The sequence below is a fragment of the Vigna angularis genome, chromosome 3 (genome assembly GCF_016808095.1).
Source record: "Vigna angularis cultivar LongXiaoDou No.4 chromosome 3, ASM1680809v1, whole genome shotgun sequence".
NCBI lineage: Eukaryota > Viridiplantae > Streptophyta > Magnoliopsida > Fabales > Fabaceae > Vigna > Vigna angularis.
The window spans coordinates 34,389,519-34,454,963 of NC_068972.1; the positions used below are offsets into that span (position 1 = coordinate 34,389,519).

Below are 65,445 nucleotides of genomic sequence, written 5' to 3' on the forward strand. Positions count from 1 at the left end.
TTTTGTAGGAATAGAAGAATTCAAATAGCCAAAATTGTATTTTATAGAAAAACTAAGTAATTCAAACACTTTCCAAAAATTCTATCACACCATGACTGCACCGCCATTTGAGGGCTTGAGCCATGAGAAGAAAACCTACCAAAGAAGGTTTTTGCAAGCCTTGACCTGATGCTCAAGCCATGGAGAACCCTTCATCATGAAGTAATCTCAGGTAGCTCCAACACAAAAACTCATTACTTAAAGCCATGGAGAAAACCCGCCTAGGAAGGAAACCTTACGATTGGAGCCATGTTGTCAAAGTTTATAAATATAGACACTTCGAGACACTTTGGGAGAACAATTTTAGATACTTTTTTAGAGCACTTTTAGAGAGAGGATCTAGAAAGTCTTCTCACCCACATCCTCTGTAATTAATAGAACATCTTTAGAGGATTAGGAGATGGATTATCTTCCTTGCTTTTAATTTTTTCTATCATTCGTGAAGAGCTAAATCTCCATGTATTGGAGTGAGATGTAAATAGCTTTGAACTCTTTTGTATTCGGTAATATCTTTCATATATGCATGTTTGCTTTTGATTTAAAGTTTATTAACTGATTTATGCTTAACATTGCATGAACTGATCACTTTTCTTACCTCACTAGCTAAAGATTCAACAGGAACTAGTCTTAAGTTGTGCTCCAATCGGTTATCCTATGGGCTTCTAGATGCTAGGAATAAATCTAAGGTGTACAGTTGGAGATAAAGTATTGATCTTGTCAACACCCAATTTCGTCCAGGTAAGTAAAGGTAAAAAAATAAAGAATAAAAGAATAAAAATTAATGGTGGGTAAAAGAAAAGGAAAAAAGAAAGTAATAAAATAATTTTCCTTAATGTAGGACACATCACTAGAAGATATTTTTGAAATATTAGTTTGATATGGTAATAATTTGAATAAATATTATGCCAATAATTACAAGCAATAGTTAAAAATAATATATTTGCTACGTCAATTGCTTTTTAAAGAGAAAAATATATTTTCTGACAACAATTATAATCAATGTGTTGAATATTATTTGATTTGTTTTCTTGTAACCAAGACCTTTTCTTTCCCTATTTTGTTCATTGTCAATTAATTTACAATTAAGGCAAGATTGCCATAATATTACAATGTGTGTATATAAATACGCACCCTGTCATGGAAAGGGAGAGGAAAAAAAAGAGAGACATGCAGAAATAACGAAATAGAAAGAGAGAAATAGAGTATAGAGGAAAATAGTTTCTCACACATAAGGGTTTTGTCAACGGTAACCACCAAGGAAGAACTAGAGGAGTACAAAAAGCTAAAAAGGTATGTCACCTCTACAACATACTTTTTCTCTTTTTATTGTACTTTGAAGTTTTTTTTAAAAGGTATTATTTTTTATACTACACACAAATAATTTTTTTTTAAAATCATAAAATAAAGGGCATGCATCGGCCTACAACCGATTTCTTTCTTTTTCCTATCATTCTCAAAATAAAAAAATACAAACTATTTAAAACCAAAAAATGTCAATTTTGTTAAACTAAACCTTTTTTATAAGAACTACGTGATCCCTAATTCTCTATCATAAATGGATATACGTAGGAGCAAACTCAACCCTTGTCCTGTCGCAACCGTAATTTATTATGAAAAAACTATGGAAAAACCATAAAATAAGACATGGTCTACGAAAACTATATTTTAGGTTCGGGAATCAATTACGCGTAAGGAAGGTGTTAACACCCTACCATGCCTGCCCTAAGGCAGCACCTTTAATTAAATGTATGAAGTTGACATGGATTTCCAAAATATTTAATTTTCCCCCAAAAAAAAATTATAAAGAAATTGTTAAGAAACAAAAAATATTTTTTGTTTTATGAACCCGACAAGGGTTGACCTTGCTCCTATGTATATCCATTTATGATGGAGAATCAGGATCACGTATTTATGGTAAAAAAAGGTTTAGTTTAACAAAAAATGACATTTTTTGGTTTTAAATATTTCGTTTTTTCATTTCAAGAATGGTGGGAAAAAGGAAAGAAATATGATTTTTAACGTTATTTGTGTGTAGTAAAAAAAAAACCTTTAGAAAAAAAAACCCTTTCAAAGTACAATAAAAAGAGAAAAAGAAAGGTGCAGAGGTAACATACCTATTTAGCTTTTAGTACTCCCCTAGTTCTTTTTTGGTAGTTTCTGTTGGAAGAGTTCCTCTAGTGTGAAAACTTATTTTCCTCTCTACTCTCTCTCACTCTTTCTATCTCTATTATTTCAGAGTATCTCTCTATTTTTTTTTCCTCCTCCTCTTTCCATGACAGGGTGCATATTTATATACACACATTGTAATATTATGGTAATCTTGCCTTAATTGTAAATTAATTGACAATGAACAAAATAGGAAAAGAAAAAGGTCTTGGTTACAAGAAAACAAATCAAACAATATTCAAGACATTGATTATAATTATTGTCAGAAATTATATTTTTCGCAGCAAATATATTATTTTTAACTATTGCTTGTAATTATTTGCATAACATTGATTCAAATCATTACAATTCAATCTAAAATTTCAAAAATATCTTCTAGTGATGTGTCATGCATTAAGGAACATTATTTTATTATTTTCTTTTTTCCTTTTCTTTTACCCACCATTAATTATTATTCTTTTATTATTTATTTTTTTACCTTTACTTACCCGGACGAAATTGGGTGTTGACAACTACCCCTCTTTATTTAAATTTTGTTACATAACATGAACCTTAGAGTTTTTGTCTTATCATAGTAAAAGCTAATTAAAGATAAAGGCACTAATTTCGTTCGGGTCTAAAGAGAAGGAAAAATATTACCTTGAAGTGTACCTGGTAGAGAGTGTAGCAACCTTGTGGATTTTTCTGAAGAGTCGTGACACTTGTGGAGGGTGTGTCATACCCTATGAACTTTGTTGGAGAGGTGTAAGAAACCTCATGAATTGAAACCCTTTTTTTTAGAGGCGCAAGAACCTTGTAAAATTTACTAGAGAGGGGCACAGATCTCGTAAAATTTGATAGAGAGGCGCACGAACCTCATGAAATTAGTTGGAGAGGCGCCCGAATCTCATGATATTTGATGGAGAGGCGCACGAACATCGTAGTATTTGATGGAGAGGCGCACGAAACTCGTAAAATTTGATAGAGAGGCGCACAAACCTCGTAATATTTGATGGAGAGGCGCACGAACCTCGTAATATTTGATGGAGAGACGCACCAACCTCGTAAACTTTGATGGAGGGACGCACGAACCTCGTAAAGTTTGATGGAGAGGCGCACAAACCTCGTAAAATTTGATGGACAGACGCACAAACCTCGTAAAATTTTATGGAGAGGTGCAGGAACCTCGTAAAATTTGATGGAAAGGCGCAGAAACCTCGTAATATTTGATGGAGAGGCGCACGAACCTTGTATAATTTGATGGGGAAGCGCACAAACCTCATAATATTTTATGGAGAGGCGCACGAACCTCGTAAAACTTGATGGAGAGATGCACAAACCTCATAAAATTTGATGGAGAGGTGCACGAACCTCATATAATATGTTGGAGAGGTGCACGAACCTCGTAAAATTTGATGGAAAGGCGCACGAACCTCTTAAAATTTGATGGAGAGGTGCACGAACCTTGTAAAATTTAATGGAGAGACGCACGAACCTCGTAGTATTTGATGGAGAGGCGCACGAACCTCGTAAAATTTGATGGAGAGGCACACGAACCTCGTATAATTTGATGGAGAGGCGCACGAACCTCGTAAAATTTAATGGAGAGGCGCACCAACATCGTAAAATTTAATGGAGAGACGCACGAATCTCGTAAAGTTTGATGGAGAGGCGCACCAACATCGTAAAATTTAATGGAGAGACGCACGAATCTCGTAAAGTTTGATGGAGAGGCGCATGAACCTCGTAAAATTTTATGGAGAGGCGCACGAAACTCGTATAAGTTGATGGAGAGGCGCACGAACCTCGTAAAATTAGATGGAGAAACGCGCAAACCTCATAATATTTGATGGAGTGGCATACGAACCTCGTAAAGTTTGATGGAGAGGCGTACGAACCTCGTAAAATTTGATGGAGAGGCACACGAACCTCGTTAAATTTGATGGAGAGGCGCATGAACCTAGTTAAATTTGATGGAGAGGCGCACGAACCTCGTAAATTTTGATGGAGAGGCGCACGAACCTCGTAATATTTGATGGGGAGGCGCACAAACCTCATAAAATTTGATGGAGAGGCGCACGAACCTCGTAAAATTTGATGGAGAGACGCACGAATCTCGTAAAATTTGATGGAGAGGCGCACGAACCTCGTAAAGTTTGATGGAGAGGCGCACGAACCTCGTATAATTTGATGGAGAGGCACAAAAACCTCGTATAATTTGATAAAGACGCGCATGAACCTCGTAAAATTTGATGGAGAGGCGCACGAACCTCGTTTAATTTGATGGAGAGGCGCACAAACCTCGTAAAATTTGATGGAGAGGCGCACAAACCTCGTAATATTTTATGTAGAGGCATACGAACCTCGTAAAATTTGATGGAGAGACACACGAACCTCGTAATCTTTAATGGTGAGGCGCACGAACCTCGTAAAATTTGATGGAGAGATGCAAGAACCTCGTTAAATTTGATGGAGAGGCGCATCAACCTCGTGAATTTTTTTTGGAGAGGCGCAACAACCTCGTGAATTTTTTTTTCTTTTTTCTTGTAAGAAAAATTGGCTTTGGGTGCAATGATGAAAACTTGGCTTGGGTGCCAGGATGAAAACTGGGTTTTGGTACCAGGATGAAAACTAGGCTTGAGTGTTAGGATGAAAACTGGGCTTGGGGTGCCAGGATGAAAACTGGCTTGGGTGTTAGGATGAAAACTAGGCTTTGACAAGCTTGAAACAAATGTTCCCTTTTTTTTCTTCTCTTATAGCTCTGGACTTTATCCTTTGAATTTTCTTGACACACCGATATATGGGCAGGAATTCGTGTGAGACCTTTGTTCACCTTTTTTTTTTGTAAAATTTTGAATTTTGTCACTGATGTGCTGATCATGAATTCCTTTTTGGACGTTGGTGATGCATGGTCTGTTATGCTTTTCTTTGGGCCCCTATGATGATGTATGAATGATGTTGAATGCATGAATGATACTGAATGCATGAATGTATGGACCTATAATGAAAAACCTCGTTTCAATCATTGCTTGGTAGAAGACTGATATAGAAAGACCTGGCTAACTTAAAAGAGGAAACCTAGATGCATGTTGATCTTTTTGTATTTTTTAATGAAAAAGGTCTGATAACCATTCATAAAGTATCTTATTGACGAAGATATACATGATAGTTATTTTTGCAGATAATTTGTCCATGATGCAATACTATGCAACTAGGTGTTTTGATTTTTTTTTTAAACTTTGATTGATTTTTTTTATTTCTTAATTTTTGCGGAGTTAATTTTATTTCTTTGAAATCATCAAATTCATGTATGTCTTACATTTTAAAAAAAAAACAATGGTTTAATACCTATTTTGGTCCCTCGATTTGTGAGGTTTGTTCAAAGTTGTCCTACCTTTTTTTAGACATTCACAATTATCCCATATTTTGTAAAAAACGACTCGAGTTGATCCTTTTTGCGTACGACGTTAAAAAACTAACAGAACTTAGCCAGACTGTTCAATTTTTCATTACGTGGCAACTGTGTGGCTTAATTGACGTGGCAACGTTACAAGATTACCCAATATCGGAGTCTGGCACACCAGAAGCTCTGCTCTATGCTCTCAACTTATGGAACTAACGAGCAAAGCATGTGGATGCCTCCTCGTGATCGATGACCGGTATCGTCTGATCGAAACTTTCACCGATGGTGATCTTTGTCACACTCTACGAGCCAGCGGGGAAGCCATTTTCAAACTCACTAACAGCATAATTAATGTTTACACATTTTTCCCCTATTTCGGGCTTTTTAATTTGAGCATAAATAAATTAAGTGAAAGTTGTAAATTGTTGATTCGCTTCTGTCCGAGGGTCTTTGCCATGAGTAAGGACTTTCTCGTATCTTTGCCACAACCACCAACACACAGATTATATATGATTGTCAGTCTACGCTTTCGCCTTTCATCTTTCTTCTTTTTTTCTTTTTTCTCCTGTTTCTCCATTTCAACATGTTACTTTTCTTAACAAGTATTTTATATCAGTTAAAGATTTTACATACACATATATGTATTTTTATTCATAACATTTCTTCACTTTTTTAAGTACTGATGATTTAATATACCTGTAAGTTTTCCTTTTATTTTGAGATATGTTCTTGATAGTTATCAATAATCAAACCCTAATAGATTTTCTAGTAATTGAATTGTGGATGAATAAGATGGTGTGTGGGTGGTGTGGATCGTATATAATAGTCCTTCATTTTTCCTTTAATGGGTATCTCTCTATTCCTCCATATCTGAATCAATTCAGATTTTTTCCCCTTTTGATTGTTCAAATCCACTTTTCCTTTTCGTGAAGCTTTCCAAATTTGGGCAGTCATTTGCTTTTTCCAGTTTTTTCTTTCTTTCTTGGAACGTAGAAATTGACAAAAGAGAGTGAGCACACAGAGTAGGAAGAATGGGAGTATCACCGGCGGTGACGCCAAACACAGTGTCAACGACGTCTTCGGTTGCACCACAAAGCTACTATGGTGTTGGCATTGCTCCTTGGTTTTTGGGTGAAGAAGTAAACCCTAGTTATTTTGAAATACTAGGTGCCACGTCAATTAGGCAACATAGCTGCCACGTAATGAAAGATTGTACAGGTTGGCTAAGTTCCATTAGTTTTTTAACGCGCTAAGCAAAAAGGATCAACTCAAACCATTTTTTACAAAATATGGGATAATTGTGAACGTCTAAAAAAAGGTAGGACAACTTTGAATAAACCTCACAAACCAAGGGACCAAAATAGGTATTAAACCAAAAAACAATGGATGTCAAAAATTCTGAAGTCAGATATTCAAAACAGTGCTTGGCAATTTCTTTTGAAACATTGGTATGTGCATGCTTGAATTCTTAGGAAAGTTAAAAGTGGTAAATATTTAAAAGGATTTAAAGGACATTGGAATACCCACGTTGGCGTGTCATTCCTCATATACCCTTAAAAGCAAGTGTAATATGCGAATATCAATATGAGATACGACATACTAAAAAGATGTTGGTGTTTGGGGAAAAAGTATGGGATATGGATCCATGAATGTCAAAGCTGCCCCAATTTTTAGGCATGGGTTTTGTTCAAGATAGGGAATGAGTATGGAAAGGATTTACTGAAAAAGGATTGCCTCAAATGGTTTGATTTTCTTTTGCATGCTTCTGGCTAGTTAGGGAGTTCTCAAATAACACAAGCGAGAATAGCTTTGGCAATACAAATATGCTCTAGTCTATGGGTAGCGCTAGTGTTTGTTAAAGTCAATCTTTTTTTTTCTTTTGGGGAAGGCTGGAGAATGAGTGTTTTCAAGCAATGCGCACACACATGTCTCAACAGAAAATGCTAATGGTTATTTAAAATATTTGATCACACAAACATATGATAATAAATTACTCAAAGTATAATTATTTCCTTTTCTTGTATTTTCCTCTTTTTGCATTCACTTGTTTTTCTTTTTGAAACTATGTATGACAACTGGAGCAATGGGCTTAAAAAGTGTTCTTGTTACAATGAATGAAAATCCTAAAAAAAAAAAGAGTTTGTCATTTTCATTTTTTTTTGTTTTGAAATTTTGATTCTTTTTTTTTTCAAAAACATTTCTTTCTTTTTTATACTAAAAAAATATTATTGATCGACTATTTCTTCAATAACATTATGTCAACCTAACTTGTTCAAGAATTTTTTTATTTATTTTTAAGACTCAAAATAGGTTATAAAGAATGATAATTTTTTTCTGATGAAAACATGTCCACATCTTAAATCATGATCGTTTTATTTTTTAAACTCTTAACTTAGAAGAAAAACAAAATCTCAAATGCTATAAGTTACCCCAATTTTTTTTTTTTTGCTAAAAAGATTGCTTGCGATCACTTTAAGATAATGCCCCTTATAAATTGATTTTTTTTAATGGATCAAATGGATGATTGAAAATGATGAAGAAGGAAATTATTTTTACGATTTCATGTCATAAATGCTTCAAAATAATGATGAAGTTTTTATAAATTTATTCTATTAATTCATTAGACTAAATAATTTTTATTTTGCCTTATTTATTTATTTTTTTCTTTTGATCATAAGAATAATTCTACAGACAAATATGAATTTATTAAAGCATGACATTTTTTTTTGTATTTTTTTTAAAAAAACATTACACATTTATTTTTATGAAAAAAAATGAAGGGAAAATGATAAAAATGTTGTTAATGCATATGATGCATGTGCCAAATAATGATTAAAGGGCAACATGTTTTTATGCTTTTAAGGTAAGTCCAATGTCTTAAAGTCTAAACATTGTATATGCAATCTCACAGGGATGGATTCCTAAACCTAAATCAAGGCCACCAGAGCTATGGTCCTTTTCACAACATTTTCCACAACAGTTGAAACACAACTAGGTGTGAAATTGCATGTGAAGAGAACACACATTGGCTGGGGTTCTCACGATAGCCAAACTGGAAATAGTCCAAACGTGACACCGCTACGCAACCCCTCTAATTTTATGTTACACTCAGACCCGGGTATAGGGTCCCCCTCATGATATGCACAGTAATAATTATTCCAATAATAATACAAAAATATATAAATAAATTACCAAAATGAAAAAAAAAAACAATCATATAGAAAAATAAAGAGAAAAGAAAAATATAATGAGAATCCACATCAATTTGCAAATTTTATTAACAAGGCCTGATTCTCTAGCGTCCTCAGTGGAGTCGCCATCTGTCGCAACCGGGATCATGACGGGACGGCGAACCGAAAACAAACGGGTTTAGGAAAAGATTTTGGGAGTCGCCACCATAATTTATTATGGAGAAACTATGGAAGAACCATAAAATAAGACATGGTCTACGAAAACTATATTTTAGGTTCTGGAATCGATTATGCATAAGGAAGGTGTTAGCACCCTACCGTGCTTGCCCAAAGGCAGTACCTTTAATTAAATGTATGAAGTTGACGTGGTTTTTCAAAATATTTAATTTTCCCCAAAAATAAAAATATAAAGAAATTGTTAAGAAACAAAAAATATGTTTTGTTTTATGAACTGGACAATGATTGACCTTGCTCCTACGTATACCCATTTATAATGGACAATCATGGATTACGTAGCTCTTTATCTAGAAAAAGGTTTGGGAGTTTGTTTAAAACTAATTATGGATTGTTTAAGATTTTTGAAAAGTGAACCCGACAAGAGTTGACCTTGCTCTTACGTATATCCATTTATGATGAAGAATCAGGGATCACGTACTTCTGGTAAAAAAAAGTTTAGTTTAACAAAAATTGACATTTTTTGGTTTTAAATATTTCATTTTTATATTTCAAGAAAGGTGGGAAAAAGGAAAGAAATATGATTTAAAAAAAAAACGTTATTTGTGTGTAGTAAAAAAATAAAATCTTTAGAAAAAAAACCTTTCAAAGTACAATAAAAAGAGAAAAAGAAGGGTGCAGAGGTAACATACCTTTTTAGCTTTTAGTACTCCCCTAGTTCTTCTTTGGTAGTTTTTGTTGATAGAGTTTCTCTAGCGTGAAAACTTATTTTCCTCTGTACTCTCTCTCACTCTTTTTATCTCTATTATTTAAGGGTACCTCTCTATTGTTTTTCCTCCTCCTCTTTCCATGACAGGGTGCATATTTATATAAACATTATAATATTATGGTAATCTTGCCTTAATTGTAAATTAATTAACAATGAACAAATTGGTTACAAGAAAACAAATCAAATAATATTCAAGACATTGATTATAATTATTGTTAGAAAATATATTTTTCGTAGTAAATATATTATTTTTAACTATTTCTTGTAATTATTAGCATAATATTGATTCAAATTATTACCATATCAAACTAATAATTAAAAAATATCTTTTAGTGATGTGTCCTGCATTAAGGAAAATTATTTTATTATTTTCTTTTTTCCTTTTTCTTTATCCACCATTAATTATTATTCTTTTATTCTTTATTTTTTTACCTTTACTTACTCGGATGAAATTGGGTGTTGACAGATCTTAATGCAGTTGACCCATTCAAGTAGTCATTAAGGAATCATACTTAAGGGTGGAGATCCTAGGTTCTAGATGTTAGGAATGGACGTAGAGTTACATTTAAGCAAACTCCTAGGACTTAATCACTTACAACTTCATATTTGAGGGTATATCTGATGAAAGAGGGAAAAGTTTTTAATTCTAACTTTAACACAGTTCAACTATTTAAAAGTTACATATTTAGTAAGTTAAACTGATTTGCAACTTATTTTACAATGTTTTCATCAACATAAATTTGTTTTCAATACATCTGAAACACGAATACTTTTTACAAAAGATCAGGATAGTGAAAAGACTTTATTTTCTACCAAATCTTTGTGGATATGACACTTGTTTTACTATAAGAACCCAATATACTTGTTGGTATATTTCATGTTGCAAACAGCTAGTAAACACTTGACCTTTAATACAAGGTCTAGAAATACTCCATGATGGTCCAAGAGTAAGAGTTTTACTTCACTTTGCATAGATGACTCTAGCTCTTTCTAAATGTGCTTAGGTCATGGCTTAAGGGTATCCCATCAATCGCGTAGATTTAGACCCATGTTAGAATGAGTTTAGTTGTGTCCAATTTAACCCAAGCCGAGCCCAATCCACCTTGATCCAAGTCTAGTGTATTAAGACTAGACGATACAATATAACCCATTAGACAAAAAGCTCTAAGTGATTTATTGAGATCATAACCTTTTTAGATGAAAATGTTTTGATGATAACAAAACATCATCAAACGAGGAAATACATTGATTAAACGAGATCAAGGCATTGCTAGACTATGCTAAGAACTTGCTAGATGACACACTGATTAGACATTGTTTAAGATCTATTAATTATAAAAAGTGATTATATACTAGATTATTTAATTTGTGTTCATGAGTTTCAAGCAAAATTAACAGATATTAGATTAAATATAAAGATTGGATGAAATAGACGAGCCAAATCAAAAGAGCTTACTATACAAGTCAAAACTAAAAGAATTGATTAAACGAATACATTCATCAGACGAGTTTAAGCTTATGACACAAGTCATGTTGACCAGACAAGTCACATTGATCAGATGAGTGAAGCAATAAAAAAATTTTAAAAAGCATTTTGGAATCAATTCATAATTTAGAATATTGGAAGAACTCGTGAAATTTTAAGAAATATATAAGAGTTAACTAGATTCTTGTTGCGATTCAAATCTCCTTTTCCCCCTATCTTAATCCACTTTACTTGGGACTTTTCAAGGTTAGGAATTTTTCAATCTAATTATTTGGTGAGTCAATAAAAAAGACTATTTTAAAAATGGATTGAGGTTAAACGGTTAGACCCATAGTTCAAATTCACAATTCTATTAACACAAATCATATATACATACTTTGAAATGGTTCGGTATTTTATTAATCTAACTTATCTTCACTTATAGTATATACTTTTAAACTAAATGTATATATATACTTATGATGAATTTATCTAAATTATTAAAAGTCAAACTTTCACACTTGACTTTGTCCATTTTGCTAGTGATGCACATCAGACATCAAGTCATCAGTATTTTAGTTAACTCTATTCAGAGTTTTATTTGATAAACCAAGTGCCAAAATATTGTCTACTTCATTGCTCCTCGCCAACTCTGTTCTTTGTATTCTGACACTCTTCTCTGCAGACATGATGGAGTTGCCTTTTGCTATTGTTTTCCTTCTGACTGCAGCATTTGCGGTGTTATGTTCATGTGGCCATGCACCACTTGGTTGCAATGAAGAAGAAAGGCAAGCTCTTCTAAGGATCAAAGCTAGCTTTAAAGATCAATCAAGGCTTTCATCTTGGGAAGGATCTAGTTGTTGCCAATGGAAAGGCGTAGGTTGCAATAATGTTACAGGCCATGTTGTCAAGCTAGATCTCAGAAATCCTTGTTATCCCTTAAGTCATGAAGAAGATTTGCAACTTAACTGTAAGTTTTACGACTATGTCCTTGAAGCTCAACATGTTCACCCTTCTATATTGCAGCTTAAATATCTAAGTTATTTAGATTTGAGTGGAAACAGATTTCACAATACTTCAATACCAGCGTCCATTCAAACGCTGCAGCATCTGCAAGTCCTTTATCTCTCTGATAGTCATTTTAGTGGTAGGATCCCATACAATCTTGGGAATCTCACTAAATTGCTCGTTCTTGATTTGAGCTTCAATCCTCTTTTGTATGCGGATGACTTCTATTGGATTTCTCAACTTTCATCCCTCCAATACCTTTACATGAGTGATGTGAATCTTGATAAAGCACAAAATTTATTGCAGTCACTCAACATGCTTCCTACTTTAATAGAAATAGAATTGATCCACTGTGGACTTGATAAGTTGCACACCCATAAACATGTTAGCACCACAAACCTTTCCAGACTGGAACACCTCTATCTAGCAGAAAATGGACTTCAGAGTCCGTTTGTTGACGCTTTTCAAAATATGACTTCCATCGCAGTCATTGATCTTTCTTACAACAATCTGAATTCCACCCCATTCTGGTTGGGAACCTGTGCTAACCTCGTCTGTCTATTTCTTTATAATAATGCTTTATATGGCTCACTTCCATCTGCTTTACAGAATCTGACTGCCCTGGTTTATCTCGACCTATCACAAAACAAGTTTGATTCTGTTCCGGGATGGTTAGGTGAGTTAAAGAGTCTTCAAGACCTCAGTCTTTCAGGTAATGATGTAAATCATATTGAGGGATCTCTCGCATCTATTCTGGGAAACTTTTGCCATCTTCAACAATTAGATATGTCAAGAAACAAAATTCAAAGTGATGCACTTGGAAACCATATACAGTTTGAATGCATTAGGCACGATTTAATGTACTTGGATTTAAGTCACAACGAATGTAATGGTCCTTTGCCAGCATGGTTGGGACAGCTTGAAAATCTAAGTTCATTGATTATGACTGACAGTAACTTGGTGGGATCACTTCCTTGTGCTATAATAACAAAACTTGTCAATCTGGAGAATTTGGTTCTTTCCAACAATAACTTCACCGGTTCTCTTCCTGACTGTATCGGGGAACTTGTCAGTTTAAAGATTTTAATTCTTTCTTCCAATCATTTTGATGGGATCATTCCAAGGAGTTTAGTGGAACTTGTAAGCCTAACAGATTTAGATCTTTCACGAAACTCTTTAAATGGTACCATTCCTCACAATATTGGTCAACTTCAAAATTTGTCGACTCTCTATCTTGCTGAAAATAAGTTACACGGAAACATTCCTTACAGTCTGAGTCAGCTTTTAAACCTTCACAACTTAGACATGTCCCTAAATCGTTTGGAGAATTTGGTGTCTGACATAAGATGGCCAAGGCAACTTTACTACATAAATCTCACCAATAACCATATCAGTGGGTCACTTCCCCAAGACATTTCTGATAGCTTGCCCAATGTCGGTTACTTGCTTCTTGGAAACAACCTTATAAGTGGCCTCATTCCAAATTCATTGTGCAGAATAGACTCCTTCTACAGTCTTGATCTTTCAGGAAACATGTTAGCTGGTGGAATTCCTAATTGTTGGAGTGTTACTCAAAGATTCGGTGTCATAAATTTGGCATCCAACAAATTATCAGGTGTCATCCCTAGCTCTCTGGGCAATCTACCCACGTTGGCATGGTTACATTTGAACAATAACAGCCTTCATGGGGAGTTTCCATCATCACTGAAAAATTTAAGTCAACTTTTAATTTTTGATGTTGGAGATAACCATTTGTCTGGGATTATCCCTTCATGGATGGGGAATATCTTTTCCTCAATGCAGATTCTAAGGCTACGGCAAAACAGGTTGAATGGAACAATTCCTTTGCAATTATGCCAACTTTCTTCACTGCAAATTTTGGACCTTTCAAACAACAACTTGATGGGTCTAATCCCTCATTGCATCGGAAATCTCACAGGTATGGTCTCACAAATGAATATTTCTGTCAACCAACCTAGGAGATCTGATGAATGGTATGAACAAGATGTTAGAGAGGTCATGAAAGGAATAGAACTTGAGTATACCAGAAATCTAAAACTTGTGGTCATCTTGGACTTGTCAAATAATAATTTGATTGGATCTATTCCAGAAGGAATAACATCATTTCGTGCATTGCATGGCCTAAATCTATCACACAATCTTTTGTCAGGACATATCCCCAAAAGAATTGGAGACATGAAATCACTAGAATCTCTTGACCTCTCTCATAACCAACTTTCTGGTGCAATTTCAGAAAGCATAACTAGTTTAAGTTGGTTAAGCCACTTAAATTTGTCCTACAACAACCTCTCAGGACCGATTCCCCAAGGACCTCAATTATCAACCCTTGATGATCCTTCTATTTATGGTGGCAACCCATTTCTGTGTGGACCTCCACTGCCGAATAAGTGTTTTCATGATGATTTCCAAGGAGGCAATGAAGATGAAGAAAAAGATCACAAAGAGGGTAAAGTAGAGAAAGTGTGGTTTTACTGTGTCATTGCACTTGGCTATTTTATTGGATTTTGGGCTGTGACGGGAAGCTTGTTGTTGAAGAGAAGTTGGAGACTTGCTTACTTTCAATATATTGATGAGTCAACACACAGGATAAATGTATCATTGACAATACATTTAGCAACTTTTAAGGAGAGATTGACTGGAATCGTGGTGCTGAGTGACACATTATGGTAGTCTTTATGCATTCTGTCTCTCTTTTATGGTCTAGGACGATTTCATGTTTGTTTTGCCTCATAAGTAATTACTTGGACTTTGTAAAATAGTAATAAATGCTACTTGTAGAATTTCTACTTTACCTAATAATTGCTAAAGTGTTGCATGTTTTATCCTTTTCCAACTTCCAAATAATCTGAGTGATACATCCTCCCCTACACTTATTTAAAGAGATTGATTTTTCTGGTGACGTGGAAATATAATAATACTTTATAATTATTATTATATAACTTTTAGTTTGAACTTGAAGAAAATAAAAAACGAGTGATCATATTTCTGACTATTTCGAAAGTTATCAGAAATGAGACATCAACATTTATCACAATCAACTTTAATCTTTACAGCTGTAATATTATAGAATATGTGTGGAATTTTGGTGTTTACCTTATGTCTTTTTATGTATCTGTAATCTATATATTGTAATGTTGATCATGTAAATATGAAAGAAACATTTTCTCTCAGCTTTTCTCTGTCATTTCTGATAAAAGTTTTTTCCAGTACAACTGTTGTACATAAATTTTATGCAGATAACACACTGTTATAATTATAAGACACAAATCACATTCTACCGTACAAGATCTAAAATCAATTTTAGAAAGCCTAATTCCGACTTCCTTTTTATTTGCAGAATTTTTTGTAGGATCGGAAAACTAATCCAAATCCAGTTTCTTTAAAATCAAAATCTGGTATCATATTTTGATTTTATTTTTAAAAATAGAGAATGAAATTTTTTTAAATTACTATATAATGATTTTTTGTTAAAATATTTTTTATTATAAGAGAATTTATTTAAATTTAAAAAACAAAAAACTGAAAATGAAACTTAACTTGTCCAGACTGTTTAGGGGTACTTCTTACGACAAATAGAATTGTAATTAGACCCTATCATATTAGTATCATCTGCTAAACAAATTAGTGTAGTGCACCACAGGGTTCATAATTATGCAACCCTAAATTCCTCATTCAGTATTAGAAAAAGAAAAAGAGGTAGGTTTTGTTAAACCAAAGAAACTAAAATCCTCTAAATTATGTAATTATGTAGTATAAAACGTAATCTAGGTCGATTCTAAAATCCTCTAAATTACGTAATTATGTATTATAAAACATAATCTAGGTCGATTCTAAAAAAAATAAATTGAATTGTATTTTATTTTTAGTATTTTCTTAATAAAAATTAAGATTTATAGGGATTAAATACTATATATATATGTATTTTTTTGGAAAAGAAAGGTATGTAGCAAAAGCAAAATCAATTATAATCAAGATATATAAATCCACGAATTCAAACAATCAAACAATTGAAAATTAATAATTTAAATATTAGATTCAAGTTTAACAATTAATCGATTCAATTAATTGACTAAATTATCTATACAAATTAAATCTCATTATCATTCAATCAAATTTTTATTCAATAATAAAATTAAGGTTCAATTGTTTCCTAATTTGAATTATAATTTTAAAAATGCAAATTTACACTGGTGTGAAATAAACTTTTAACTTCTCGTATCCAACTTTAACCTAGAAAAAAATTAATATAAAAGGTGATTAGTGACTTTTTTGTAAATAAAATGACCAATTAAACGTCAGAACATGCACGTAGTTGATTTCATATACACTTTAGACGTCTACAGCACCCATATATGGTTTTTAAATCACTAAAAAGTTGAACTGAAAAGACATTTCCTATTTAGATATAATGTTGGACATTAGGAAGATCGACATCATATCTTATTAAACAATGGAGGGAGTTAACATCTAGTTGTATTTAAATCATTAAAAAATATAACATGAAAATTATTTTTCAATACCCATTAGATGTTGAACAAGAAATCAACCACCCTACTTGTTTGACGTCTAATGAGATATGACATCGACCTTAGAGCGACCGATGTCATATGCTATTTTATGAATTAGAAAAAAGTGTGAGAGAGCATTTCCTGTGCACTATTTCTTCACGCTCTCTCTCCTTAAGCCTTCTAACAGTTCCAACAACAAGTACGACCACCACCAAAGGTAATTTTTGTTTCATTTAATGCAAATGCATGTTGTTTGGATGCTTTAGGTATGATTTTTTTTATTTTGATCGATTATTTTCGTGCATGAAAACTATTTAGGGCGAGTTTTCTTTTCTCTCTCATTGGGACTGACCCCTCTACTATGGTGGCAACACCACTCCAATATACAGGGTTAGCTTTTAGTTTTTTGTTTCTAATATACATTGCACTTATTATTTTGATTGGTTGTTGGATGTGATTTTGGTGTTTCCCTTTGCTAAATTTTTGGATACCACAGTTTGCATATAATTAGCCAAACTTTTTACGAATTTGATTTGATTAAAATGTATCTTAGCTCTCATTGCACTTTGTCTCGTGTCTTCATCATTATTGTTTTTATTTTAGACAAATTTTTATTTTGATTTTTGGCATTTTATTTTTTATTAAATTTTTAAAATATTTGTAGTTTGAAATTTAGATTTATTATTAGATGTTGTATGTTTAAATGATTTTAATTCTATTAAGATTTATTATAATGATAGTGAAACACAGGGTGAATCTTAGTTTTCTTTTGTGATTTAGTATAAATGATTAAAATTTTAATTATTTATATTAAATATCGAATTATTCGATCGAAAAGTTTGGAAATATTATTTTTCATAATTTGTTATAACGTGTACATTGAAGTTTATGTATAAATTTGATAAAATTTTGCTTGAGATAATTTTGTGTATTCTTCATATGTATACTTGATTATGTTTATGAGTGATCACTTTCACTTTGTGTATTTTGGAGACCAATGCGAATTGTTGCTGAAATTTTATCAAATTTATGATGTTAGATTTCTTCGTTTACGTGTTAACAAATTATGAAAAATATTTTTTTTTGAATGGGTATGACTTAATCTTGTGAGAATTAAAATATGAAAAATATTTTTTTTTGAATGGGTAAGACTTAACCTTGTGAGAATTAAAATTTGAGATTGATGGAGTTTGTTAGGTAAATAATATGGATCGTCGCTGAATGAATGAATGTTACATATGAAAAGGGAATTTATGAGTTATTGCAATATGTTTAAGAACATACCGTATTTGTGAACGGGGCATATTTTTGTCCTTGTGTTTATTATCTTAATTAAATATGTTAGGATTTGGACAACATGTGTGATAATCTATTCATCTTTGGTATAATAAGGAGTTATATAGTTTGAACTTGACATGGAAAAATATTACACAAGCCTAGAACATCACGAGAAACATATTATGTACACAAATGGATGAGTGGTCATTTAGAGCACATTGTACAAGATGTTGAATAAAAAGATTAAATTCACGTATTTCTAAAATTGGGGAACTAAATTAGGTCAGAGTTTCGAAAAGGGACTAATTCAAATTTTTAGTCAAAGTTAAGGGACCAAAAACATATTTAACCTTACTTTTTGTACAAAGTTTGTTTTCTTTTCATTTTTTATGTTTTTCTATAAAAAAAATTGATTGAGAGGTGTGACAAAAACTTCCATTTGTGATCCTTACAATTGTATGTATTATTATATTGTTATAGATAGATTATAGATTATAGATTATATATTAAAGATTATAAATATTGATTTAATATAAATTTAATATTATTTAGTTAAAATTGGAATTTCTTGAGTCTAAATTTTCAAACTTTTTTTTAAAATTCTAATAATGTAACATACTGGAAAGTCAAATCGATAATGAATTTAAAAGCGACAATTGAGTTTATATGTTCATTTATGGTGTAGTAGACAAAAACAAAGATTTTAAATTTATGATTTGTGATATGTGATGAAGGAGATGATCTTAAATTTAAAACAAGTGATATGAAAGGTTTGAAATCACACATGGTAATCTCCTAATTAAGTTAATCTTAATTTCACAGAAGATACTACATTGTCTCAATTTAAAAAATATAAGAATTTAATTGACTCATAAAAATAATATAAGGACCAAATTACAAATGGGATCTTTCATTAAGTGATATGTGAATTTAAGAGAACCACATTTACTCTATTTAAGAAATATTAAAATTAAATTTAGTAAAAAAGATATATGAGGACAAGAAAAGAAGTTAAAAGATAATCTTAACCAATATTGATGCAATCTTGATACCAGATGATACACTCTGGTGCCAAATAATACAATCCAATTCAAAAAAGAGTGCAATCGTTCTAAATTTGATTTTCAAGAAGCACAAATAAAAAATAAATCAAAGAAGAACAGTGAATAGGACGGAAATAGAGACACCACAATCTAGCATATTGATAAGTCAATAAAGATTCGCCACAAAGAGTGACATCTTTAATAAGAATCAGAGTTGGAGATATCATAATCTAACATATTGATAAGTTAAGAAAGATTTGCCACAAAGCAATCCATTTTTAATAAGAACCAAAGTTCTAATCCAAGAACCAAGAGAATCCTCTCTCGATGAAAAATCAAGTTCATATATTGACCATCCAAGTTGTCTACAAAAGTATTTGGTGACACTATATATAGGCACAAATGTTTAAGACACTCAAGAAATTCTAAAATAAATTCTAAAGGTATCAAACTCAAAAATAACTTGAAAATCCAAAAACAAAAATTAAAAGAAAATTACAATTACTTTTAATTGTCTAAAACTATTCTATAATTGTGTTTCAAGCCATAATCTTCATGTCTTTATGTCTTTTGAATTGCAAAGACTCCTCCTCTAGTTCTTCTTAATTGAATCAGGAGATAGTCCTCTATCATGCCTTCCTTCTTGAAGAGAATTTATCCTGAAATTCGTACCACTTGAATATTCCCTCTCTTTAAGTTTGGTAGTGGTAGTAGAAGTAGCTTCACCCTTCTTAAATTTCTCCTTATTTCATGAGGTTAATGATTTATTATAGGAGCTCTTTCTGTTGAATTGTTGTTCCTTTGGACCTAATTAATTTCCCATCATCTTCTCCTTCTTAAAGAGAATTCAACCATGAATTTAAGAAGATTTTGTATATAAAATAATCCAAAATATAAATTCTAGTAAAATGGTATTTGAAATCCGAAAGGAAACAAATAAATTATTATTAAAGGGTTAAAGGGAACAAACATCAAATATATTCAAAGTAAGGATGTTATGCTCAAAGAAAATAAAAAGAATATTGTCTAGACAAACAACCAAACTACAAGTATGACTTTAACTGCCTATAGGTTTGTTGGGATGGACAAATGAGCTAAGTCAGGTGCATATATTTCCACAATTGTGTCTTGCTTTTCTAGCATCTTTCTTTTTTCCATTGTTGATGTCATGGCTCCTTAATAAACATGTTTTCTTTTAGGCAATACCATCATTTCCTCTTTCCATTGTTGATGTCATTTCTCCTTGATGAACAAGTCTTCCCTAAGCATTAAAACAAAAAGAGGCAAGTTAGTGTTTTCTTTCAATGACAAATCAAGATGCTCCCATTTTTCCTTTCCTTTTTCTCTATTTTGTTCTCCTCTCTTTTTATTACTTCCTTTACTATCTTTTCTTTCTCTTATTTTTCTTTCTTTTCTTTCTCTTATCTCTATTTCTTTTCTTTCTCTTCACTTTCTCTATTTTCTTTCTCTTCTCTCTCTCTTTTCTTTCTCTTCTCTCTTTCTTTTCTTTTGCTTCCTTCTCTTGTGCTCTCTTTAGATTTTGCTCTTGCCTTTCTCTTTTCAAGACATCTAAGTTTTGCAATGTCTTTTCTTCCTCCATTTTCAAGTATAGCATGTAATTTTTTAGGTTTTCATTGGCCATGGGAGTCACATTCTAATTAGGACATTGATGAGTTTCATGATCATAGCCTTCAAATTTGGAACATTTTAAAGTACTTGTTTTTGGCCCTTGGCATTGATTTGCTGCCATGTTTGTCCTTTCTTCTAAGCTCTCATATTTTGCCAATTAGATGTACTATGTGTGACACAATTTCATTGACAACCTCCATCAAGGCCACACAAACACTAGGTGTATCTCTTTGTGTCACTCTCTTGGTACTTTAATCCTCTAACCAAATGATCCTTGTGAAGAGTGGGTTAGGTTAAACCATATGTAAAATCATTCATAGAAAAATTCCTATGTTGAAACATGTTGCATTTCTTAATATTGTTAGATCATGCAAGAAAGGTTGGTAAAGCAAAATAACAGTAAACTATATTTAAAACCTCATCACTTTTCTAAGTGTTTCACTCAAAAATCTACTTTTGTATCACATTGTAGGCTCCTTCTTTTAAAGTACTCTCTTGCATTTTACCACTCAAATTCCTTTTAGCACTTGGTAAAGAACTTCAATAGTTTAAGTAAAAAGTGAACTAATAATGTGAAAATTTTTGCGAGAATTAAATCTTGACTCAAGAGGTCAAAGAAAATACAAAACTCTAGACAAAACTTCAAGGAATTTTGAAATACACAAAACAATAAAATTAGAAAAGAATAGGACTACCAAAATAGTTAAATTCTAAAAAGACTGATTTCAATTCAATAGATCAATAAACTACAAACAAAAAATACAACAAAAATTAGTGTTGAACTTTTCAATTTTTTTCTTGGATCCTTACTTTTTCTTTTTGTTTTCTTTCAATATATTTTTTTTCCTTTTTGACTTGAATCCATTATTTTTTTTTTTCATTTTGCAGTTCAACCACAAAGAAAACTAAAGAAATTTTTCTTCAAACACCAAAACTCATACAAAACCAAAATAAACAGTTAATTGAGACTACAATTAATACATAACACAAAAACAAATAATTTCCACGAATTAAATATAAAGATGCACAATTTGAATGAAGAACATGAAAAATTAAAAACTCAACGAAATTTGGATAATATCTTATGAGTTTTATTCCTTACAAAATTTTAAGAACAATGAATCGAACAAAATTTTAAAACACAAAACATTGACATCAAATTTTATTTTATTTTATTTTTTAGTTTTTTCTCATATATATGGTAGAAAATATGATAAAAAAAAGGAAATCAAACCAAAAACCTTGATTTACAATGATACAATCCTTATACCAAATGGTACACTCTAGTGCTAGATGATACAATCTTATCTACGAAAGAATACAATCATTCTAAATTTGAATCTCAAAATGTAGAAAAAATAAATGAGAAGAACGTAAAATAAAACAAACATTGAGACATCATAATCTAGAAAATTGTTAAGCCAACAAAAATTCATCAAAGAGTGTCATCTTTGATAAGAATGAGAGTTAAAGATGTCACAATCTAATAGAACGGTAAGTCAAGAAAGATTTGCCACAAACAAATCTATCTTTGATAAGAATAAGAATTTTAATCTAAGTACTAAGAAAATCCTATCTTAATAAAAAACTAATTTTTATATAATCATCCGGTCTATTAACTGTTTATAAATTGATCATAAATTTATTATTTTTTTTAGAGGATATGAGATGAAATTGATGCTTGGTAATTAGTTGGTTAGTTTGGTATGGAAGTAAGCCTTCTGTTGATAAAAAAAAAAAGCTTCTCATAAATAAAAAGAATTTAAATACTACACATGAGCAAACAAACGAGAGAGATTGCAAAATTTATATACAAATTTGTTTTGAGTACAATTTGCTTATAGAAGAGAAAGAAGAAAGTGAAGATGTTTATTTGTATGGAGAAGACGAGAAAGATTGTTTATGATAGAAAATAGTGGCAGGGTAGGCCTAAGGAGCATAGTGGTTTAGGGTCTGCGTGTTGGTGCGGCCTAGCTAGGACGAGGGCGAGGGACGGAAGTTGCCGGGACAGGAATGTCAGGATCTGATGGGTCTCCTTTTGGAGGAGAAAACGATGGCTTCATTTCTTCCAGAGCTGATTCTTCACTCCTCAACTTAGCAAGTGTTATTGTAGGCTTCAACATCAGTAGTATAAGGAACAAAACTAGAGTTCCACCACAGTAACTCATCTTCCTCTTCATAATTAATCTATCAATGTTATTTATGCTTCAATGCAATCAACCATAACACCTCTTTTATACTACCAGCTCCTTCTTCACTACACCTTACCCTTACTTTGCAAAACTATTTTATCCATAAAATTCACCATATATTCGTTTCAAAGGTTCTCACTTTTAAGTGTTCTCATTGCCTTCTTCTCAATTTCAAAATGACGGACATTCTTTTACACAAAAGTCAAGCAACCATGATAGGTCGTCCTTTCTTCCACAAATAATACTGATTTAATATAAATCTATCCAATGCAATAGACCGAACATTACACCACTAGTAAAAATTGGACTTTCTGAAGACTAAATTTTCAAAACATTTTCTTTTCTTAAATTCCGGTAATTGAGAGCTGAACAATTAGAAACCATGTTTGGATTACCGAAATTTGTACGAAGGAGGAGTAATAAAAGGGCTAAAACAATTCTAAAATGTTCATCTGAGAAATTATAAAACTCAATCTATAAAATGCTGGTAGATATTCAAATTGTCTAGAAATTATACATATAGTGCATTGAGATGTACAATAAATTTGTAAATACAAGTTACTTTTATTTAGTATACTATCTATCTAGCTTATTTAATCAGAAATACTTTTCCAAGTTACAAACATTAATCTAATTAGTTTAGTTAATTTAATAAAACATCTATCTAATTTTTTTACTACATCATTTCAACAAGAGATAAAATGAAATACCCTTATTAGCCATCTATACTGCATTCTTGGTGCTTCAACTCACTTTGAACCATAGTCCTTTCAATAATACTCTTTTAAAGAGAAGTGATTAGAAACTACAACAACCAAGACACTTCATCCTTTTCTCCTAAGCCATCCAACCAAGTCTGATGTAAGTGCATCCAGGTATAATGATGAGGTGCATCAACCTGCAAAAATCCAAAACCTGTTAATAGATATATGAAGATCAGAATTCTAAGTTAAAATGAAGTGCTGAATAAAAACTAGGAGTTAAAGACTGAGTACAAGGGCTTACCTTTGAATTCATCAAAACCTTTGTTAAACAACCCTGTGACTTATTCCCTGATTAGATGACAGTACATAGTCTAATAAGCCAATGAAGTGTAAGCAATATAGAAAGAGGATTTGTAAGAGTACTTCATATTACACCGCCTTAGAAGAGTAGCATAAAGTAGTACAATGCAAATGAGTTTACACAGCATGCTGCATTGAATTAGGCAATTTATTAACAGAATCACACAAGACAAATCAGAAATCACTATCTCTCAAGCAATCAAAGATTTGTATCATAAAATCCAATGTAAGTTTCTGCAGAATGAGTACTGCATGTTCTCTGCAGAGCTGGTCATAACTGATATACCTTGAAAATAAATATTAGAAATAGATGTATTTCTCAAGTATATATATGGTCACAAATATTACTCAATATCATTTAGCTGCAACAGTTTCAAATTATGATGTTGTTTATAAAATTATTTTATGTATTTGGTGATAAAATAGATGTAGTATGCCTTTTGTAGTTAATCTCTCTACTTTATATTAGATATTAAAGAGATTGAAATTATTTCCGAAATTTCAAATAGGCTCCTTAGACGGAATAGTGTTTTGTCTCATGATTTGTTTCTCCATGTTTGAGCCAACACCACCCTGCCATAAGTGTTAGAATGTAATTAACTGTTATATATTTGTAGGACCCTATTTATCATCATTATATTGTGTCTAGGGTTATCCTATTTATCATAATTATATGGTGTCTAGGGTTACTCTATTTATCATGTACTTTGTATCACAACTTTCTTATACATAGAATTAGAGTGAGAGGGATCTTTCACCCTCGAGAATTATTTTACAGTTTCAATCTCAAGTTGTAATCAGAGCGGGTCGATCTCGCTCTAGTTTCTGTCTAGTCTCCAAACCCTAGTTGTTGTCTGGCACCGTTTGCCGCTTTCCACCATCGTCTGACACTGTGAGAAGCTATCCACTGAAGTTTGTCACCATCAACCTCTGTTCCCTGCCATTGTCCACCGCCGCCGGCCACCATTACAGTTTTGTTTGTTGACCACCAGATCTGGTTTGCCTCTACGCGCGACAGCCAACCCCACCGATGTCGGAGCTCTGTCCTCCTCCACACGTGCGGGGTCTTTGTGCGCCGCGAACAGGCGCATGCTGCTCACGCGCCACATGTACTTGCTGGAACGCCACCTCCATAGCAATCACCAGCCTCTCCTCTCTCCATTCTGCCCCTTCGAACTGTGTTCTATTAACATCCAAACGAAACCCTTTCGATAGTCACCTAGGGTTTTCTCCTTCGGATTCTTTATCCCTTGATCCGAAATGGCTTCTGGCAATGCCATATGTTTTTCCGAAAGTCCCTCCATCACATCTGAAAAGTTAAATGAAAAAAATTAGTTATCTTGGTCGGCTACCATTGAGATGTGGTATCTTGGTCAAGGTCATTATGATCACCTTGAGCAAGATGGCAACCATGTATCAAATGATAAAGTTGACTAGTGAAAACAAACAAATTTCCAGTTGTGTGCTCTGTTATGGCAATAAGTGGAACCCAAACTTCTTATATCTTTGAGAGCTTTCAAAACTTGTCACTCCATTTGGAAGAAAGATCAAAGTATCTATGCCAACGATATTCAGCGTCTCTATGACACGAAAAACATTATTGCATCTCTTAAAATGGCAGACCATGACACGACAAGCAATGTCTGGTCTTGTGTGTGATAGATAAATCAATTTTCCTACCAATCTCTGATATTGGGTCTTCTCTACAGGAGCACTTTCTTCACTTCCAATTCTGTGAATATGTTCTATAGGAACTATTGAGGTTCTACATCCTAGTTTTCCTGTTTCTTTGAGGAGATCAAGTACATATTTCCTTTGGGAGATGAAAATTCCGTTTTTGGAGTAGGCAACCTCTATTCCAAGAAAATATTTGAGTTTTTTTAGGTCTTTCATTTCAAATTGAGCTGCCAATTTATCTTTTAATGTCAATTTTTCTATTTCATCATCTCCTGCAATAATCATATTATCCACATAGACAAGCAATAGAGTGAGTTTACCTGTAGAAGAGTGTTTTATGAATAGAGTGTGATCTCTTTGGCTTTGTTTGTATCCCAAGGAAACCATTGCTTTTGTAAATCTTCCAAACCATGCTCTAAGGGATTGTTTAATCTCATACAATGCTTCCTTTAGGAGGCATACCTTGTTTCTTTCATTTTTAACTTCGAAGCCTGGGGGAATCTCCATGTACACTTCTTCTTCTATATTTCCATGAAGAAAGACATTCTTCACTTCCAGCTAGTTTAACTCCCATCCAAAATAAGCAACCAAAGCGAGAATAACTCGAACTGTATTCATCTTTGCCACTAGGGCAAATGTCTCCTCATAGCTAATCCCAGATGTTTGGGTATACCCTTTTGCCACCAATCTAGCTTTATATCTTTCTATTGTCCCATATGTCTTATGTTTCATTGTGAATATCCATCTACATCCTATTACCTTCTTATCTCTTGGCTTATCAACAATCTCCCAAGTTGAATTTCTTTCTAATGCATTCATCTCTTATTTCATGGCTTTATTCCAATGTTCAAGTTTCATGGCCTCCTAGATTGAGGTAGGAATTTATGTGGCATCAATGGCAGCAATAAAACTTATGTGCTTATCACAGAGATTGTTAGTGCAAACATATTGAGAAATAGGATATTTAGCACATGATCTTCTTTCTTTTCTCAATGCAATGGGTAAATCCTCAGTAATACTTACTTCCTCCTCATTGATATCTTCAGGAATCCTCACCTCCGGATTAGACAATTTTTCTTGCTCGAGAGTCAAAGTGTGTTGTTTTCTTCTTTCATATTTTTTGCCAATAAAATGTCTTCTTCCTCTTCTTCCTCACTATGGACTATGGTAGCTTCATTACTCATGTCTTGGGCATCCTGCAAAGACAAACATTGTAATGGCAAGAAGGAGAGTTCATCCACTTCAAGTGCTTTCTCCCCCTGAAGTGGTGGACTAACATAAAATGATTGTGTTTCATGAAAGGTGACATCCATGGTGATAAAGACATGACGACACTGAGGATGATAACATTTGTACCCTTTTTTATTTGAAGGATACCCAATAAAGACACATTTAAGAGCTCTGGAATCTAATTTACCATAGTTAGGATGATGAGGGTGAACAAAAACAACACATCCAAAGACTCGACTAGGTACACTCGTTATTAGGAGAGAAGAAGGAACAAAAGACAATAGAGACTCTATATAGGACTAATGTCATTTAAGATACGAGTGGGTAATATGTTGATGAGATATGTGGCAGTTAACACAACTTCTCCCCAGTAATTTTTTGGAACAAACATTTGAAAAATAACTCTAGTTACCTCAAGAAGATGACAAAGGACATCTCCAATGGTGGAGGAAAAAAGGAGTAGTCTTTGTTGAAAACAGAAGTAGGATGTTGGGATTAATAATTCTCTCGTTTATACTTTTGAAACAATACATAGGTGTTTAAAAAGAAACAAACCATTGTCTAATTAAGGTAAAAAATATCCTAAAATAAAGTCTCTAAATCAGGAGATATCTACCTAATAATACCTAATCTTAATAAAAGGAAATTTGCCCAATAATTACTAATCTTAATCCCTTAATTTTAGGGATTACACATAATTGCTATATTTATTGTGTAATAAATTCACATATTCTAACATTCCCTCAAGCTGAGGAATAGATATTGGTCATTCCTAGCTTGCTTATAAGATCTTGGAAGATAGGACTATTGAGACCTTTTGTTAACATATCAACTAGTTGTTGCCTAGATGGGACATATGCCATGCATATTAAAAGAAAATCATAAACAACTTGTTATATCAGAAAGGTTGCGAAAAGAATTGAAATTGAAATTTTTTTAAAAATGGAGACCAAGTAGACACACTACCCCCCAAAGTAAGATCATCCGAGTAATTAAGCCTAAACTTAATTGGCATAAAAAGTGAAATTTTCTATATTGGTTTAGTAATCAATATAGAAAGTTTTCAAATTTTTATACCCTTGTTTCTATTGGTTTCAGAACCTATATAAAAGTCTTTTTTAACCGGTATAAAAGCCTTTTCTAACCGGTTAAAAAAGCACTAATGTATTTATGTCAATTATTTAAAACAAAAATAATTTTTTTGATTAAAAAATTTAATTTAGTATAAATTTGTAATTCGAAAAATCGGACCAAATTAATCCACAATCCAAACAAATAGAATCCGACTAATCCAATAGATTAAATGATCAAATATAAATTTTAGACTTAATTACACTTTTGGTATTCTAATTTGTTTACAAAATTAGTAATTTATAAATTGATTATCACTTTATTAATTATTTTACAGGATATGAAATTGAAGCTTGGTAATTAGTTGGTTAGTTTGGTATGGAAGCAAGCCTTCTCTTGATAAAAAGCTTCTCAAATAAAAAAAAAAAGAGTAAATACTACATATCATCAAACTAGCAAAAGAGATTGCAAAAATTAAATATAAATTTGTTTTGAGTACAATTTGCTTATAGAAGAGAAAGAAGAAAGTGAAGATGTTTATTTGTATGGTGAAGATGAGAAAATAGTGGTAGGGTAGGCCTAGGGAGCATAGTGGTTTAGAGGTATGCGAGTTGGTGGTGGCCTAGGACGAGGGCGAGGGACGGAAGTTCCCGGGACAGGAATGTCAGGATGTGTTGACGATGGCTTCATTTCTTCCAGAGCTGATTCTCCATTGCTCAACTTAGCAAGTGTTATTGTAGGGTTCAAAATGAGTAGTATAAGGAACAAAACTAGCGTTCCACCATAACTCATCTTCCTCTTCATAATTAATCCAATCATCCATAACACCTTTTTTATACTACCCGCTCCTTCTCCAAACCTACACCTTACGCTTACTTTTCAAAAACATTTCAAAGGTTCTTACTTTTAAGTGTTCTCATTGCCTTTTTCTCAATTTCTAAATGTGGGACATTCTCTTACACAAAAGTCAAGCAACGATGATCAATCCACGTTAGAGGTGATCCTTTTTTCCACAAATAATACTGATTTAATATAAATATACCCAATAGAATAGACTGAACTTAAATTGGACTTTCTGAAGACTAAATTTTTAAAACCTTTTCTTTTCTTAAATTCCCGGTAATGTAACATACCTGAACAGTCAAATTAGAAAAGAATACAAAAGTGACAATTAAATTCATGTGTTTATTTCTTTAATATAAAATAGATAAAAAAACTTAAGATTTTAAATATATTTTTGGGTTATTTGATCAACAAGAATTATTTACGCATTTTCATTCAAAATAAAAAATCAAGAATAATTGTTTTTTGATAAAAGATTATTTGTTTAAAAATATTAATCTTTTTAATTTTGAAAATTTATATTTTTTAATATTTTTTATATGATTGAGAAAAATAAAAATATTAAATATTAAGTCAAAATGAAAGATCACACGAATACTCATTTTTTTTGGAAACATATTTTAAACCCTTAAGGAAAAAAATATTAAATACCATTGTTGTGAGGGGTGTAGATAGTAATTGTGGGCGTGAAGGAAGTAATAGCCCTAAGGAGAAAGTCAAACCCAAGGACTATTGGAGAATATTTTCTATAAACATATTCTCAAAAGCAAAACTGAGCTCAACAATTACAAACGTGTTTGGATTACCGAAATTTCTATGAAGGAGGAGTAATAAAAGGGCTAAAACAATTCTAAAATGTTCATCTAAGAAATTATAAAACTCAATCTAGAAAATGCTGGTAGATATTCAAATTGTCTAGAAATTATATATATAGTGCATTGAGATGTACAATAAATTTGTAAATATAAGCTATTTTTATTTAGTATAGTATCTATCTAGCTTATTTAATCAGAAATACTTTTCCAAGTTACAAACATTAATCTAATTAGTTTAGTTAATTTAATATAACATCTATCTAATGTTTTTAATATATTATTATTCAATAAGAGATAAAATGAAATACCCTTATTAGCCATCTATACTGCATTCTTGCTGCTTCAACTTACTTTGAACCATAGTCCTTTCAATAATACTCTTTTAAAGAGAAGTGATTAGAAACTACAACAACCAAGACACTTCATCCTTTTCTCCTAAGCCATCCAACCAAGTCTGATGTAAGTGCATCCAGGTATAATGATGAGGTGCATCAACCTGCAAAAATCCAAAACCTGTTAATAGATATATGAAGATCAGAATTATAAAGGTAAAATGAAGTTCTGAATAAAAACTACGAGTTAAAGACCAAGTACAAGGGCTTACCTTTGAATTCATCAAAACCTTTGTTAAACAACCCTGTGACTTATTCCCTGATTAGATGACAGTACATAGTCTAGTAAGCCAATGAAGTGTAAGCAATACAGAAAGGGATTTGTAAAAGTACTTTATAAAAGAACTGAAAATCTTCTAAGACTTGAAGAGTACCATAAAGTAATACAATGCAAGTGAGTTTACACACCATGCTGCATTGAATTAGGCAATTTATTAACAGAATCACACAAGACAAATCAGAAATCACTATCTCTCAAGCAATCAAAGATTTGTATCATAAAATCCAATGTAAGTTTCTGCAGAATGAGTACTGCATGTTCTCTGCAGAGCTGGTCATAACTGATATACCTTGAAAATAAATATTAGAAATAGAAGTATTTCTCAAGTATATGTTAGCAAAATGATGCAGATGAAGTTTTGATGATGTCCAAATCAAGTCAAGAGAAATAAAGATTCAAGAAGATCCTTTGAAGACTTGTATTATTATAAAAAGCTTTTGTAATAATTGTAATTTAATGTTTAGGACTTAGGTTCTTAGTGGTTTGATTCTATGTACTTTCACATTTCAAATTTGATGTTCAGAGTCAAAAAACGCACTGTAATCGATTAATCCTAATAAGTGCTGAAAACTCAAAACTGCTTTTGTAATATTTTAATCAATTAGCTAATCGATTAACAAGTGGATTAATCAATTAAATGTTACCGTTAGAGTTTTCTAGCCATTGAACTAGCCGTTGTACTCATTTTAATCGATTAACAAGTATTTTAATCGATTAAAAGCGTTAAATGGCTGGAAATGAAGAACGGAAGAGTCTTTGATTAAGTCTATAGATACATTCTCATTTTCCTTTAACAACAACTTCCCTTGTGCTCTAGAACTCAAAAATCATTGAGAATTGTGTGCTCTTGTTCAGCTAAAGAAACTCTTGTCTGTGGAACTGTTGAAGTGCTACTACGATGACAGAAGAATAGCTGGTCCATCCTTGGTGCGTCTGAGGTTGTGTTCGAAAGAGAAAGTCATCCTTCGTGAAGTATTCGGAGGAAGTGTTTCATCCTTTGTGAAGACTCAAAGGAGGTGCAGGTTCATCTCTTGTGGTATCAAGAGAGGTGGTTTCTAAACTTTTATAAATTATTTCTGTGATTGTAATTTGTAATTATTTTGTGAGTAGTGAACTGTTTATCTTGATTTGAGATAAGCGACTGGATGTAGGATTGGTAAGATCCGAACCAGGATAAAATCATCCGTGCAAATTTCTCTCAACCTTACTCTCTTTACTTTGTCATTATTATCTGCTTAGAAAGTTAAATTGAGAAGAAATTTTAAAAGGCACACTTTCGTATTAAAAACCAATTCACCCCCCCCCCCCCTCCTCTTGGTTTGTTATTCTACGGTAATTCTGCTATAGCCGCTCTGACAATTGGCATCAGAGCTTGATTTGATAGTTATTCAAATGGTAGGATCATATCAAACTTTTGCAAAGGGTGCTTCTATCAACAAACCACCCTTATTCACAGGTGAAAATTATGCATTTTGGAAGGTTAGAATGCAAATATTTATTGAGTCTATTGATGTTGATATTTGGGAAGCTATTGCATTTGGCCCTTTTGTTCCTACTAACAATATGCAAGAACCAAAGCCTCGTGTTCAGTGGACTGCTGAAGATAAGAAAAGATTCCAAACGATATAAAAGCTCGTAATATCATTTCATCTACTTTAACTGTTGACGAGTTTTACAAGATTTCTGTTTGTAAGACTGCACAAGAAATGTGGAAAGTGCTGAGAGTAACCCACGAAGGTACAAATGATGTAAAGAGAGCGAGACAGAATACCTTGATCCAGGAATACGAAATGTTCAGGATGAAACAAGGAGAAACAATATCAAACGTTCAGAAACACTTCACCAACATCGTAAACCATCTCATTGGACTAGGTAAGTCTTTCGAAAATGATGAGCTTAACATGAAAATTTTGAAATCTTTAGACAGGTTGTGGCAACCAAAAGTAACTAAAATTTCTGAGTCACAATCTCAACACAATGACTATGGCGACATTATTTGGAAAATTGAGAGAGCATGAACTTGACCTCGGAAGACTAGATGAAGAAGAAGCAAAAACTAAGAAAAAGACTCTAGCCTGCAAATCTGAGGTAGAAAGGAGCAAAAGCAAAATAGAAGATGAAGACTCAGATGATGAAGAAAATTTGAGTCTCGTAATCAAAAGGCTCAACAGGTTCATGAAGTCAAAAGGCAAACGAAGATTTATATATGAAAAGAGAGAAAACCGAGGATCTTCCTCAAACTACAGATGCTACAGTTACGGAGAAAAAGGACACTTAAAAGTTGACTGCCCAAATCAAAAGAAGGGTGAAGAAAAGAAAGAAAAGAAAACCTTCAAGAAAAAGAAAAACTACTTCGCATGGGACGATGACAATGAAACAATTTTTTATTTGAGCGATTCTGATGAAGAAACAAGCATATGTTTGATGGCAGATGACGACACTAGAAGCCAAGTAAGTACATCTATCTATTATGATAATTATAGTCAATATAGTGAAGATGAATTGCATGAAACTTATGATGCTTGAATAGTAGAATCTGAAAAATTAGATAACACTCATAAGAAATTGAAAAAGGATTTCAAAGAACTAAAATTCAATTTTGAAAATATTCTTAAAGAAATAAAAATTTAAAATTAAATTCTGAAAACGTTTTTGAGGAAAATAAAAATTTAAAATCAGTTTTTGAAAATATTTTGAAGAAAATAAAATTTGAAAAATAAAATTTTATTTCATGAAAAAGGTAAATTTATTAGTAGTAATGAATGTACATCTTGTGTGAATCATAAGAAACTACTAGATAACACAACCTTAGGAGAATGTAGTAAAAATAATGAAAACAAGGTTGTTAAAAATAAGTATGTTTCTAAATTTAAAAATTAAACATAATAATAGAACCCATAGAACGTGGGTAGAAAAAGGAACAACTTATTGGAAACACAAATGTTGTATCATGCTTTTATTGTATGAAAAAGGGTCATATTTTAAAAAAATATAAAATTAAGCATTATGGTGTTTCAAGTGGTAAATATGTTTGGGTTGTTAAATAATTTCAAATCTCTAAAATCTAACCCAAAGGACTCACACAAAGTAGTTGGGTACCTAAAGAGCTTGTCCTTTTTATTTCGCTGGAATTATAAAAACCAAGGAAGTTATTGTGGTGTCTTGACAGTAGATGTTCAAGACACATGACCAGAGACAGAAATTTACAAACTTCCGAAAAAAGGAGCAAGGTTTTGTCACCTATGGTGACAACAACAAAGGAAAAATCCTTGGAAAAGGAGATATTGGAAGTGAAGATACCTTGATAATCAAAAATGTGCTATATGTAGAAGGATTAAGGCACAATCTAATTAGCATTAGTCAACTTTGCGACAAAGGACTCAAGGTAACCTTTGAACAAAATTCTTGCACTATTTATAAAAATGATTCTTCTGATATTGCTTTAAAAGGAATTAGGCATAACAATATTTATTTGATTGATTTAGAAAACACATCAAATAGGAATATTTCATGTTTAGTCGTAAAAGAAGAAAATCCATGGTTATAGCATAAAAGAGCTACTCATATTCATATGCAACAATTGAATAAACTCATTTCTAAAGACTTGGTAATTGGTCTACGAAAACTGAAATTTGTAAAAGATAAATTGTATGATGCATGTCAAAAGGGTAAACAAATGAAATCATCTTTTCATTTGAAAAATGTTGTTTCTACTTTAAAACCCTTAGAACTTTTGCACATGGATTTATTTGGTCCTTCTAGGATAAAAAGTTTTCGAGGAAATTATTATGCTTTAGTTATTGTTGATGATTATTAAAGATATACTTGGACTTTCTTTCTTACTCTTAAAAGTGAAGCTTTCAAAGAATTTAAAAAGTTTGCTAATTTAGTTCAAAATGAAAAGGATTTGAAAATTAAAGCCATTAGAAGTGACCATGGAGGTGAATTTCAAAATGAATTGTTTGAAACTTTTTGTGAAGAACATGGCATTTCTCATAATTTTTCTGCACCTAGAATTCCTCAACAAAACGGAGTTGTAGAAAGAAAGAATAGATCCTTAGAGGAACTTGCTAGAACTATGTTAAATGAATATAATGTTCCTAAACAATTTTGGGTTGATGCTGTGAGTACTGAATGTTATGTATTGAATAGAATGCTTATTAGGCCAATTTTGAAACGTACTCCTTATAAACTTTTTAAGAGTAGAAACCCAAATGTTTCACATTTAAGAATTTTTGGATGCAAATGTTGTCTTAAATAATGGAAAACAAAATTTAGGAAAATTTGATTCCAAAGCCGATGAAGGTATTTTTCTTGGATATTCTCTAACAAGTAAAGCTTATAGGGTATTTAATCGGAAAACATTTGCAATAGAAGAATCTGTGCATGTTGTCTTTGATGAAATTGTGGACCTTGAGGCAAAACCTCTTGAGTCAGATGAATCAGATGCAGGTAATGATACAGACTTGCAAAAGACAACAAATGAAGCAAAGAATGATGACAATCCTCAAGATGAAGATCTAAACAAAATGTGGCAACAAACTAGAGGATTATCATTGGACAACATTATTGGAGACATATCTAATGGGGTAAACACTGGAAGAAATATATTTAATTATTGCATAAATCTTGCTTTTGTTTCACAGATAGAACCGAAAAATATTAAGGAAGCTCTTCAAGATGAAAAATGGTGTATAGCAATGCAAGAAGAACTCAACCAATTTGAAAGAAATCAAGTTTGGGAATTGATTCCTAGTGAAGACACTCATCAAGTAATTGGAACCAAATGGGTGTTCAGAAACAAACTGGATGAAAATGGAAACATCACCAAGAATAAAGCTAGGCTTGTAGCACAAGGATATAGTAAAGAAGAAGGTATAGATTATGATGAGACATATGCTCCAGTTGCCAGGTTAGAAGCAATACGCCTACTTCTTGCTTACGCATCTATAATGAAATTTAAGTTATTTCAGATGGATGTTAAAAGTGCTTTTCTAAATGGTTTTATAAAAGAAGATGTGTATGTTGAACAACCACCAGGTTTTGAAGATTTTAAATTTCCTAATCACATCTATAAATTGAAGAAAACATTATATGGTTTAAAACAAACACCTAGATCTTGGTATGAAAGGCTTAGCAATTTTCTTTTAGAAAATGATTTTAATAGAGGAAAAGTTGATTTGACGTTGTTCATTAAAAGAGTCGAAAAACATTTTCTGATTATTCAAGTATACATTGATGATATTATTTTTGGATCATCTAATAAATCTCTGTGAGAATTTTGCTAAGACTATGCAGGATGAATTTGAAATGTCGATGATGGGAGAATTAACTTTCTTCCTCGGTCTTCAAATTAAGCAAATGGAGGAAGGTACGTTCATTTCTCAAACTAAGTATTGTAGAGAAATTCTTAAGAAGTATAAAATGGACAACGCAAAGGAAGCATCTACTCCCATGGGAACCTCGTGCTATTTAGATAAAGATGAATCAGGTAAAGAGGTAAATCAAACTAAATATAGAGGCATGATAGGTTCTTTATTATACCTGACTGCTAGTAGACCGGACATTATGCAGAGTGTTTGTGTGTGTGCTAGGTATCAATCTAGCCCTAGAGAATCTCACCTTACTACAGTTAAGCGTATATTGAAATATCTTAAGGGAACTACATCCTTCAGGAACGGAACCTAGTCTTGTAGGTTTCTCAATTGCAGATTATGGAGGTTGTAAGATAGATAGAAAAAGCACTAGTGGAACATGTCATCTTCTAGGTAGTTCCTTAGTTTCCTGGCACTCTAAGAAACAAGCTTATGTAGCCTTATCAATCACTGAGGTCGAGTATATTGCTGTTGGAAATTGTTGTGCATAAATTTTATGGATGAAACAACAATTAGAAGATTATGATATTCACTTAGATCATATATCACTGAAGTGCGATAATACAAGTGCAATTAATCTTACAAAGAATCCCATAATGCACTCTATAACCAAGCATATAGAGATTAGGCACCATTTCCTTAGAGATCATGTGCAGAAAGGAGTTTGTGAGATAGCGTATATTGACACAAAGCACCAATTTGCTGATATTTTCACCAAAGCATTGCCTAAGGACAGATTTTATGAGCTTAGGAGAGATTTAGGAATCTTAGAAATTTCTTAGAAGTTATTTTCTTGAAAATTTGTGTTTTTTCCTATTTTAGCGTATTTAATTGATGTGTTAATCCATTAAAAGAGTTGCCCCTGATGAGTTGCAGATTCGCTTCTAGAATAATCGATTAATTCAAGTTTTAATTGATTAACTAATCGATTAATTGGAATTTTAATCAATTAAAAGCGCTCCAGAACGTTGGTTTTCAAAATTCTAACCGTTGGCAACATTCCAAAACGGCTATAAACGGCCATATTTTGATTTTTTGACCGCTTGGGAAGCTTTCCTTACCTTATTTATACCCCATTCTTGCTTCCATACTTTACTTTGACATCCCCAACTCATTTATGCTTGCTTTTTTCACTTATCCTCAAATAAAATTCTGCTGAAATCTTTCTTCACTATCACCAATGGTTGAATCATCCAGAAGAAGGAGAAGAAGAAGCATGGCATCTGAAAGCAACCCTCCTCAACGTGAAGCTAATATTCAAGGGTGGATTTCAGTTGTCCAAGAACAACAAGAATTCTTGCAATTTTGGAAGGAGAGGAAAGTTCTTAAGTAAAAGGTCATTGATCTTCAATGGTTCACCTCTTATGTTTTAACTTTTCTCAACTTATTATTGAACAAGGAGTTCAATATCTGATGGAACTTCGAGGGAGCTATTATCCTGATCTTGTCCGGGTTTTCTACTTCAACCTCAAAGTTCACGACGGCATTTTCCACACAAGGGTCAAGGGGGTCAACATTGTCCTTGACAACGACATATGGGCAAATGTAGCTAAAATTCCAGTTTTGGAAAATTCTCAGCTTATACCCAGTGATTTTGCTCACTTTAACAAAATCATGGTATATTGTTTGTTTTTGAGGAATCCCCAACAACACCAGAATAATAGACTCTTTCTTGTTGGTGGCCTGAAGATGGAAAAGCGTCTTCTACATTATCTTCTTGTGTGGCTTTTGTGTCCAAGAGGATCCAATCATGTCCAATGCTCTGAAGTTGATCTTATGATCATGTATGGAATACTACAAAGTATTCCTATTAATTGGCCTCATCTCATACAGAGCATCATGTACAAGGCAAAGAGGTTGGATTCTGCTTCACTCCTTTATCCGCTTTTGGTCTCCCGCATCTGCGAATACAAAAGCGTAGATGTCTCCAGTGAACGCACTGAACGTGTCCTCCCAAATCACAAAATTGGAGATAACTCACTGAGACAAATAGGATTCATCAAGCAAGGCAATTTATATATTCATTCTGATGATGTTGGTGCTCAAGCAGATGAACAAGAAGAAGATATACAAATGTCTGACCCAACCAATGTTGTGGGACCATCTCATGTGCAAAAAGAGTTTAGTCCAGAAAGCTTATCTAGACAAATGTTTAAGAGGGCAAGATTGCAAAATGAGATGAACTTTCAAAATGCTCGCCATGAAGAAATTTGTGCTCATCTCAAGAACATTGATGGGAGGATCTCTGGTTTAGAAAAACATTTTTCAAGATAGTGATGAGTTTTAGGTTCTCTTGTCTTAAGATGCTTTGTGATTTAAATTGTATGCTTTGAATTTTGTGTGTTTAAATGTTTGTTGAAATTAAATAAAATGTATTATGTTTGTTTAAATCTTATGCATACATGCTTTTTCTTAAGGGGGAGTATAATTTTAGGGGGAGATATTTTAACACAACTTTTTAATTATGATAAAAAAGGGGGAGAAAATGTTTATAAATTATTTAAAGCTTATAATTTATCTGTGCTTATTCACTAATGCTCTTTTCTTCCATAAGTTGTGTTTTTATCCAGATTATTACTAAAAGCTTTAAATCAAAGGAGCTTTTGATCATCATCAAAAAGGGGGAGAATGTTAGATAAATGATGAAGATGAAGTTTTGATGATGTCCAAATCAAGTCAAGAAAAATAAATAATCAAGAAGATCCTTTGAAGACTTGTATTGTTATAGAAAGCTTTTGTAATAATTGTAATTTAATGTTTAGAACTTAGGTTCTTAGTGGTTTTGATTCTATGTACTTTCACATTTCAAATTTGATGTTCAGAGTCAAAAAACGCACTGTATTAATCGATTAAACCTAGTGTTAATCGATTAATCCTGATAAGTGCTGAAAACTCAAAACTGCTTTTGTAATAATCGATTAAAATACCTTTTAATCGATTAGCTAATCGATTAACAAGTGGATTAATCAATTAAAGGTGACTGTTGGAGTTTTCTAGCCGTTGAATTAGCCGTTGTACTCATTTTAATCGATTAACAAATATTTTAATCGATTAAAAGCGTTAAATAGCTGGAAATGAAGAACGGAAGAGTCTTTGATTAAGTCTATAAATACACTCTCATTGAGAATTCAGCTAAAGAAATTCTTGTCTGTGGAGCTATTGAAGTGCTACTACGATGACAGAGGAATAGTTGGTTCATCCTTGGTGCGTCCGAGGAAATGTTCGGAAGAGAAAGTCATCCTTCGTGAAGTATTCGGAGGAAGTGTTTCATCCTTTGTGAAGACTCAAAGGCGATGCAGGTTCATCTCTTGTGGTATCAAGAGAGGTGGTTTCTAAACATTTACAAATTGTTTCTTTGTGATTGTAATTTGTAATTGTTTTGTAAGTAGTGAACTGTTTATCTTGATTTGAGATAAGCGACTGGATGTAAGATTGGTAAGATCTGAACCAGGATAAAATCATCCGTGTAAATTTCTCTCAACCTTACTCTCTTTACTTTGTCATTATTATCTACTTAGAAAGTTAAAATGAGAAGAAATTTTAAAAGGCACAATTTTATATTAAAAACCAATTCACTCCGTCTTGGTTTGCAGCCGCTCTGACAGTATAGATATGGTCACAAATATTACTCAATATCATTTAGCTACAACAGTTTCAAATTATGAAATTGTTTATAAAATTATTTTATGTATTTGGTGATAAAATAGATGTAGTATGCCTTTTGTAGTTAATCTCTCTACTTTATATTAGATATTAAAGAGATTGAATTTATTTTCGAAATTTCAAATAGGCTTCTTAGACGGAATAGTGTTTTGTCTCATGATTTGTTTCTCCATTTTTGAGCCAACACCACCCTGCCAGAAGTGTTAGAATACGTAATTAGGATGATGGGTTCCTTATTACTAGGTGTAATTTATTATTTTTTATTAGTTTAGGGTTTCGATCTTCGATTCCCCAGGGTTTTTTCTTTTATTTTGGGTGTACAATGCCTGCTGCCATTGTGTGCTTTTCTCCGTTACCAAGCATCCCTTCACTCCGATGACCACAAAGACTAAAACCGCCTTCCTCCAGCGACCACCGTGCTTCGTTAGCCACTCTGACCTCTTTCCGGCACATGCATTTCATGTGCCCATGTTAGCTTACATTTTTTTTTTATCCGACACGAGCCTCTTGTCGACACGCCCTCCGCTTACGTTTATTGATGATTATTAAAGATGCACTAATAAAAAATCGTTATAAGTTATTTTCTATATTTCAATACTTTTATAATGAAATTAAAACTTGGTTTGGGATTTCTATTCGAACTTTGCAAAGTGATAATGACCATGAATACCTTACCCATTCTTTAAAACATTTTATGCCTTTTCATGGCCTTCCTCATCAAACTTCATGTGCTTATACACCTCAATAAAATGGATGACTGAGCACAAGAATAGGCATCTTCTTAAAACAACTCATACACTTTTAATTCATGAAGAGGTTCCTCAACATTTTTTAGGGACATGCTATTTTTACTGCATGTTATCTTATTAATTGCATGTCATCATCGGTTTTAAATAACAAAATTCATCATTCTATGTTATTTCCTCGTGCACCTTTCACCCCTTACCTCTTAGTTTTTTAGTCTACATGTTTTGTTTATAATTTAAGTTTTGGTCTTGATAAGTGATCTCCTAGATCACACAAATGTGTTATTTTAGGACTTACTCAATCACAAAAGAGATACAAGTGTTTTTCTCTTTCTCTTAACCGCTATTTTATTACAGCAGATCTCACCTTTAATGAGTCTTCTATTTACTTCTTTCTTCTTCTGATGTCTCCATTTCCTAACGTTAATATTCCAATTGTTTCTACTCCTCCAGTGTGTTTAGTCCACCGTCGATTCTCCTCCTCCACCACCACTTCAAGTTTATAGTCGAAGATAGTGTTCCCAACAACCACCAAATGACTCACTTCTAGTGTCAACTACTTTGTCTCCTCTGGCTCCGACAACTAAGTCTGAGTCTCCATATTATATTGTTTTAAGTTACCATAGATTATCTTTGCCTTTCTATACCTTTCATCTATTTCTTCTATGTCCATTCCCAAATCTATCAGTGATGCCTTAGCCCATCCTGGCTGGCATCAGGCCATGCTTGACAACAAAGTGCTCTTTAGAATAGTGAAACTTAGGAGTTCGTCCCATTACTGTTTAAGAAATTTGTTAGGTGTAGGTGAGTTTTTGCTATCAAACTTGGTCCTAATAGTACTATTGATTGCCTCAAACCTAGTCTTGTGACCAAAGGTTACACAAATTTTTGGATTGGATTATGGTGATATTTTTTCTCTAATGGCAAAGATAGCTTCTCTTAGTTTATTTACAATCATGGCTGCTTTTCAACAATAGTCTCTTTATTAACTAGATGTCAAAAATGTTTTCCTTAATGGAGATTTGTAGCAAGAAATTTATATGGAGCAACCTCTAGGATTTGTTTGCCTCAGGGGACTCTTCTGGATTGGTATGTCATCTTCAAAAATCTTTATATGGCCTAAAATAGTCTCTTAAGGCCTGGTTTGAAATATTTAGCAACGTTATTCAACACTTTGGCATGACTCGGAGTGAGACAGATTATTCAGGATTTTACCATTACTTAAGTGATGGATGTATCTATTTGATAGTATATGTTGATGACATTGTCCTTACAGGTAGTGATCACCATGACATCTCCAAGATGAAACAACATCTTTGCCATCATTTTCAGACCAAAGATCTTGGCAAACTCAAATATTTCTTGGGTATTAAGGTATCACAATCCAACAACGGTATTGTTATATCTCATAGGAAGTATGCATTGGATATTTTGGAGGAAACTAGGTAAACGAATTCAAAAATTGTTGACATACTCATGGATCCTACTACCAAACTCCTACCAAATCAGGAGGGGTCTATTTTAGATCATGAGGAATATAGAAGATAAGTTCGGAAATTGAATTGTCTTACAGTTAATTGTCTTGACATTTTCTTTGCAGTTAGTGTGGTGTGACAATTTCTCAATTCCTCATGTGAAGATCATGAGAATGTAGTCATTCATATATTAAAGTACATTAAAGGATCTCCCGAAAAAGATTTGTTATATGGTTCCAATAACCATACAAGAGTTGTTTCTCATTCAAATGCCAATTGGGCAGGATCTCCATCTAATAGAAGATCTACTTTCGAATATTGTGACTTCATTGGTGGTAACTTGATCTCTTGGAAGAGCAAGAAACAAAGTGTTGTGGCTAGATCAATTGCAAAAGCAAAATATAGAGTTATGGCCTCATCCACTTGTGATCTTGTTTGGTTTAAGCAATTACTTAGAGGGTTACAATTTGGAGATGTCACTCACATGACACTTATATGTGAAATTCAAACTGCTCTTCATACTAGTTATAATCCTATCTTTCATAAGAGGACAAAACACATTAAGATTGACTGTCATTTCATTTGAAAGAAGATTGTATCTAGAGACATCAAGACTGAATCCGTAAACTCAAGTGATCAATTAATATATATTTTCACTAAACTTTTACAAGAATTGAGAATTGATTATATTTCTAATAAGCTTGGTACATATGACTTATATGCACCATCGTGAGAGGGAGTGTTAAATATTATTAATTAGGAAAACATAGATATTGTTTGATATTGTTGGTCACAATATCTTTTATTTACCATAGTTATGTTTGATTGTCATATTTACTTTTATGATTCTTCATTATAAATATATTACCAATATGCATTTTAGACACAAGGGAAATTAACCTTATACCTAATTTTTCACTAAATTCGATAGCTAATATTGCTTAGGTCATTTATCCAAAAGCATCAAATGAGGTTTCAATTTCCATTTATGCCTATAATGAGTTTCTCCAATATAAGGCAATCATGCACCTACACAACTTGTCATTGTCATTGCTCAGTCTGGTAATCCTGTAGCCTGTATTTCTTTGTCCTCCTCCCTAAGACCTTGAATTCTTGACTCCAGTGCCTTTGACCATATCTTTGGTAAAGAGTCCCTTTTTCTCTCAATTAACTTATTTGGATTTTTTACCCTCTGTTACTATGGTAGTTGGCTCTCAAATAAATGTTCATGGCACTGGTCAAACACAACCTTCTTTTAACCTTACCCTAGATTTTGTACTTTATATTCCCGTGTGTCCTTTTAATTTAATCTCCATAAACAAGCTCACTCGCACCCAAAATTACTCTATTCGTTTTTCTAATAATTTTGTTCTTGTTCAAGATTGGTGTACCAAAGGGACAATTGGAACAGGACATGAGTCTTGAGGATTATACTATCTATCACAATTGGTTGCTTGTATCTCCACTATTTATCAAGCTCTTGAGCATCAACACTTAGGTCGTCCTAGTCCTACCAAAATGGTCTAATGTTCCCAAGTTTTTCACACAGTTAGTATTTTCAATGCAAGTCTTGTCAGTTAAGGAAACACACTTGTCATACATATGGTACTCGAGTTAATAAAAGTGTTCAACTTTGGGTTTTTATTACTTTGTTGCTTTCATTGACGATTTTTCCTTATGTACTTGGTTATTCTTAATGAAAAATTATTCTGATGTTTTTTCTATATTTCGAGGTTTCTTAACTTAAGTTCAAAATCAATTTGGCACCTTTATTAAAATTTTACACACTAACAATGCTCGTGGATATGTGTCTTCCCAATTTCAATCTTTTTTGAGTTCACAAGGTATTCTTCATCAAACATCTTGCTCTTAAACACCACAACAGAATGGTGTCCCTGAAAGAAAGAATCGGCACTTGGTTGAAACTGCCAATACCCTTTTTAACCACAAAGTTCCTCTTCGCTTCTGTGGAGATGCCATTCTGTCAGCATGTTATTTGATCAACCACATGCCTTCCTCCGTCCTTAATAATCAGGTTCCTCACTCTCTCTTATATCCAACAAAAGATCTTTACTCCATTCCTCTTCATGTCTTTGGTTGCACATGCTTTGACCATGACCTTACTCCAGGTAAAAATAAACTTTCTTCCAAATCTTTCAAGTGTATTTCTCTTGGTTACTCACGCCTTCAGAAGGGCTATTGTTGTTTTTGTCCTCAAACTTAGCATGATATAGTTTCTGCTGATGTCACCTTTTTCGAGGCTACTCCCTTCTACACTTCCACCATATTGCATGCCAATTGTATAGTAGAATCTTCAGAACTATCGCTTGTTCCAGCTCAAGTAATTGCTTCTCCATTGCTTCAATACCAAGACAGTTTACAACTCCAATTATGACTCACTCCACTAATCCTGAAGCACCATCTCCTGGTCCAACCGCCCCTCCGTTCATGTCTCCTGCACTTAAACTTCCTATTGCGATGCAAAAAGGTATTCGTTCCTCTCATAATCCTAACCCTCTTTATGCTTTTACCATTACTTATGATTGTTTGTCTTCATCCTATTTCTCCTTTGTTTCTTCTTTGGATTTTTTCTCCATGGTTGATCCCTGTTGGTGCCAAGCAATGGTAGAGGAGATGGAAGCCCTACATTCCAATGACATTTACATTCCGGTAAGTGCATTTATCTTGTTGTTTATGTTGATGACATTGTCATCACCGATGATGATGAGACTAGCATTTGATAACTCGAAACTCCTTTCACAGCAATTTCATACTAATGATTTGCGTCCTCTCAAATATTTCTTAGGCATTGGAGTTGTTCAATCTTCTTAGGCATATATGTCATTAATCAACGTAAGTATGCCCTGGACATTCTTATTGAATCTAGTATGCTTGACTGTCGTCCTTGTGATACTCCTATGGATCCCAATATCAAGCTTCTTCTAGGTCAAAGGGAGCCATTGAAAGACCCGGAAAGATATCGCCGTCTAGTAGGCAAACTCAACTATCTCACCATCACAGATTTGACATCACTTTCAAGTTAATGTGGTAAGCCAATTTCTAAATACCCCTTGTGCCATTGAGATGTTGTGACATGTATTCTTAGATACATAAAAAATGCTCCAAGGTGAGGGTTATTGTATGAAGACAAAGGCAATACTAAGACCACATGTTACTCTGATGCGGATTGGGCAAGATCACCATCAGATAGAAGATCCACTTTTGGGTATTGTGTTCTTAACGGAGCAAACTTTATCTCATGGAGAAGTAAGAAGCAAAATATATTTGTAAAATCTAGTGTAGAAGTAGAATATCATGCTATGGCAGCAGTCACTTGTGAGCTTACATGGCTTAGGCAACTACTACTACAGCTAAAAATAGGAGATGTCAATGAAACAAAGCTTATTTGTGACAATCAAGTTGCACTTCACATTGCATCAAACTCGGTCTTCTATGAAAGAACCAAACACATTGAAATCGATTGTCACTTTGTAAGAGAAAATGTGCTCTATGGAGGAAACACTACTAATTTTGTCAACTCTAACTATAAACTAACTGACACGTTCTGTTAGGTTTTTTTGGGAACAAGAAACCAGATTTTCAGATTCAGTAAAGAACTAAGCACTCAAATCTTACTGCACAATGTATTTAACACTCTAATTCTAAAAAACATAACACAAGAAAACATCCAACAGCTTCCAAGGGAAGAAATTCCCTTCTACACAAGACAAGCCCTATTCTGAAACAAAATACACTCCACCCACAGAACTAGAACACCCCCCTCCTTAAAAGACAAAAACTGCCTAACTACTAATTAAAACTTCCCCTAACTACTATTTAAACTCCTCCTAACTACCCCTAACCACTTCATGCTAACTTCTATGTTTTATTTTTTCCAAACTATCTAACAATGGTCTACAAACTTTCAAATACATTACATATCCTATCATTACTCGCTGCCACACAAAAACCTTGTCCTCAAGGTTGTAGTCTAGAAACTGGTCCTTAATCGTTGCGACCACTTCCCATGCGACTGCCTCAAGGCTTCCTTTTGGCCGTTGGATTAATCCTTGAATCTGCAAAAATCTAACTTTGACAACATAATCTTTTCCAAACAGATGCTTAATAAACAATGACTCGGCTTCCAAAATCAACAAGTTTATTACTGGAGTTTGCTAGCAATCGATTTCCATAACAGATAAGTAACCCAAGACAAAAGGGAGATTGTCCAACTTTCTTGTCCTTCTTGCATAGGGCCTGCCACTTTGTCAAGAAATACTCCCCCAACTAGTTTTCTGATGTTGGGTTTACTAGAGACACCAATATCTTGAATTCTTGGATGACTTTTTCCCCCCTCCCTGTCCTTGTTACTGCTGCCATCCTCTCACGTAAAATTTCCACACTCCCAGTCTGTGTTATTGCTGCCAAAGTCTCCAATAACATGTTTCCCTTGTTCCCTTCAACTATCCTTAGTTTAGGTGTTGCAATATCTTCCCAAGAAAGGTTATGAGATTTCTGTTGCCAGGTATTGAACCCCTTGACTGCATTTTTTCCCATGTTATTAATGGTTAGGTGTACTTCTACTGCTCTTGTGATGTTCTGGACTTCAAAAACATTTTTTGTCCCAACACCAACTACCTTTGAACCAACTACACTCAAAACAGCCTCATCTTTTACTTTACTCCCAGAAGTAACGGTTACAATCTTCCCACCACATTCGGCCTTCTTTCCTTTGTCTTCACCCACCTTCACTGTTTTGACATATTCACCAAGACCTACCACACTATCCCCAATTAAACTAGCAACTTCTGCAACTTCATTCTAAGAAGCAAGAGTCACAACATTCCCATCACAGTCTTGGTCTCCACCTTCCTCTTCATTGATATCCTTTTCTCTTCTTCCCACTCTATCTCCATACACAAAACCTCTACTTCCATCTGACTCTCTTTCCATGTTCTTGAGTCTTTGCAAGATATCCTTCATCATATCTTCGAACCTTTGAAAGTTGGCCCTAGTTTCCTCTCTATTCTCCTCAAAAGCTCTCTCTAATGCACTCACTCTACTTTCCATGGTGTTTGACCGATCCGGCAGGTTGGACCAAATTGTTAGATTTCTTGGGAACAAGAAACCAGATTTTCAGATTCAGTAAAGAAATAAGCACTCAAATCTTACTGCACAATGTATTTAACACTCTAATTCTGAAAAACATAACACAAGGAAACATCCAACAGCTTCCAAGGGAAGAAATTCCCTTCTACACAAGACAAGCCCTGTTCTGAAACAAAATACACTCCACCCACAGAACTAGAACACCTCCCTCCTTAAAAGACAAAAACTGCCTAACTACTAATTAAAACTTCCCCTAACTTCTGTTTAAACTCCTCCTAACTACCCCTAACCACTTCATACTAACTTCTATGTTTTATTTTTTCCAAACTATCTAACAATTGTCTACAAATTGTCAAATACATTATATATCCTATCACGTTCACCAAGTTCCTCCGAGGTCCTTGGGTTAAGTACATTTGTAACACGCTAGGTGCATATGACATATATGTTCTACTTTGAGAGGGAGTGTTAATTAGCGGTTACAAATATGTGGGAAATTAACAGTTGCATATTCTAGGCAATTAAGATGATTGATTCTTGATTACTAGGTGGAATTTATTGTTTTTTATTCTGTAAATTACTATAAATAGATGTTGTGTGGTCTGCATTAGACACACAATACATTCAGCAATATACCTTGCTATAAGAAGCTAGGCCAATGATGCTTCGAGGGAGACCGAGCCGATGATGTCCTAATCAAGGCTGAGTCAATGATTCTCTAATGGAAAAAAACCAAACACTAAATTGACCAAATAATGTCTTAAGATGGATTGATTTTGGAATTTTTAAAATCCAAATATATATTGAATTAGTTCGAATAAATTTAAAATTCAAAAAAGTGTATTCTGATATGAATCCAATCCACTAAAATGGAGTAAAAGAGGTTTGGTTTGATGTGGTTATGGATTGATTTTGGTTATTTGGATTTTTTGCACACCACTACTATTTTTCATCAATATAATCAAGTCCTAATACACTTGAACACATTTTAAAATAGTGAATTCAGTACTGCTGACGTATTACGAAAGGTGAAAGGATTCCTAGCTACAAAAGTAAAACAATGACTGTCCTGAATTAAACATTGATTACAAAGCTATGTGATGGTGTGATACAACAATTTCCCTTCTTTATTTTTGCATACAAAGAGAAATAATTAAGAGCCTTCACAAAAAAGTTTAGTTGGATGCAGTTGTACAAAAATTAAGGGATTGACAACTTCATTTTCTATGAATTTGAGGTAGATGTCAAAGTGTTATTTGATAAGCTTAGTGTTTGATAAAAATTGTATCATTCAGAAAACAAAACAGAGTTTAGCTATAAATATCTATAATCGGAAACTGATGTGGAACCAAATGCGTGACAAAAGATTGTTATTTTAAAGTAATGTGGCTGCTGGTGTAATTCTGAGTGCAAAACTGACACATTATTGTCAGTAATAATCGTTGTTGCTTCTTATCAGTAGATTTGTCAGTACTCGTTAGTTCAAGAAATACTAGGGGTCATGTTGGAATGAGCCTGCAATTGGTTTGACTCATTAAGGTGGAATTATACTATGAGATCAGTAGTAGCAGTATATAAATAGGAAGAAGGGTCAAGATGGATTTTATAGTCTTTTTGTGAGAAAATCACGGGTGAGTTCGAAACTGGAAACATTCTCTTAGCATATTCAAGGGTAAGAGTGCATATAGTAACCTTCATACCTTCCCATAGCGAGAAGCCTTCTAACACCAGCGTGCCGTAGTTCTTTATTTGTGAGAAAACTGGAGCGTTTACAGTATGTTTGAATGGTGAGAAAACTGTAGTTCTTTATTTCTTTCTCCTCCAAGAAATCAAATTGACACCAATAAAAAGACAATATCCAAAACTGGACCCTCTATTTGATAGTGATCCTGCCCATGGGTGTGTATCACAATATTCCAATGAGTACCCCATGGGACTTTTAGGAATTGGCTGTATGTGATTTCTAGTCTAGTAATGAGGTAATTAAGTCTGTCTACTAGAAAATGACATCTTCCAGGGTCTTTCAATGACTCCCCTTGACCTAGCAGAAGCTTCAAATAAAGATCCATAGGACTATGGTTGCGGAGACAATCCATCTTGCTAAAAATGACTAAAGAATGCTTTCACTATGAAATGACAATGTTAGACAAAGATTGTGCAATTCGATGCCATGAAAGTACCTAAGTGGACCCAAATCTTCGGTCTGAAACTGACTATGAAGGATAAACTTCAGTCAAAGAATGCCATCAAAGTCATTTCCGGTGTGATAATGACATCAACATATACAGCAACAAGAATGCACATAGATGAAGAATGAAGTGAAAAACCAAGTAATCAACTTCACAATGAGTCATGCCAAACTCTATTGCACATGACATCAATTGTCCTATTACAGAGGTCAAATGGACCAAGTCACAATCTAATCATAGTGCTTGGACCACAACACTCTTAAGTAAAAAGAGTTATGTTTTCACTATCAAATATAACTTTTGATGTAGGGGTAAGTGTTGGATCATCATTGGTATTAGAGCCAATGTCATGAGTTCGATTCCTAACAAGACATTATTGAGGTAGAGAGATTGTTGCAAGTGGTATTAATTATTGGGTTGTAAGCTCTCACGTATCAGCTAAACTTTGACCTAGTGGTAAGCGATTAATCCAACAAACTCAAGCAAAACCAAGTTGAAATGGTTGAACCAAGAACAGGGAGATGGCTTGATAGAGTGAGCGATAAAGCCTCCAGACAAGACATGAGTCATTGAAGACTATATAAAACAGAGTGACTGATGTACGCTTCTTCTTGCAACTCACCATGCAAAAAGGCATTTTTGTTGTCCAATTGGTGAAGAGGTCAGGGACAGATGACAGCCATGGAAAGAGAAAAGGAAACAAAGGGGAGTTCGGCCATGAGAAAAAAGTGTCACCATAATCTAGGCCAAAAATATGAGTATAACTCTTAGCCACCAAATGAGCTTTGTAACAATCAAATGTACCATCAAGTGTGATCTTCACAGTATAAACACAACGACTCCTGATGATGGTTTTGTTAGGAGGCAAGAGAACAAGCTCTCAGGTGTTGCTAGCATCCAAAGCAGCCATCTTTGCAAGCATGGCTTGTTAACAATTGTGATTAGCCATTGCTTCACTTATAGAATTAAGGATGGACACAAAGTTCAAAGAAGAAATAAACTAAAAATAGGAAGGGGATAAACAATCACAATTTAGAGCAAAGGCACAAAGGTTAGAATAAAGAGTGGACAGAATACCTTTGCAAATTCCAATGGGAGGTTCAACTATAGGCAACATTGGTGGAAGAGTGGTTTGAGCAAGAGATGATGTTGGATAAGTGGGTGACACTTTTGGTCGTGCTCATATTCACCAATGGTATGTGATAAATGGAGGTGGAACAGGAGCTAATACAAGTGTTGGGACATGAATGAAACCTTGAGAGGGACATCTCCAATGGTGGAAGAAAAAAGGAGTAGTCTCAAAAAATGTAACATCAATGGTGGAAGAAAGGAAGTAGTAGTCTCAAATAATGCACGTCAGCAGAGACTGAATTCTAGAGTCCAAGAGTAACCCATAAAAATACATTTTAGGGTTTTAACATACAATTTACTTTTACCTAGACTGAGACCATGGACTAAACATGTGCTTTCAAAGATATACGGAAAAACACAAAACAAAGACATAAAATAGAAAACCCGTAACAGATGAAAGAGAGCTCCTAAGTTCCAAGAAGAGAGGGCTCCTAAGTTTGGCAGCTGAGATTATGCAAGGAAATAAAAAATTATTTTATTTATAACAACAATCACAACAGTTAGATTCTCATTCCCTATAACAAAAACTCTTTAAACTAAAAAATAAAAATACGTTGAAATAAATAAGGAAATTTTAAAGATATTTTTCCTGGTCACCATGGAGAGATTGAGGATAATTTTATCTTAATAATCCACTATTTACAATAAATAGGACTTAAGCCTAGAAGCTAGGTTAAGGAGAAGGGACTACACAACTTATGTCAGGTTCGTGGGTTTGGAACCTAACAAGAACTCAATCAAAAGATGGAGACAAAAAGAAAGAATGGTTTCCTGTATTATTCAAAGTAAAAGAGACCTTTTTACAAGAATGAGTTGGGAGCATAACACCTGACTTTACACAAAGTATATTCGATACCCCTACAGAGTTACAAGAGCTCTATTTATAGCAGCTCTGACCCGCTCCCCCCTTTACAACCGACACCCCCATACCCTTAACTTCTAAACCCATCTATTCTATCATCCTATATCCTAACATTACACCCCGCTGCAGAACAACCTTGTCCTCAAGGTTGGAACCGTAAAATTTGGTCTCTTGGCTCCTCTTCATCATCTTGTTATCATCTGAAGAGAATCCACTAGCTACTGCCCACCAATTCAGGTCGGGAGGCTTAGGTGGTGGCAGTTCCTCCTCCACTATCTTCCATGCTTCCTCTTTCCTTCCTATCACCCCCAAATCCCACACCAAGTTCCACGGTTCTACTTCCTTTATTTTTAACAAAGCTTCTGGCTCCCCCCACCTTCTAGCTAGTGTTGGATCCCCCTTGCTGAATACCTTCTTCCCTCCTTGATTGAACACCCTAGTCAATATCGTTTGGTTCCATTCTATATTGGTCAACACCGTTCAGTTTCGTCCTATAATGGGCAACACCGTTCGGTTCCGTCCTATAATAGGCAACACCGTTCGGTTTCGTCCTTTAATGGTCAAAACCATACTCGTTCGGCCCCCTATCAAACCGTTCGGCTTCATCATTTTTGGCTGAGTGAGGCCTCCAGCTGAGAAAGCAAACATCTCCATCTGCTTCCGATCTACTTCGGTCTCAGCTTCCTCAGTCTCCACCTCTTCATCCTCCCCCAAAATAATCGTCCCTTGACTCTTTTCTGGCCACTGATGGCCTGGACCGAACGGTCGTGCTGGATTATGGTGATCGGCCTCTGATCGCTCGGTAACTTTCAATCGGCATGGGTTATAGCAATAGGTCTCGGACCGCTCGGCTAATCCCAATCGGTCTGGTCTATAGTACTTGGCCTCGTACCGCTCGGTAACCGCTCCTCGCATTCGTCCCCCAAATGACTCGTCTTCTGACCCGCTCCCCGCCAAAATTTTGAGGTCTTGTACAGACTCGTTCACCGTCCCCTTCTGTTTGTATGTCGCCAAACGCTCAACGTAGGTTCCAAACCTTATCACTAAGGCTTCCTTCAAACCATCCCAAGAACGATTCTTGGCTTTCTCCTTCCAGGCTCTGAACCAGTAACCCGTGCTGCCCTCCATGCTTATGTACGCGAGTCGCACTTTCTCCTCCTCCGCTACTCCTTGAAACTCGAAAAACTTCTCCGCCCTATTGATCCAGTTTAACGGGTCCAGCCCTTCGAAAGTGGGTAATTCACCCCTCTTCCACCATTTATTCTGCCCCTCCGGATGATCGCCATCCACGCTCACTCCAATATCCTCATCGCACTGTCGCTAGTTATCATTTACGGAAATCTGACTTCCACCTGATTGTTCTTCGTTGTTGTAAGCCCGCGCTCCCGTCATCCTCATTATTTTTTGCAAGTCCCGACGCACTGTGGCGGATTCCGCCTGTATCCCTTCCATCTTAATCTCTAGAGCCTTCAATCGTCTCTTCGTGCTCCCCTCCATCTTTGCTTCACATCCAATTCGGATCCGGCAGTTTCTTGATTACTTCTTGATCCTTCACCCCCCACTTTGAAACGGCAAGTCGGACCAATTTGTTAGGTTCCTGGGTTTGGAACCTAACAATAACTCAATCAAAAGATGGAGACAGAAAGAAAGAATGGGTTTCCTGTATTATTCACAGTAAAAGAGACCTCTTTACAAGAATGAGTTGGGAGCATAACCTCCCTGGCTGAGGGCATAACCCCTCTCTACAAGCTAAAATGCCTGACTTTACACAGTATATTCGATACCCCTACAGAGTTACAAGAGCTCTATTTATAGCAGCTCTGACCCGCTCCCCCCTTTACAACCGACACCCCCATACCCTTAACTTCTAAACCCATCTATTCTATCATCCTATATCCTAACAACTTATGTTGGATTTTAACAATGCCAACAGTTTTAATTAAAATAAGAGACAAGTTTAATAATATAATGCAAGAGACAAGCTAACCAAACAAACCTACACCAAAATAAGAGAATTCTATCGAACAATATTATATCACGATCTCTTCAATATTTAATGTCTCAAAAAGGAAAAAAAATTCAAACCTTAACAAATCTTACAACCTTAGACCTGCTCTTGCTAGCCCAAATGCTCATATCAAACACAAAGCCATGAAGCAAATAAAGATGCAAATTGAAGAAAAGAACTCAAGACTAATGAATTAAATATAAAGATGCCAATTGAAGAATAGAACTTAAGACTAATGACTTAAAGTTAAGAAAAATCTCACCAGATATCTCCCACTTGTCAAATTTGACCAGCCACGAACCCAAACTAACCTCTGCAAAAGATAAACTGTCAACCCACACTTGATAGTATTGGTCCTTCTTGTCACCAAAAGCCTTTTCAAAGGTATCTATAACATGGTGCATAGATTGGTCAACTCCTGAAGGATGGACACAATTTCCTGTAGAATGCTAAAAATAAACAAAAAAGAAAATTGAGAAAAGAATAGCATCAGCTCCTCTTCAGATTAACAAAATCTACATAAAAAGCCCCTCAGGTTTCATATAAATGGATAGAAAATAATTGGGGATATGAAAGTCTAAACTTCATAGATCCCATATCAACAGGAACTTCATGTGTTGTGATTCTCCTTTCACTATTTATGATAAAACAATGTCTTTTCAAATCCACCATGTCTTTTCTCATGCAATTTAAACTTCTGTCTGGTTTCTTTCAATACTCTAACAGTTCTAGGTATTCCAATTCCAAATATCATTCATTGTTCATGTACTCAAAAGATTCAGCTCTGATTAAGCTTAGCCATGGATTTGCAGCTGAGTAAAATCTTACAATTGGATCAAACTTACAAAGACTGATTTCAAATTGTGCATATACTGCTTAGGATTCTCAACTTCACCACACCTCCATCTCTCATAAAATATGTAGAACATCACTACTTCATGGCTAGGACCAAGAACTTTCCCGCTGGACATGCAATCTCCAATATCTCTTGGAGACACATTCGGACCAAGAGAGAAGTCACCGATGGCTTGCATAATGCCAGCTGCACATCTTTCAGTTGCATGAACTATTTGGGGATTGCTCCTTGCATTTTCTGTATACCAATGAAGCAATTCTTCCTGTGCATTGCTGACCTTCAAATTCAGGAAATGAAAGATCATTTTTCACAGTACAATCACATTTGCAGATAATACAAACAAATGTAAGTTGAAGTTGTTAATTCTAATAACACAACGAACCAAGACCCCATTAACTGCAGGCACAGTAAACAGTTCAGCATCATTTCCAGAATCACCACAAACAAGAGTGTTGCGTGGTCCAAGTCCACCAGCATTTAGTTTTTCAAGTACGAAAGCAAGTGCCCTTCCTTTTCCAGCAGCTTGGGGTAATACATCCAAAGCAATACCATTGCTATAAATTATTTTCACATCTAACTGGAAAAGATAAAACATTAATATAAATATATAATGAAATTGTAGCATGTCAATAAAATATCAGATCAAGACAAATCCAATCAACTAGGTATCTATGTATACTTATCGGTTGTCTGTTTTTACAGATGAGAAAGGATGACAGAGGGTCTTACCCACCTATCCCAAAAAAAGTTGCAGGCAAAGCTTTCAAATGAAGTAGACAAATTTCTGTCATTAAGTTTATTATGAACTATAATCTCACCCCACGTTTCTCCAGACATTTTGAGAGAGCTTTGACAACATTTGGGGCCTTCCCTTTTTCCAAATAAAAGCTGATCTTGTGAGGCCGTTGTTCTGTTTCTGACTGCAGTTACTCCAGAAATTTCAAAGAAAACAAATTGATAAATGAATATCAATGCTTCCTTATAATAGCTAATACCAAAATTCATTTAAGGTCATTCTGCTGAGCATGATTCAACATATAAAAATTCTGATAAGTATCTTATTTTTGATAATTAACAGATTACAAGGTAGTTACATACTTGCATAGTTAATTCAGGAAACTTGGTTGTTTCCTCCAAAACCACGTCTCTGTCCCACTTATGATCCAGATACTGTTTCCAACCATCATCAGGTACCATGGATTCACCATATGTAATCTCAGTACCCACAGACATTATAGTGATATCAGGAGTCAACAAAGGTTTCTGTTTTCTTAAATCTCCATAAATAGTAGGAGATCTCCCAGTGGAGAAAACTAGCAGAGAATCATGACGATAATAAGCTTCCCACAAAGCATTGAACCTGAGAAGAGCAAGATTCTCTGGATCATCATGGTCTACCTGCAGTGAGATACACAATCTTCACCAGATTTCACCCAAGCATTATTCCATAAACAGACCATTGTCAAAATTATAATGTCTACCATTGTAAAATCAAGATCTGACACTATCATTAGATTGGCAGCACCATTGAGTCGGTCCATAAGTTTATATTCTCTTTTCTATAACTTGAAATTCCCAAACTTTTAAGTATCTTCAGAATAATGCACCTGCAATTTCTCCACTAACTTAGGTTCAACAAATCGTAGTTCAGACTTCAGAATTCTAAACCGTTTTAAATAAGAATCATACCCTGTTTTAATGCAAGAACCAAGATTCACAAAAACAATATAGAAACATTCGCACGATCACTGTACAAAACATAGGCTTCACACCCCCTAATTTTGCCAAAAAATCAAGGTAGAGAACAGGTGTCTATAACTACTCTAAGTGTAGTTCAATAACATCAATACTATTTATAAAAAAATTATAAAAAAAAAAAAAAAAACTAATTTTACTAGTGTGTCAAGGTGAAAATATAAATTTTACAGCAGTTCCATACATTGGGATTGAAAAACTCAAGGGAGTTACAAACTCAAGTTTCAACCCTAAAATAGAATAACCCTAGGAGCTCATTCTCAAGCTTGTTATCAATTTGATCACATACTAATCCGAAATTCAAAATGAAGAAACTCAACCCTTCCAAAGCACGGAGATCTCCAATAAATTATCAATAAACAAAAAACAAAAAATCGTCCTAAGAAAAAGAGAAATAATATAAATATACAAGAAGAGGGGCGAGAAGCTACCTGCTTTAAACGATTCAAAAGATCTGCACAAATGGGTTTATCCATACACTGAATCTGCAATAAAGTTCCACAATTCTGCACAGCCCAAATTAAACTTGTTTGCAGTATTCTCATGTATTATCAAACTTAAAATCGTAATATGACAATAACTTTAAATAAAATTCAATTACCTTGTTCTTTTAAAAGTATCATTAACATGTTCCAAACTGCTCAATCTAAATTTTAACGATTTAAAACTAAGAATTTCTCATTCAAAATTGTTGAAGTGACATAGAAATTAGGGAATTTATAAGTTATCCATATTTTGGTAATAAAAACAAAGTGTGTTATACAAAATAGTAGATATTTTTCACCATTATTTACGAAGTTATCCATATGATGAAACAGTTGATAAAAATATTCGCCATCAATTATATTTTAAATGGAAAGAGAAAAATAAAAATTTAATATATTTTTCATTTTATTTTTTTAAGCTCATGCTACGCAAAATTTAATATATTTCCCAATTACTTAATTAGTTTATTCGTTTTCTATTTTATTAATACAATTAAAAACAGGACTTTATATATATATTAACACAATCCAGTATCACAAATACTATTAAGAAACAGTTATATAATTATATTAAAAAATCCTATTATATCAAGTTTATAACATAATGTTGAATCCTTCAAATAAAAAAATATCAAGTTGTATTTAGAAAGAAAAGAAAGCAGTAAACGAATACATCATGTTATTATCCATATTTATATTAAATTATCTATACACAAAATTCTCATGGTAAGTCAGGGCTTCTTTTCAACACCAACATTATTTTATTTTATGTTATCGTGAAATCATAGAAAATAACATGATAATTACATCATAACACATAGGATAAAGTAAAAAAAATTTAAAATCTATAAGTTTTAAATAAAAAGAAAATAAGTTAGAAATTTAAAAAATCACTACATATAATTTTCTCAATTCATACTATCTATGTCTAAACATACATAATCTTATAGTCGAAACCATAAACACAACTTTTAAATGACTGATGTATTGACTAGTATCGTGATAAAATAAATTTTATATCTAACAAATACAATCATTTTCAACATTCTATATATGAACTTTCATCGACTCTCATAATTATTTATTTTTATTTATATATGATTTTAGTTACTAGTCGAGTCAAGATGATCTAATTTTAATCCTTATCATCCATATATCTCACATAATTGAATACATGATAGCATTACCATTTTAGGAATCACTATTTCTTCATTTCATTCCATTCATATCAAACCAACTTAAAATTACTACTAATTCAAAGTATATACATTATTCACACATACTTCATACATCATCACATACCATTTGATTGTTCTTTCGCCTACTTTAATACTCTTAAAATCATCATTTTTACATAGCATAAAAATTTATCAACAAGTTTTTAACTTCAAATCACCTTTCAAAAAAATAAATTTGACATATTTGTTCAACAAGTCCAATTACTCGCGAGTGACCCATATAAAAGTTTTCGCTTAGACCGCGTTCACTTGAAGGGATGAATTTGAAGGAGAGAGAATGAATAAATTTAAGAGGATTTGAGAGTAAATTGAGTGTTGTTTTCTTGAAAGAATTTAGAGGTAATTTAGGGTGGATTTGAAAATAAAATTTGTAAAAGTTTACATAGAATTTGACCAACGTAATAGATAAAAAAAATAATTTAATATATACAAAATAAAAATTATCAAAATGTCCTTGATGATAAAAGTAATATAAAATTATATTTATTTATAAAATTTATTATAAAGAAGAAAATGGTTATCAAATTTTATACACTATTTCAAACCTAGAATATATTGTTTAAATTCTACCCAGGATACTCATTTTGTTCATAACTCCTAGGTAATGCAAGCAATATATCTCCAAAAAATAATATAACTACAATTGTAAGTTGGTTAATTCTTGTAACTGGACCAATATAAAATGTAAAGAAACTAAAACACTTTTAATTCAAGCCACTGGTAAATGGAACACCATACATCAAATTAATTTTGTGACTGGTAACTTAGGTTATTACTTAAATTTTAAATAGAGGTGGTGGAATTTGGAAGTACTCCCATGCCTACTTACATAACCAGAAAATTTAGCCCAGAGTTGCTGCCACTATTATCAAGTGTGATTCCCACCAATGTTTTTATCCAACAACCCCTCCAAATATTGACACATTTTCGCTGGATTCCATCAAATTCTGGATTGCCTATTACTTAAAGATTGTGATAAGGCTATTGGTTTAAATAGATGTTAGAAGCTTTCAAAGGAGTCATAGGAGTAAGCAGATTCAGGCTTTTCCATAACTACCATGCAATGAAAAGGCACAAGTAGGGTGCATAGTTTGGGAGTTGCCAAACCCACCATGTTGCCAAGCCTATTTTCAATGCAACAATTGAAGTGGAATCGAATAAGTAGCTTCGTTGAACCGCATACATTGTCATTGGAACCGGATACAATTTCACATGTAATCGGATAGGGCATCACTTGAAATTCGATACCTTACTCTTGAGTTGAATATTAATATTATTATAGTTGTATTAATACGTTGGAATATATAATAAGAAGCATTTGGACAAACATCGGAATCGAATGAAGGTTTTCCGGAATCAATTACATCACATACTATTACCCTCAAACTTTGATAATTATAAAATAGGGTTAGAGTAAACATGACCATTAAAATCCCTGCAAATCATAAAACTTCAACGATGAATAAAAAATGAATGAATAGCGTAATTCCTTGCTTTTCTTTCCCCTTAAATCCATGCAAACAAATGTCAGTTTAATTGAGAATTTGTCTACACAAATCACTTTAAACAGTGAATTCTTCACGAACGAACACTCCGAGAAAAAAAAACAAATAAACTAAATTAAGTTTTGTGGGATTATGTTTTGGTGATTAAGTAAATTGATTGATAGTTTTATTTATTTATTATTGTAATTAATGATATACAAATTTAATATATATTTTTCTTTAAATGAATGTGGTTAACGAATTTAATTAAGGCTTAATATTTCGTCTCAATTTTTGTCAGCTTTATTCGAAATGGTCCTTACCTTTTTAAAATGTTCAATGTAGTCCTAAACATCGTAATTTATGTTTAATTTATTTCTTTTTGCAAACGTCATTTAAGTCGTTAACAACCAAATGTCCAGGTGTACAATCAGTCAATGACATGCCATATATTAGCTGACGTGGACACTTTAAGGCATAGTGAAGTGGATTTTTTATTTTTGGAAGTGATTTTCTGAAATTTAATCAGAGGTTGGGGTTCTCTATGAGGTTGGCTTCGAAAATTAGGGTTCTCTTCCTCTTCTTCGTTTTGGATTTTTCCATCTCGTGCATGGAAGATGGTCTTGTGGCGGCGGGAATCATCGGCGTTGTGGAGGGATGGCTCAGGCGGCGTTCTCATCTTCGATCGCGGTTACCAGTGGAACCGTAGGGCCTTCGTCATGCAAGAGGACTCTTTTCTTCCCCTTTTTCCTCTTTTTTCGTTTTGGACAGCAGCGCAAAGAGGGAGTTTCCTTCTCCTCCTCCTCTTCTGTCTTTGATTATGTTCCTTAGGGTTCTTTTTGGATATTTGATTTTTTGTGATTTGGGATATAGGGTTTCGTTTCACTTTTATTTGAGAAATAATTGGTTCCTCTGAATTCTGAATTGGGATGGGGTTCGTCTACCTTGTAGATCAGTGGGGAGAATTGGGGTTTTGATTTGTTAGAAGTGGACTTTAAGCCTAACTCAACCCTAGAAAACTGGCTTGTAGGGTGAGGTTTGCACCCACTTATAAACTATGAATTGACCTTATCTCTAGTTGATGTGGAGGTACACATGTTGATGATCATAGTGATGATGAAGCTTTAGGGGAATGTTATGTTGACAATCATGGTATTGGATGATGTAGTTAGCTTAGGTGTTGATGAACGGGTAGACTACGGTCTAAGTGTGTGATGTTCAAGGATCGCAGATCGAGCCATTTAAATGATTAATTTGTTATCTTTAGAGGATTAGGAATCATATTATTATTACTTCTATGCATGAAGTGTTTGATTATGATTGATATAATCAGTATGTCTTGTTGTGTGTTTCATTATGGTTGACATAATTAGTATGTTTGTTTGTATGACTTGTTTCTATTAGCTCACCCTTGCATGTTGTGGTTGTGGTTTTCACCTGCGATGATTGTTTTTATACGGGAGTAGATGATCATGTAGTTAGTTTGGATGTTGTAGAGCACGACTAGTGGATTGAGAGAGTTGGGAAATTTATTGTTGTTTGAATAAACTATTTTATATGGAGTTTTATTTTATAATTAAATTGGAATTTTGGTTTATTTTTCTTGAAATGTATAGACTTGTTGAATTTCGATTTCGTAATGATATTATGATTTTAAAAATTTTAAATTTTCATTCATAATCGTGGCATCCCGAAATTGGGGTGCTATATTGTGGTATCAGAACCTGGTTTTCAAAAATCTTTTGGGACCTTGGGGAGTGAGCTCGTCTAGTTTTATTGAGTATCTTTGTGGCTTATTGTTATTATATTAAGATTAGTGGTGAGTCTTTGGAAGGGTGTCAAACCTATTTGTTTCAGGTATAGGGTTGAAGTCCCTTATTCAAAGCACTCCAAGTTGTCTTGAAAACCGGACGAACTCCCTAGTGGTCCTCCCTCCTCCAAGTTACGTTGTTCGCTCTCCCTCCTTTTTGCCGAAGTCGTGCGGGTGGATATCTGTCAAAGGCACTCTAGCGCTCAAGTTAGTTGAGCAAGTAATGCATATAATATGCATCATGATCTAAAGTCATACCTATGACCTTTATTTATAGTAGTTGTAATGAGCTTTTACCTTTCGCTGGCCTAATGACGACCCAATTACACCTTAATCTGCATTAGGGGTTTAATGAGTTATTATCGTTTATAATCTAACCATGCGGTCAACTTGGGTGATCGGCCTGGGTGGTCAGTCACTCAGTCTGGTGGTCGCCCTGGGTGATCTGTCGCCCTGGGTGGTTCTCTTGGTGACTGTATGGTACACAACCCCCCCCAAGCTCGAGCATGATGTTGATTATGGAAGGGGTTCTACACATGTTACTCCTTATAAAGACTTGGTTTTTGTCTTTATGCCTTTTTGTTCGTTGATTAGGGTGACTGGTTGGGAGGCTAAAATGGATCGTGCCTTTGTCGGTCGAGCTGGATATGTTACTGATCCTACTTAAGTAATATGTCGTGGAGATCTACGATTATTAAATTTCGGTGAGGCCAATTGCGACTCCTAGGAAAGAGATCCATGGTCACCAACCTTTGATTAGGCCGGCCGGGATTTCCTTGGTGAAGATCCATAGTTGCCGACCATCGGTGAGCCAGGCCGGGATTCCCTTGGTGAAGATCCACGGTCGCCGACCTTCAATGAGGCCAACCGAGATTCCTTCGGTGAAGATCCATAGTCACCGACCTTCGGTGAGGCTGGCCGGGATTCCTTCGGTGAAGATCCGCAGTCTCCGACCTTCAGTAAGGCCGGCCGAGATTCCTTCGATGAAGATTCGCGGTCGCCGACCTTCGGTGAGGTTGATAACAGTTGAAAAACTGTTATTTTCATGCTTAAAATTGATACTAAAAGCAACCTTTATACTTAGAAACTAGCTTGAAATCATGCTTTTACTCATATTTTCAGAAATAAGAGAGCTGGACAGGTTTATGCTTGATTTCAGTGTTTTTGTGCAGGTTTTATGGTGAATTTAGTGAAAGAAGTGAAGAAGGAGAGAGATGGAATCAGAAAAGACACCAAAAAGTGCAAAAAGGAGAAGCCGCAAGTACCGCTCAGCGGCAGTTTACCGCTGAGCGGCACTCAGGAGCTCACGGGAGGACCGTTGAGGGGCAAAATGGCCGCTGAGGGGAAGAACCGAGCTGACGCACTTACCGCTGAGCGGTAGTTTACCGCTGAGCGGCACTATTTTTGGGCTTGGGCCTAATTTTATGTAATTTACGAATAATATATAAGCTTTAGGGTTTTCTAGGGTTAGTATCTTTGGCTGGAACGAAGCAAACACTCTCTCTTCCACCCCTTTGAAGGAGGATCTTGGATGCTCAGGCTACCTCTTCACCTTTCTAGGGTTTTATCTTTCATTCTTTCATTATTGTTCATCTAGGTTCACCATGAATATGGTGAACTAAACCTTGTATGTTTGTTGGGGAATCAATGTAATCTTTTGAAGCTCTCATATATGGAATTTGTGCTTGCATCTTAATCTAAGACTTATGCTTTCTTTCATCATTAGTTAGGGTTTTTCCTCTTTGCTCAAAGCTTGCTTTGTTTAACTCATTCAATGCATGATTATTGGTTTTGTCGATACGGAAACGTACGGGGAAGTCTATATCTGGGGAATTTCTCCCAATAGGTATATTGGTTGCCTTAAGCTCCTGTGCTAAATAAACTAATTATTAGGGATGCTAGGAATCGTATGAACTCGTAATTAGGGAGAAGCCTTCTTTGAAAGGTAATTTAAAGAGTGGCATTAACAATGATGAATTGAATGTTGAATTCCTAAAATATATGAGAGTGGATAAGATGAAATTGACCCCCAACAACATACTCATTCATTTATTCCATTGAAAGTGTTTGTATTTTGCTTTAGCCATTGATCACCCTCATGCATACATGTTTATTTTCGTCTTTTGCATATAAAATCCAATTATTGCGTTCTTAAGTCTTAGTTAATCAACCAACCACACAACTAAACTAGGCCGTGAGTCCTTTGGGAGAACGATACTTGGTCTTACCGAGTTATTACTTGAAACGATTCGGTCATACTTGCCGATTGTAAAACAAGTTTGTGACATCACATTTTGGTGTTCATAAATTTGTCCATCAGAGGTCGGCCGAGATTCCTTCAGTGAAGATCCACTATCGTCGACCTTTGGTGAGGCCGACCGGGATTGCTTCGGTGAAGATCCACGGTCATCAACCTTCGATGAGGCCGGTCGAGATTCCTTTGGGACCTAGGGTAGCCGAATGGCTGAGGACAAAAGGATGAATACTTGTGAGACCGAATGGCCAGGTAGTTGAGGCCAAATGGCCAAGTAGATGTGAGGCCGAATGGCCGAGAGGTTGAGGCCGAATGACGGAATAATTGTGAGGCCGAATGGCCAATTAGAATAGGCCGAATGGCTGAGGCCGAATGGCCGAATACTTGTGAGGCCGAATAGCCGAATACTTGTGAGGCCGAAGTATCAAGAGGTTGAGGCTGAATGGTCGAATACCTATGAGGCCGAATTGGCGAATAGTTGTGAGGCCGAATGACCGAATATCTGTGAGGTCGAATGGCCAAATACCTTTGAAGCCGAATGGCCGAGAGGATGAGGCTGAATGGTCGAGTAATTGAGGCCGAACAACCGACCTATTGAGACAGAATGGCCAAATACTTGTGAGGCCGAATGACCAAGAGGTTGAGGCCGAATGGCCGAGTAGTTAAGGTCGAACGACCGATCAGTTGAGGCCGAATGACCGAGCAGTTGAGGCCAAATGACCGATCAGTTGAGGCCGAAGGGCTGAATAATTGTGAGACCGAAGGGCTGAATAATTGTGAGGCCGAATGGTCGAGCAGTTGAGGCCGAATGGACGAATACGTTGAGGCTGAATAACTGATGTGGAATGGTTGACGTCCTTTAAAGCATCACTCATTGGTTCCTTATGGCTACAATGAGGAATACTCGCTCGGCCCCATGGTGGGTGCCAAAATGTTTCGAGTATAGGGTTGAAGTCCCTTACTCAAAGCACTCCAAGTTGTCTTGAAGACCGGATAGGCTCCATAGTGGTCCTTCACCCTCCAAGTTACGTTGTTCACTCTCCCTTCTTCTTGTCGAAGTCGTGCGGGTGGGTACCTGTCAAAGACACTCCGACGCTCTAGTTAGTAATCTAACCGATCGGTTAGCTGAGCAAGTAATGCATATAATGTGCATCGTGATCTAATGTCATACTTGTGACCTTTATTTATATTAGTTGTAATGGAATTTTACCTTTCGCTGGCCTAGACGGTCCAATTACACTTTAATCTGTATTAGGGGTTTAATGAATTATTATCGTTTATAATTTAACCATGTGGTCGATCTGGGTGGTCTACTTGGATAGTCTGGCTTGGTGGTTGGCTACTCAGTCTGACGATCGGCCTGGGTGTTCGGCCAGATGGTTGACCTGGGTGGTTCCCTTGGTGGTCGTACGATATACTATTATTATTTTCCTCTATGTTGATATTGTTATGTAATGACAATATGAATTCTTCTTCCTATTGAACGTGAATTTTCTTTGGCTTGTTATTGTGGGTACTATTTTATTGTATAAGAGTATATTATGTAGGGCTGGACATGATTAATCTAACTGTATTAAACTATAGATTAGCTATACGATATTATACTATAAAAACTAAACTATTTTTATTAAAAACTGAATTATACTATTTTGTAGTTCAATTTAAAAAAACTGAACTTTCCTATATTAGTAGTTCAGTTAACTCAGTTAACAGTTTTCAAACAATAAAAAAAATTTCAAACAGTAAGAAAATACAACTTAATTAAAACAAACTACGGCTCCACCAAAACATAATTAAAACATATTATTTAGTCTTTATCAAATAACTTATTGAAAAGTGATTTTAAATAAACAAATATCCTAAATTAAATTTCTAACAGAGCAATTTTAAGTGTTGGTTTTAAAAAAAATACTCTAAGAATTTAGATAAACTTTTCAAACTTGTTCCGAAATAGTTTTGAAGACAAAGAAAACACATTTAATACTATTTACAAATTGGTATGAATTATGTTTTTCTCATAAAATATGTCACTTAGTTATTTATATTAATTTATATTTGTACATCTTACTTTTCATAATTATATATCATATTCGTTTATTATTATTTTTACTTTTACTAAAAATTATTATACTATTGAATTTTACAAATGGATAGATTTTGACTAAGGTTTGTCTTATCAATTTTTTTAATGTAATCTATGCAATTAAATTTTATTTAAGTTAATAATTTAAATAAACTTTACAAACTTATTCTGAAATAGTTTTAAGATAAAAAAAAAGACACATTTAATAATATTTACAAATTGGTATGAATTATTTTTTTCTCATAAAACATGTAACTTTGTTATTTGTATTAGTTTATATTTGTATATCCTACTTTTCATAATTATATATCATACTCGTTTATTATTATTTTTATTTTTACTAAAAATTATTATACTATTGAAATTTATAAATGGATAGATTTTGACTAAGGTTTTTCTTATCAATTTTTTTAATGTAATCTATGTAATTAAATTTTATTTAAGTTAAGAATTTAAATAAACTTTTCAAACTTATTCTAAAATAGTTTAAGATAAAAAAACACATTTAATACTATTTACAAATTGTTATGAATTATTTTTTTCTCATAAAACATGTAATTTAGTTATTTGTATTAATTTATATTTGTATATCCTACTTTTTCATAATTATATATCATACTCGTTTATTATTATTTTTATTTTTACTAAAAATTATTATGCTGTTAAAATTTATAAATGAATGGAT

The 65,445-nt window shown here is 33.9% G+C and overlaps 2 protein-coding genes across 7 annotated transcripts; one reads left to right on the plus strand and one right to left on the minus strand.

Moving 5' to 3' along the window:
• Positions 1-11,872: 11,872 nt before the first annotated feature.
• On the plus strand, positions 11,873-15,037 carry LOC108324488 (receptor-like protein EIX2). The gene has a single exon (XM_017557434.2). The coding sequence runs from the start codon at positions 11,874-11,876 to the stop codon at positions 14,883-14,885; it is 3,012 nt and encodes a 1,003-aa protein (XP_017412923.1). The 5' UTR covers position 11,873; the 3' UTR covers positions 14,886-15,037.
• A 14,668-nt stretch (positions 15,038-29,705) lies between these two features.
• LOC108326002 (sucrose-phosphatase 1) lies at positions 29,706-56,120 on the minus strand. 6 transcript variants are annotated; one of them, XM_052874616.1, is made up of 10 exons: positions 56,008-56,090; positions 55,838-55,912; positions 55,133-55,258; positions 54,750-55,049; positions 54,470-54,571; positions 54,034-54,228; positions 53,641-53,928; positions 53,058-53,244; positions 30,170-30,216; positions 29,706-30,061 (listed from the first exon to the last, which is right to left on the minus strand). In XM_052874616.1, exons 3-10 carry the CDS (start codon positions 55,190-55,192, stop codon positions 29,969-29,971), a joined length of 1,272 nt encoding a protein of 423 aa, XP_052730576.1. In that variant the 5' UTR covers positions 55,193-55,258; positions 55,838-55,912; positions 56,008-56,090; the 3' UTR covers positions 29,706-29,968. The 6 variants fall into 6 exon arrangements, with proteins under 6 accessions (XP_052730576.1, XP_017414692.1, XP_017414691.1 ...); XM_017559203.2 differs by lacking the exon at positions 55,133-55,258 and having other exon boundaries at positions 56,008-56,120; XM_017559202.2 differs by lacking the exon at positions 56,008-56,090 and having other exon boundaries at positions 55,838-55,974.
• Positions 56,121-65,445: the final 9,325 nt, after the last annotated feature.

Excerpts from the sequence above, each read along its gene's own strand:
- LOC108324488 (XM_017557434.2), top strand. The coding sequence starts at position 11,874 with ATGATGGAGTTGCCTTTTGCTATTGTTTTCCTTCTGACTGCAGCATTT.
- LOC108326002 (XM_017559201.2), bottom strand. The coding sequence starts at position 55,951 with ATGAGAATACTGCAAACAAGTTTAATTTGGGCTGTGCAGAATTGTGGA. Across the intron at positions 54,572-54,749 it reads TTCCTGAATTAACTATGCAA|TCAGAAACAGAACAACGGCC; the intron begins GTATGTAACTAC and ends GAGTAACTGCAG. Across the intron at positions 53,245-53,640 it reads ACAATTTGAAATCAGTCTTT|CATTCTACAGGAAATTGTGT; the intron begins GTAAGTTTGATC and ends GTTTATTTTTAG.